General features: G+C 42.3%; 1 protein-coding gene, 1 long non-coding RNA gene and 1 pseudogene across 3 annotated transcripts in view; 1 reads left to right on the forward strand and 2 right to left on the reverse strand.

The window, feature by feature from the left end:
* The first annotated feature begins 9,305 nt into the window (after positions 1 to 9,305).
* LOC118781671 (gliomedin-like) lies at positions 9,306 to 17,037 on the forward strand. The gene is made up of 10 exons (XM_036534678.1): positions 9,306 to 9,593; positions 10,641 to 10,692; positions 10,827 to 10,838; positions 11,337 to 11,441; positions 13,621 to 13,713; positions 14,291 to 14,428; positions 15,548 to 15,631; positions 15,725 to 15,850; positions 16,341 to 16,491; positions 16,572 to 17,037. Exons 1-10 carry the CDS (start codon positions 9,306 to 9,308, stop codon positions 17,035 to 17,037), a joined length of 1,515 nt encoding a protein of 504 aa, XP_036390571.1.
* A 5,012-nt stretch (positions 17,038 to 22,049) lies between these two features.
* On the reverse strand, positions 22,050 to 57,014 carry LOC118781672 (annotated as a pseudogene).
* Positions 57,015 to 69,011: 11,997 nt separating this feature from the next.
* The window catches only part of LOC118781538, a 5,839-nt gene continuing 2,761 nt past the window's right edge, over positions 69,012 to 72,089 (reverse strand). Inside the window, exons 5-7 of one of the 2 annotated variants that reach the window (XR_005005107.1) lie at positions 71,550 to 71,766; positions 70,934 to 71,039; positions 69,012 to 69,103 (exon numbers count right to left, since the gene is read on the reverse strand). This is a non-coding gene — a long non-coding RNA (uncharacterized LOC118781538). Of the gene's footprint in view, positions 69,104 to 70,816; positions 71,040 to 71,549; positions 71,767 to 72,089 lie in introns of those variants that run through there. The other variant, XR_005005106.1, reaches the window with a different exon arrangement.

The raw sequence follows: 72,089 nt of genomic DNA on the forward strand, positions 1-72,089 counted from the left end.
TGGCTGAAACACCTGAAATCAATAATTAGGAGTGGTGTCCACATACTTTTGGCCATATAGTATAGTGTATGTGTAAAGTGCATGCTGCCACTTAAAAGAAATGGTTGCAACTGCATTACGGAAGAGTATGAAACTATCAGACACTTCCTTGAATATATGCTCAGTTTCCTTAATGGCATCTTGCTAGCCATTTAAAATGGGGACAAACTTTACAAAAGGTAAAATGCAACAAGCATAGATTTGTTGCCACTACCTGTTTTGGTAATCTGTGAAACCCAAATACATTATTTGTGAAGACATTTAATGCTAAGACGGGCTGTATTCTCAAATACCAAGAGAAAGACAATATTATATGTGCATCACACTTGCACATATCACACAGTAGCCATTGTTTATGAAATATACATACTGTTTCATGGAAATTAATTGTGAAATAGACAGAAGATACAGGCAGTATCAGAGGAGGCGAATCTGTAATGAATGCAATCATAGTCAGAACAAGCACTGTGCCACTGGAACCATTCCTGTCGCATGAGTGCTGTTTCAAATGTACCATCTTTCAGCATTATTTTCAAACAACTGAGACGCTCTTTCCAGATGCATCTGTTGGCTCTGTAAATGCATCTTTCGCAACTGTTTTATTATTACTTTTGCCAAAAAAAGGCTTTTCTGTCCAGGCCGATCTCTCTGTCCTCCAATCAGAATAAAAAGAACTTTGTGAAATCACTTGACGCCCACTTTCCTGGAGGAATTTGTAGGGCTCAATTGGAGGTCTTTGTAGTGGACAGCAGCTTGTACAATGCCAGCTGTATGAGTCTAAGGACAAGGATTCTTTCTATGACTAGGCTGACAGTTTCACTTTCCCAGTATGTATGACCAATGGGTGAACTTTGTCTGTTTGTGTTAGTCACTGAATACGTTGGTGATTAAAACCCTGTTGGCTGGGTTGGCTGTTCTAATGCATATTAATGTAATCTCTCCTGGACTTGTCTGTCATACTTGGTCAAAGCTTCCTTTGTCCTAATGCATTCTCATTTATTATCACTGTGAAGAACTGTGCAACTTGCATACAAGGAACAAAACTTTTTTTATGTATTTAATGTTATACCTGCCATGTATGTGTTGGGTTTGCATTTTTTTCCAGAAAATGAAGGAGGGTTAGTTCATTGGCAGATACAGCATCCATGTACATTCTTCCAGCTTCTGGTTACTTCTGCTTTAAAATATAGATGAGCAATTACAATACATTACTGGCATTTAGCAGATGCTCTTACCCAGAGCGACTTACATCAGTTACAACGTTATCCATTTATACAGCTGGATATTTACTAAGGCAATTGTGGGTTAAGTACCTTGCCCAAGGGTACAACAGCAGTGCCCCAGCGGGGAATTGAAACCTTTTTAGTTACGAGTCCTGCGCCTCAACCACTATACTACACTGCCGGGACGGCAGTAATCTTAGGGTGTACTCACACTAGGCAATCCGTACCGTGCCCGAGCACGTTTGACCCCCAAAATCCAGTTCGTTTGACTAGTGTGATCGCTCCGTACCGTGCCCGGGCCCGCTTGAAGAGGTGGGTTCGGGCACACTTCAGCTGGACTAGGGCACGGTACGCATCAGTGTGATCGCTAGCCGTGCCCGAGCACGGAAATCGAACAAGACGTCAATGATGAGCGGCCCGTTTAACAATATATCCGTTATAGCAACAGTTAGCTGGATATCTGTTAGTTACACGCCCAGTCACAATAATTCTTTTAAACCATCATTTGATTAGCCAGCTGACTTCCTTAACCATAACAAGCTGGCTACCTCCAAAATTCGATTGGTTAGTTCTGTACATCTATACCTAAAACAACTTTGTGGATCCCCACATTAGCTTGATTACTAGCAAACGAAATAAAACTAACCATACTTTACGTGGCGATGTAAGCATTGCTGTTGTCAGGGGCTTAGTCAGAGTATCACAAAGGAAGCAGCCAACCTGTTAAAGTAGCTAGTCTTCAACAATCGTTCAGATAGGTAGTCTGTTAGCTAACTAGCTATGTTTGTCAAATCTGTCGCTAGATAGCTAACGTTAGCTCCCCAGCCAGTTAACATCAATTATGCAACGCTGCGATTTTAGGCTAATCGTGCTGCACGTATAAGAAGATTTTTACGGAGGCAGCTGACGTTGAGGGAGGAATTTGGAGCTGCTCACTCGCAGACTACAATTCACGTTCATCAATAAGGTGAGAACCAGACCCATTATTAACCCAAATATTCTCGAATGAATTGAAAAGTGTACTATCCAAGCAGTAATAGAAGATGCTTCTTGCTGTAATGATGACAGTAGCGCACACACAAGTAGTAGCCCTAACTGGTTAACCTTAGCTAACATTTTTGTGATTAGGCTATTGTAGTCTAACACAAAATATTGGTCTGTCCCTTAGCATAATGACTGAAACGTCAGCTGACTGAAGAATGAACTCCGGGGGTTTGCATTAAAAAAAATAAAAAGTTAAAATAATAGCCTACTTTACATTTTTCCGGGGTACATTAGCGAACTGTATATATACATTTTAACGGGTGCACACGTTACTTTGTAGTAACAGTGAGCTAGGTTGGACTTCATACAGTATATGTCATTTATCAAACTTACAGTATTAAAGAAATCCCGGGTCGTTAGTCACCTGTGCGTCTGGTGGCATGCAAAGGAGCGCACCGCACTGAACATGGTGGTTTTTATGCATTGTGGGAACTGTAGTTCAGGTTGGTGTAGTACGAGGGGGGGAATTGTTTCAGTGTTCGGGTAATTTTACTATATTGGTGGCGGGGTAAACTGTGTATGTTGAATGTGTTGTCTCTGTATTTTCATGTTATATATGTTAAGGAGTGAATTAAGCTTTTTATTGTTTCTCCTTAGTTAATTGATTGTGATCCAAACAATGGTGGGGTCTAAGCTTATTTAAGGCCCTCCATCTGAGAGGAGAAAAAAAAACAAAAAAAAAAGGCCCAGGGTTGAGATAAGACCTGGTTGAGGCCCCCAGGTAGAAACATTCGGGGACTGATTGCCTCATGTTTCATGTTTTTTTTTTTTTTTTTGTGTAGATAACCACTGTTTGTTATTTGTTTATTTTTGTTTTGGTTTTTTTTTTGGCACTTTAATAAAATAATTAGTTCTGTTTACCCTATTTCTGTTGTCGTCTCCCCTGTTTAACTGCTTGCCATCCTCACAAGTGGTCTTAGCAGTGGGATGGCTGGCTGCGAGGCCATCGGAGGCGTGCCCAGTTTGTGAGCCGTATGAGGGACCCCCATGTTAGGTTGACGCCGGTGTGAGGGACCCCAGAGATGGGTGAAGCATGGTGTGAGGGACCCCAGAGATGGGTGAAGCACGGTGTGAGGGACCCCAGAGATGGGTGAAGCACTGGTGAGTGGGGCACCCTGGGATGGGAGAAGTACGGCAGGGGTATGCGTGAGGGACGCCTTGGTGCGTGAAGCACATGGGTGCGCTTCCCGAACTGGAGGGCAGTATGACAGAGCGCTGTCACTACAGTTGAGTATGCACTATGACTGCCATACCAATGAGCCTGGCTCTTTGGTGTTGTGGTCAAAGTTGCATGGTTGGTACCCCGTAGACCTGGGTTTGAGACTGGGTGGGGTGACTGCTCTCGCCCTTTGCTACATGCCAGTATTCAGGCAACACAGTCCTCTCTTGATGCTCATTTCTGGAAGATACATGCATTGAAGGTTTTTTAGCTGTGAGTGATGTAGCACGTTGTTGTGAATACATTGCACTGACTATTCCACAGTGTACTTGCTTGCTACCCTTTAGCCTTTAACCCAACGTGGCAGAGGGTTCTACAGAATGGACTTCACTGGCTGCCAGATTAAAGGAAAAGTGGACAAAGAGATATGTCACTGCTGAATGGTGGAGTGGAACTGGTCAAAGCAAGGACAACACATCTTTAATTTGACCAAGTGAAATAAGAAATAAGAAAAAATAAGCAGAATAAGAAACCTAAAGTCTCCATCACGTCCGTATCTGTTATGTAACATGCCATTCATATTTGGATCGTTTCTGCAGCACATTTCATAAAGGCAAAACTGAAGGCAGGATGACTATTTAATCTTTTTAAATACCACCACATGCATATGGCAAATGATGTTGCTAATGCTGATGATAATTATCAAAAAATGTTAAAATGAACGTGCAACTATTACCAAGATTTGACATGCTGTCTACAGCGAATTAAAACGATAGAAAGCCCATGTATACAGACAAGAATTTCCATTAAATTCATGCGCAGCCAGCAGTTCGTGAAGTTACGGGGACCTGTCTGATGGCTGACAGCGTTTTACTGCATATTGTGGTGAAATAAACGACGTATTCAGCTTGTGCTTGACATCCTCATTTGCGTACCGTCTAACATCGGCTCAGGTTTCTGAACCCAGCTAGCCAAGAAAGCAGTAATGCTGTAAAATATACACATTCAAAACCCCATGTTATTTAGTGGAATTCGCGAGACAGTTTCAACTATCCTCTCGACAAGATGAAAGATCAAGAAAATTAGTCAATACAAATTTTTATAGTAGCCTCCATCGTTCGTTGACAGGCATGGGGTGTGCTGCCTCTGGAACTGAATATGAAAACATTGGCCCGGTAGTAGGCTATATATGGGTTTACTCTCTGTTTGGGTGAATTGTTGACTTGTGGGCCACGCCCACTCTGCAGTCGAAGCGGCAGCAAAATATTGCTACTGTTCATCAGCAGCTGTCAAAACGAAAATAAACCAGCTGAACAACCACATGCGGTCGCAAATGTGGGAGAATGCAAAAGATTTTTCACACAGTTCGCCCAACTGCCAGGACAGGGCGAGATTCGATAATTCTATCGTGTAGAACAACAAACAAAGAGAGTCGTGTAGAGAACCGGCCTTACTTTTAAGGGCATTCTCTAAAAATTCTCGCTGTCAAAGTTCATGACTTGTAAAATAAGATTAGTATCCGTTCTAACATTTTATTTATTTATAGTGTAGGCTATTTCAGTCTATGTATTCTTTATTCATAATGGGTCAGATTACACGAAAATACAAAAGAATAATGATTATATGCCCCCAATTTCGTATAATAATAAATCTATTTCATCTCCACTGTCTTTAAGCTTGAAAACAATAAGGGCATTCATGATGAAGTCACTGTCAAATATCCCCTCAGTGAATAGGAGTGAGCCTTATGGGAACTCAATTTGCATAATAGACATCAAAGCATCCTTTAGATCCTTTAGAAACGGAAGCTGTTTTCAAATTTGGCAATGGCCGTCTTTTTTTTTAAGCAGCGCTTCGTGCATTCATGGAAATATTTTTTTCGTTTGCTGGATAATTTCCCCTTGAGCAGATTCTGTTTTAACTGTGGGATTAATTATTGAATTCATATCAGGATGTTATCTGAAGAAACGCCAATGTCTCTTCATGTCGTCATAATCTCGCCTAAGGGAAAGAACCAATTACCCAAAGCCTTAATTACGTCTCAAAAAGTTAACTGCTCAGATGTGTTCAAAACCTTTTAAACTGAATCAGTTGAAAAGCTGTAATTACTGATCTACTGTTCATATCAGTTTAAGGCTAATATGTAAAGGCCAAAGTAGAATTGCAGACAGATCTGAACCACATCTTAAGACGATCTTGGCGTTCCGTTGGTCAAGGATCGGGTGTGGGTGGCACATGTGCTTTTAGGGCGTGGGCCTCTGGGGGCTTCTTAATGCGACGAGCACGGGGCGTAGAGGATGGGAAAGAAACCATCGTGTAATTCCACTTAAATCCAATCCCCACTTACCAAACTCTCTTTTGCGCGAGGAAAGAAGACGCACGTCCTCTTTCTTACAGTGACCTACAGCCTCAAGGCAAAAACGTCTGGGGGGAAACGGACACACGGATTCCCACTCCCAAGCCCATGGTATACTTTGCAACGCATCGATTCCAAGAAACCCGCTTTAGACAAAAGGCGTCCCCAATTTATTGAGCGTTGTCGTTAAGTCCTTTCAGTAGCTAAACACTGCCTGCATCGTAATACCAGGTAATAAAATTATGCCTCCTGTTTATGTGGTGAACGATCAAGGGCTGAGTCGCGTACCGATTCTAACAAGTGATTTAAAAGCAAGGTCTTGCTCATCTGAGCATGTCTGACGGTCTGACTTTGCGGCACGTGACGGCCACACACGCTGAATATAACCGCTGGAACACTATCGCTGACAGAATCTACTTTCCAGCCCAGTGTTGTTTTAACTGAGAGCTTGCTCTGCCTTATGCCGCTCAAGCAGAAACGACAACAACATACACAATCTGCAGTCTTCCAGGCCGTTTTTCTGCTAACGTTTTATCGAAAACTCCGTTTAATGAGTTAAAATGTAGCGCGGATATAACTTCTAAAAAACCCGTAATGGGAACTGCAGAAATAGGTCATCTCGAGAAGAATGGGTTGCAGCGGCCCGCGGATTAAAGTAGTGGTCGTCTTTCTCTCTGCCTCTCCAGATAGAGGACCTCCTGTAGCAGACCCCTGTCGCTCAGGGATAAATCGAAGCGGTTTTAGTGGTGTTGTTTTTCCTCTTTCTCAGGGTAGATACTAATTCTTCTTGACGTCCAAAGGAAAGCATGTCGACTTGTTTTAAAATATCAGTGATATTCTTGTGGCTTGATACAGCTGCATTTACAAGTATCTTTTTTGATAGGACACAAATTTGACAGTTTAATGTACCATTGTTACTATTCAATGTGTTAACATTCATTTGAATTACACTGTAGTTGTCTCAATTTCAGTCATTTTCTCTTATTTGGTTTGGCAAATGAGATGTTGTTTTCCTTATGAATTTATCTACACATAGGATTTCATCTTTTATTACCATGTTTAATATTTGATCAAAATATAAATTAAAATATTATTAGAATAGAATAGAATAGAATAGAATAGACTTTATTGTCATTGCACGGGGGGGGGGGGGGGGGGGGGTACAACGAAATTGCGGGTGGTCTGCAACAACAGTGCACTGTGGGACATTTATATTAACACAATACAAATAAGGTGCACGACATTAAGTATAAAATACAATAAAATACAAATTTAAAAAGAAAACACACATTTGTAAATATAAAGAAAAACTTGTGCAATAAATATGACCTTTTAAAAACTACATAAAGTGCACAGTGGAATTGCACAGTTGTATTGAGGTAGAGGGTGGGGGTGGGGGGTGTCAGTGTTTGTTAGCAGTCCGTACGGCCCAGGGGAAGAAGCTGTTGGTTAGTCTGGTGGTGTGAGACTTGATTGACCTGAAGCGCCATCCAGAAGGCAACAGGTCAAACAGGTGATAGGCAGGATGTGAGGGGTCTCCTGTGATGGCCTTAATTTTACTGAGGCAACGGGATCTGGATATGTCGTCCAGGGAGGGCAGAGGGCAGTTAATAACCCTCCGCACAGCCTTCCTGTCCTCAGCTGTGGAGCCTGCGTACTATACCCCCAGAGAGTATGTTAATATGCTCTCCACAGAGGAGTGATAGAAGGCCAGTAGCAGCTTCTTGTCCAGGTTGTTCTTCCTGAGGACACGCAGGAAGTGCAGCCACTGCTGAGCCTTCTTCACTAAGGCCTTAGTGTTGGATGTCCAGGAGAGATCTGCAGAGATGTGGGTGCCCAGAAACCTGAAGGTGGTGACAGTTTCCACACGTTCTCCGTTGATGAGGAGAGGGACGTGGTCTTGTCTGTGTTTCCTGAAGTCCATGATAAGTTCCTTTGTTTTAAGGACGTTCAGTGACAGGTTATTTTCTGAGCACCACACAGACAGTTTCCCTATCTCAGCCCTGTATGCAGTCTCATCCGCATCGGAGATGAGCCCAACCACGGTGGTGTCGTCCACGAACTTAACGATGGCGTTGGTTGGGTGGGACAGAGTGCAGTCATAAGTGTACAGGGCGTACAGTAGGGGGCTCAGTATGCAGCCCTGAGGAGAACCAGTGCTGAGTGTGAGTGTGGAGGAGAGGTGGGGGCCAAGTCTGACAGATTGTGGGCGGTTTGTGAGAAAATGTTTAATCCAGGTGCAGGTGGAGAGGGGGATCTGTCGTTTGAACGGTTTGGTAACTAATATGTCTGGGATGATTGTGTTAAACACTGAGCTGTAATCCACGAAGAGCATCGCGAAGATGCTGTTGATGCTGAAGATATTGTTTAATATGTAGGTATTAATAGTTGATATAAATTAACCAGTACACAGAGATGTAGATTTATGTGGACTACAGGTAACAGGCATTAAATGCAAATGGTCTGAGCATGAAGCATCAGAAACATTGAAGCACGGCAATGTTCTGCATCACATATATGGTGAAACTTAATGACAAGATTAATGGTGCTTTCGTGATTTCTCTGTCATTCTTTGAGCACCTTTTTTCCCATCACTACATGTAGAGTAACAAAAACAAATTTCATTTCCATGGAGTTACAGGATAAATTAAGTAATTAAAAAATGTTAAATGTCTCAATGCCCTCTGTAATAACATTAGGGAAGTAAAAATGTTATAAGCTCTGAGTAAAAATATCTTCCTAATATGTCTTTAAGGTGAAATCAAAATTGTAAATTGATTGATAATTTCATTCAACATTCAAAAGCAAGCTGCACTTTGTGTAAAATCTGATATTTTCTATTACACAGGGTGATTTTACAGAACTGATGAAATAATTTGAAGTGATGTGATTATCATTATTATTCCTGCAGAGCAAGATAACTGGTATTGATTTGAGCCGATTTGAATCAAGCCATCATTTTGACACTGCAGTCTAGATGCAGCAGGCTAGCTCCCACGCTGCAATGCACTGTCACTGTTGCTCTTTCTAAACCATTGTCTTGAGTTGCACAGGAGGAAGTGACTGTGCTGATGAAGTCACTGTCCGGTAAAGGAGCGTGAAGCCCTGCCTCGCAATCCCATCCCTTTCCACTCCATCACCCTCTCCATGAATGTGAATTATGTCAGAAACAGCCCACGGCTACAGTCTCGGTGAAAAAAAGGGCCCTCCTGCATATAAATGTGGGACCACTAAACAAGCCGGGAATTCTTTCTCAGAAAGACATGAGTTGCGCAAGGCAGAGCCTGCTTGACTTTTAGGGAGAACAAGGACTGTGTTTGTCATTACCCTGGTCCGGTCAGGGAAACGTGATTATTGGATAAAGACTTAGTCCGCTGTGTTGCGGTGTTGTACGTTTCGTACTTGGGTTAGAAGAGGGGGCATGTTGATGGAGGTGGGAGGCGGAGGGGGACTTTCTCGTGGGTTTAGGGCCCTGCTTTTTGGGATGTGTGCGTTAGCACTGCTGAGTGCAGCCGGGCTGGCTGTGGTGCTCCTCAGGCAGACGCAGCTGTCAGTGCGACTAGAAAAGTTGGATGCGCGGCTTCGGGATGTCTCTGAAAGGGCACTGGTGGGGCTCCCGTCTGAGGTGGCTGCATCCCGCATGGACCAGCAGGGTGCCAGACCTGAGGAACGCCAGCGCTCCCGGAGCAAGAGAAGCTGGGGGCCACAGGGGCCTCCCCAAGATGATGAGCAGCAGGATATGATGATGATGATGACCTACTCAATGGTTCCAGTGAGGAAACTTGACCTTTACCATATACTGTGTGTATGTGTGTGTGTGTGTGTGTGTGTGTGTGTGTTGGGGATGTATGAGGATGTCTGAGTGTGGGCTTGTACATGCACATGTGTGTTTTACTGTGTTTGTATGTGTGTGTGTTTGTGTGTGTATGTGTGCATGCATTGGTACATGCATGCATGTGATAACTGCTTAATATTTCTGAATGTGTGTGGTATTCTCTCTGACTCAGTCTGTCCTTCTATGCACAGAACTGTTTCTCTCTTTGATAACAGTATCTTATCAAATAATAAAATAGATTTGCCTGCCAACATATAGCCTTTCTCAGTTTGTGCTGCAGGGGGGAATAGCCAACTGTAGTAGTATTGATAATGTGTTGCAAGTCATTGAAATGAAAAGATAGATACAGTCTACATGATTTTCATGACACAGTATGTTCAGAAACTGTTCTTAAGTAGACTGAAGGGTTAAATTAAATTCTCCTGGAAAAAAAATCAGTCAAGTGTCTGGTAAACTCATCAGTCCTGTGCAAAAAGTAAAGCAAAGGTCACCTTGGCTCCTTCATTTGTACAGTAATCCCTGGGGTGTCAGGTTAAAATTGCTCTAATAGGAGCTTTCAACCAAATCTAAACACATTATGTTTGTATTCACGAGAGAGGACAGTGAACATAAAATCACACTGAGCTATGTGAAGGTGATTTTCTTTTTGTGGAAGAAAAAAATCAACATAATCCCTTTACTCTAGATGACATATCTGTAAAGGTGTCTGTCTTTCTCCCTCTGAGGTTCATTGGAAAAAAACATCCTCTTCTAGTCCAGAAAAGTAATTTTCTCATCAAGTCATTGATCCAGATTGTTGTTTGCATGTTGAGGTGTAAAGTATGAACTCATAATACCATATTTTCAAAAAAGATATTTTACCTCTGTGAACTCACATTGTTGGCTTTCAGTGTTATTCACATTACTTGAAAAATACTGTAAGTATTAACTTCCAGAAAACATGTACTGAATATGAACGTGTTTTTTTAATTTGTATTTTTTCAGGTCAGAGTCTTGGTGGATATCTGCAACAGCACAAAAGGAGTTTGCTTGGCAGGTATAGTGTGTGTCAGAGTGTCTGTACTGGCTCAAAATATAAATAAATGATAAAATGTGATACACGTACGGCCATGCACACAATTAACCTAAGACATCATGAGAGAGACCTGACCTTTGACTCTTCTTTTTCAGGGCCCCCAGGACACCTGTAAGGCTGTAAGAGAAATGCGCACTATAATAAAATCAAATAAAAAACACACTCACTGTGGTGGGTAAGAAGTGCTCGTTGACAGACTGTTGTTAGGCCTGATCTAATCTAACTACTGCCTTTCATGTTGATAAGGTAAGGCAGAGGGTTGACTTGAGTGGTCGCTGAATGCTGTGTGAAACTCTGAAAAATGAAAGAAACTCAGAGAACCATGTGCACTGTGGTTGGCAGGACTGAATTTGAGAGGCTGTCTCCATTGCTTCAGTGTAGTGAAAACAAAAAGGGAACATGTCTGTGTTTATAAACAATCATATGAATGTCGTGTACATGTGTATGTTCATGTGTTTGTCTGCATATGCATGCCTGTGTGTACATATTTGTGTACATGTGCATTTTGTGTTATGTGTGTGTGCATTTCGGTATGTCTGTATGCATGTGTATGTGTGTTTATGTGTGTGCACATTTGAATCCATGTGTTTGGGTGTGTGTGTGTACTGCAGGTTTGCCTGGCCTCGATGGAATGCCAGGTTTCAATGGAACAGATGGAGTGCCAGGGCAGAAGGGTGAGGCTGGTGTGGAGGGTAGGAGAGGGAGGAGAGGTAAGCAGCCTGTCTGTCCATCACTGCTTACAGCGTGAACGACATATGAGGATAACCTCACTGAAAGGGACTCCAATAAAACTTCCATTATCTACATAATTCACTTTACATTTGAGAAACCCATATTGCAATTTATTCGATATGATACAGGGTTACACTGTCCTTTAAGAGCATATTGTACTCATATGAAGCAATTAATAAATACCCTTCTTCCAGGACAAAAGTGGTATGCCATCAAACCAAAGTGGAAATCTCATAACAATTTAATAACCATCTATGATCTGATTATAAGAGCTTCAAAAACTAAGCAATTTTTATTTATAGGTAGCACCATACATAAAGATTTAAAAATGTATTAAAAATGTAATAAATACAAATAGTAAAAACAGGTCCTAAAAGTAAGGCTTTCCCCAAATTAGTCACGGTTACCCAATATTTTAGTGGACATCTCAGAGATGCTGTGGTTGAGTGTGAGTGGAGCCATCCATTCATTTGGTGTCATGTGACAGGAAGTAAAAGGCATTAGCATGACCATTCTCCCATCTGACACAATCTTATTCATGAGTGTGGTTTCAGAAGGATGAATGAGCTGGACAGTCTATTTAGGACTGAGAAATATTTGTCCAAATATGACAGACCTGAAATATCATTTTTATTGCAGGACAAATCTGTAACTTATAATATAGCTGTATTGTCATTGAGAGAGCTACCTACCTTCCTGTCTGACCATTCATGTAGAACATTATGCCTTTTTTATGTTTCTATATTTGATTATAACATGAAACTTTACTGTAAGCTGTGCTCACAGTCCATTCAATAATAATAATCCTGCTAAAAAAGGATAATAGACCGATTTCCATCTGCCATGATCCACATGCACATATGCACATGCACCTGCACGCAAACACACACAAACACACATACTGGTCTCATTCAGTAGTTGACAAACTACAGATTCACTTTTATGCTTTTGTAAAAGCTTTTTTAACTTAAAACTTTAACTTTAACTTTAACTAAAAAGCTTTTGTAAAGTTAAAGTGCATTTCACAGTATCAGCCTCCCAAACTGTCAAGAGCCTTGTGGTGACACTTGAAAGTGGACTGATATATACTCACCACATAGTGGCAGTCAGTAGAGCCTACAGATTCTCCATATACACATCAGAAGAACCTGCCCTACCTACTCTACCCAGCTCCTGGTCCAAGCCAGGGTTCCTTCCTGTTAGTACTTCCATAACTCACTGCTCAGTGCCCCCACTGCATGTGCGATTAGACCCCTGCAGCTCATTCAGAATGTTGCTGCTCAGTTGGTCCACAATGTCTGCAAATTCTCCCATGTTTCAGCCATCCTTATCTCCCTCTACTGGCTACCTGTGACTCGCATCTATTTCTAAATGCCGGTGTTAGCCTAGGAGTGCAAGGTTTGGCTTGTCCTTCTTGTGGCTTCTTGTTGCAGTCAGAACAACTGAATCAGTAGCCACATTCTGTAACAGATTTAAAATCCAGTTATTCAAATTGTACCTCATTTTCCCTACTCTAATCTGATCTAGTTCCCTTTCATATATTTTTTTATTGTAGTTTTGTGGTTTGTAGTTTTTGTACTTTTTCATTCTCATCAAAAATGGAGATTTTCCATTTCACATGTCATGTAGAAAAAAATACTTGTTCTTGTTTTTGAACAACATTTCATGCTGTTTTGTTAAATGCACTTTGCATTTGCTCATTGGATGTCACTATGAATAAGAGCATCCGCTAAATTGCAAAATATAAATGCATGTATGTAGACATTTCCTTCCTTTGGTATAGACCTAACAAACACTAAATTTAAAGCTAGAAAATGGAATTCTCAGACATTATTGGCTTTCATGCAGTATAAAAGTTTTATATAAAATATACTTAATATATTGTTATATAAAAACACATTTTGTATGGGTCAGCATAACAGTAATCATGATATAATATTGTAAATGATATAATATTTAAATAGCACAATATTAAAATATGATGTAGTAATTTGTCACTGTAGCAGTTAGTCTATTGCTCTGCAGTAGTTGCATTAGCAAAATGGTAGTATGAGTTGATGAGAAGCACAAAGTCAGTGCTTCACAGCACAAGGACTGGGTGACTGGTAGTGTCTGGCTCTTTGGGTCACTGGTGATATGCACAGTGTTATTTTTAAGGGCCAGCAGGAGAAAAAGGAGATCCAGGAGAGAAAGGAGACCCTGGAGAACGAGGTGAAAAAGGAGAGACTTCCAATGATGTCATTTTAGAAGGTGAGAACAGAAAAACTTCCTATGATGTCATATTATAAGGCAAGAGAACAAACCAACTCCAATGAAATCATTTTAGAAAGTGAGGATAGAAGACTTTCCACAATTATATAGAATAGAAGAGGCTTTTTGTATGAACATGCAGTAAATGTCCTATAATAGTATGATTACATCTTTACTGTCAGTGCAGGTGAAATGAAATGCACTTTTGTGTCCCTAAAGATAAGAGTTTGTGACATGACCCCAAGAGGGGTGCTGTAATAATTATTTAGATAATGATTTATTAGCTGAGCATACACAGTGCCATATGCAGATACATGGCCATAGCTTACATACAACTAATGAAATACTGGTGAATACAATGCTGCTATAAGCCATTCAGGGGGTGCACATTACTCAAGGGTATAATGACAGTGGGCCACCTGAAAAGCAAACTTGCAGCCCTTGAGTCATAAGGAGGGCTCATAAATTACAAAGCCATACTGGCGCCTTAACATCACCATCACCACATGGAGATGTAATGCTGATGTTGGGAAGAGGCTCACTTGTTTAGGAATTTCTGTTTTTCTTTTTGTGTAAGGCCCCCCAGGTCCAGCAGGCCCACCTGGTGCTCCTGGTCCTGCTGGTCCCCCTGGTCCTCCAGGGCCACCTGGGGCCCCTGGAGGCGCCAGGAACAGAACGCACAGAGCACACCTGCATCAGGCTCAGACCTCTGAGGGTGAGTGTGGGTCAAGCACCCGCCCATTCGTTTGCTTCAGATGGAGATACCATTCAAATGGAGAGATCATTCACATAAAGAGGCCATTCAAATGGTGGGATCATTTAACTGTAGCACCCACTCAAATGGATAGACTATTCATATAGGGAGATTATTCAAATGGAGAGACCATTTAAAAGAGGAGACCATTCAAGTTAGGAGATTATTCACAGACAGAGCCAATTCATTTGGGGGAAAGTATGCAGAGATCATTAAAATTTGATGACCACTGAAACAGCTAATCATAGTTAGCCAATTATTACATTCTGCACTTTTTTGAAATTTAGAACTATATCAAAGAAAAAGGAAGTTTTTAATAAGCTGTATCAGCTTATGCCATAGATGAACATTTACAGTACAACCACCAGACTTGAGGTTCAGATGAATAATGAGGCTTCTATAAAATGGCTAGTTCCAGCCCATTGTTCCTATTGGTCAATTTGACTTCCAGCCATGACAATAGTCCCTGATATACCATGGTTTAAATGGAATTTTCTTACTTAATTTCAATACGATTGTGCATTGAGTGCTTGTTGCTTTTACAAATTAGAATCATTGTCATATGAACATGAGGCTAACATTAGTTAGATGTTTAGTTAGCTACATTAAGTAAGAAAAGAGAAAAAATGTAACTGGTTTTATTGATCACATGAATATACATGATAATATTCATGGCATTCATAGACTAGCTAGCTAGTATATCCAAGACAGATAGCAAGCTAAGGAAATAATATATCTTAATTAAGTGGCCACAAGGCACAGTGCTCACTACAAAGTTATGGGCAACCATCCCTTGAGCGCAGGAAAAAGCAGAGTAACTTCTTGTCTCCCAGAAAAGATTTATTAATCTTAGTAATGGTACTGAGATAAAGTACAGTACTATATATAGTAGTGCTAACTGTACTATAAAAGGACATGTACATATTAATGGTTACAAAAAAGAGAAGTAAGCTGTTCTGGTAACATTAATATGAAAAACAATGATGTCTCAAAATGATGTCAGAGGGCCTGTATTCTGCAAAACTTTATCATGCGCTGGCATGGCCAATGAGAGGTTTAATTCTGACACTGTTCCTTCAGGGCTGACACACGCCGTCCCAAACGATGACACTATAGTGGAAACGGTAGCTGTGAATACACACATGATCCCTCCGGAGAAAGCTGGTATGAGTTATTTCAGCTCTTGTCATTCTGCTTTCACTCAACTGTGGCTTCCAGAATCTCTACTGAAAACGGTTGTTTTTTTCTGCCCAGCAGACTGCATCATAAAATCCCTGATCAATCCCAGAAACATCACCAAAATGACCACCACATTCGGGACCTGGATGCAGGACGCGGCCCTACAGGATGACGAACGCATCTGGGTGGCCGAGCACTTCTCAGGTACCACAATAATTGAAATAATTAATTTAATATTATCAGAAAGCTGACATTCATTTTCCTTGCATTTACAGCACATCATTCAAGAACAGTGCACAATTGTTTCCATTATTCATGTTTTTGCAATCTGTGCAACCATTACAGATAGAATTGTCCTTTTCTTTGGGGCATACTCACAGTATGTGAGCTTATAACTTGTCACCTTCCTTGCTTTCCAGCACCAGACAGAATCACTGGATATGTAGAGTCTTAGTTTAATTAAGTTTACCGTATACACAAAGTTACATGTGAACAACAAGATTTCACCCTCTAGCAGTTCTGGGCTTTGGTAGATGCAATTTGTTTCCAAACAAAGGTGACTCCGTGTTTATATCCTTCCATCATTTCATATACCCATCACTGCAGCTGTTATAACCTTGTCCTACTGTGAGCAAATGTAGTATACTGTGATGCAGTGAAAAAGTTGCAAATTTTTGTTGATGCCTCTTGTAAGGGCGAGTTGTGAAGGAGTACCAGAGTATAGCCTCCCTCCAGAATGGCTCCAGCAACACACTTGATATCAAGAAGTTCTTCCAGGGCTGTGGCCACACAGTGCACAATGGCTCCATCTACTACCACATTGCTGGGACATTCAAGATTGGCAAGTATGTAGCTGTCATAATGACAAAGATGCATGATTCCATGTTTGCCTGGCTTTGGATTCTCATTCTGTGTCCTTTCACAGATTTGACCTTCGAACCAGGAAACTATACACCCTGGCCATCGAGAATACCTTGTACCACAACCTGTCCTACCTCCTTCATAACTCCAAGACGTACTTCAAACTAGCAGTGGATGAGAATGGTCTGTGGCTGATCTTCGCTTTGGGCAGTGATGAGAGCATCATGGTGGCTCGGCTGGATGAGAGGACCTTTTCTGTTGCCTCCTTCATCAACACTACCTACCCCCGGACGAAAGCTGGCAATGCCTTCATAGCATGCGGCCTGCTGTATGTCACTGACACAAAGGATGCAAAGATCACCTACGCCTTCGACCTGCTGAAAGGGAAGGCGGTGAATATGAGCATGGACCTGAGGTCATCAAACGGAGTCCTGGCCATGCTGTCTTACAGCCCAAGGGATCGTCACCTCTACGTCTGGGACAGCAACTATGTTAAAACATATGATGTGCACTTCTTATCTGACGACTGAGACCCCATCTGAGCTCTATAGTGTAACTTGTATAAAGATTTCTGTAAGAGGTATTTATATAGCTTGATTTATGGTTAGCAGACAGAGTGTGTTTTATGTTTGTTTAAAATTCTGAATGGATCGATCAAAAACAGTGTCTGAGTACATACTCTGTTGTATGAAGAAACCATTTGCTGTAACAGAAATTATGAAATTGTATATTGATCTAGAAGCTGAGATTAATGTGTTATTTAGAAAGACAGAAAAATGTATAGGACTAGTTGTCCCCTAAATTGCAGTTTATTTTCCCCAAACAGTGATACCTATTCACTGAGCATAATACACAACTGTCTGCATGTCTCCTCGAACCAAAACAGGCATGAAAGGACTCTGATGAAATATAAAGATTTCATTAAACTTACAAAGGTTAAACTCCGACACTGGCAGAACTACCTGTTCTCTCACAGGGTTTGTGTTAGCACCCCCACAAGATACAGGATCCTATGCTTTGGATAAATACACATATTAACACAGATATTTAGGAAAGGGACGGCCAGTCCAACAGTCAGAAACATGTGCGGCAGACGTGGTCCTCACCAGTTTTGAAAGAAACACAAATGCATTCCAGGAACACCACACATTTAACCCAAGCACGGCTAAATCAGTTGGTATGACCCAATCAAAAATGAAATGTTTTCATAACTGTGGACGAACTGTAGTAGTACTTGTTTAGTATAGTTAAATCCAAACAACTTACTACTTAGCCAAAGAAAGCCAGACATTCATTCTAAATGTAACACCTTGAAGGGGCAGATTTATCGAAGAGAGCATTTATAGCTGTTCATGAGTAGCACTGCTCCTCGAACGCTATCATTCTTGAGACTGTAGCATGCACATTAATAACAATTATGTAAATGACATCAGCCCTTACCACAATTCAATTATACACCTTCCACAAGAAACTGCATGATTTGTATACATAGGGCCAAGATGAATGACGGCAGCCAGCCACAACTGGGGTTGTGAACAGCAGGCTCCAGCTGAAGAGACGAAATGAGACTGTGTCTTCTCAAAAACATTATGACACATTCTGCATAATGGAGAAATGAAATATGAAATGAGATGGCAGACATCAGTTACAAGCAGAGCTGCCAATTAAAGCTTAGGTAACAAGACCTGAGTTTTGTTCCTGTTTGTTTTAACATGGACCGGTGAGGTTCTTGCTGTCTAAGCAGGCCCTTATCCCGAGGGAGGAGCCAGTTCCACTGGCCCTGAGAGAGGAGACAGGGCCTGATGCTGCCTTTTTAACAGCCACAGGCTAAACCATATTGACCACTGACTGGTGTCTTCTCTGTAAGCCAACTAGAAAACTGGATTTTGATGGGGCTTGTAAAAGCATGAGGCTGGAACCAGTGGTCAAAACTGCTTCTGGTCTCCCTGATACCCCTGCTAGACCTGTGCGCTTTCATGTCCCAGGGGATCCACTGACAGGCTGCTCCTTCTCAGACACAAGGGCTGAGCCTCAATGCAAGCACCTTTGTAAGTCGCTCTAGATAAGAGTCTGCCAAACAACTAAATGTAAAGGTAAATGTAATGGAGGAAACACTGCCATCTCCCAGCAGGGTGGTCATGGCCTTGGTCATGGGCATGAAAAAAAGACTGGTGGTGCCCCTGCCAGGTTTGGGAACCCTTGGTAGCTGATGTGGGGACACTCTAGACTTTGCTGAGGATGTAGATGCTGAACTGGGATGGCACTACCCTCAAGAGACTGTCCCACCCACTACTCACTGCCATCTGACTCATTCTGACAGCATCTACTCCTTAAACTGTAAGTTGCCCTGATGCATTCTGCTGTCTTTTGGAAAGAGGTTTTCCTGGTGGTAAAAATCCTTTCTCTTCTTATTCTTTGTTGTTGTGGCCTCACCACAAAAGCTAATACCTGGGTCTTTGATCTCTTAAAACAGCCACCCAAGGCTACACAACTTGATTGGCTGGTCAGATGCATCCATCTCATTCTTTTTCATAAAACAATGGCCCAGATTGTATGAGGAACAAAAATAGACATTCCTGAAGGCTAACGCACCAATTGGCCAGAACACGTGCTTCACTTGTGCTTAGTGATCATTCACAACTGCTGTGACTTTTGTGCCTGTTAACCTCTCAGTCAGCTTTGGTAAATCTGCACCTTAGAGTGCATGTATTTTTGTGTGTATATATTTTGCCAGGTTTGAGCGCAAAGGTTTATTTATTATGGATAAACCATCACAAAATATGATAGCAGTTTAAAAGGTGCATGGTGTCCCACCTTATGTTCCTATATGCAATATGTTAAAAATAAATAAGACAGTCTGCAAAAGAAGTGGAAAATAACAAAAGACAACCTTTGGTGCTGTCAGTCACTGGCTCATCTGAACCAATCAAAAGACTTTGCTCTCTAAAGCAAAAACAGTAAGACTGGTTCAAACCCTGTGTTTCTGTTTAAACTGAACATTTACAGTGCTTGTTAGAAACAGATGTAAATTAGATTTATGGCGGTATTATTGGTTTGCATTCCACTTTGTACAACAGAGGTTATTGTGACTTGTGCGGAGACAACTGCAGCCTTATCACCCTTGCACAACCCCAAAACAGGTTACGAGGGTCCTTATCTCTGCAACGTGAGCAGCAAATCAGTTAATAAATAAGCAGGCTTGGGGAGTAACGGAATACATGTAACGGCATTACGTAATTAGTATACAAAAAAGGTAACTGTATTCCGTAACAGTTACAGAAAAAAGACGTAATCATATTACCGATACGTTTCGTAAAAATGGGGATTATTAGCAGGATTGCAATTTTAAAATACATTTTAAAATATAGAACGATATACTACCATGTACATGCGCACACATTACAACACTTAACGAGTCTCTGGTCTGGAGTGAAACCATAGGCAATCTTACAGTTGCCAATTCATTATCACGGCCTCTAGTGAAAAAAAATGCTCTCATTGGGTGGAAATTTCGCCATTAGTTTGTTTTTAAAGCATAAAAGCGGAACAACATCACAGTACAGTGCAAGTTATGCCTTACAGCTGCGAAAATGCTGTCATCATCCAAGGACTCTACATATAATTTTAAGAAACAAATATAGATAAGACCAACCGCTAATGTTAACTACACAGAAATCCAGTTAGCTAAAGTCACATTCAACTGAAAAGTACAAATACCACCTTACAAAGACAAATCTAGCTAGGTAGCTACAATACAAACAAAACAATAAACGTAACTAGCTAGCTACTATCACATTCCGCTGACAAATACAAATATCACCTTGCAAACAAACTTAGCTAGCTATAATAAAAAACGTAGAAAGCTAGATAGCTTGCTAGCTAATTTGGCTTTCACGCACTTTCCTCAACTGTCATATTACTAATAGCTATCTATCAAACAAATACAGCCTCATCACGTCTCTTCTGACCAAACAGTTAATTTTACCACAGACACTGCAAGCAACCTGTTCTGACAAATTTAGTAGTTAGCTAGCTAACAATTAACATAGTAAACTCGCATAGATACCGCCAGTGTGCGAAATACCCGGTGGCAATCGGGGGTCGCCTACCCATACCTGCCAACATGTAGGTTTCAAAATATGGGAGGTTTTTTCGGCCGGGGGCGTTTGAGAGTAAATAATTGTATGTAGTGTGTAAATGTTTCATAGACGATCTGACAACTTGGGTAACGTCAGACAAACATGCAAAACTTATGGATCCGTGTATGACGATTAATCATAATAAAGTTTGCCATGGAAATTACGGGACTTTCCCGGGAGAAACAACAAAACGGGAGGACGCTGGGAGATGGCTTTTGACTCATTGCAATGAAAATAAAACATTATTTTGTGATTACACCCCACTTTGTACGAAAAATAATATCAGCCCTATGTTGGAGACAATGCAGAAATTTGCTGTGATTTCAAAACCGGAATACTCGACAACGCTTCGTCACACACGATAGGGACTTCGTGACTTATTCAACCGTTCTAGCAGGAGTGTGAAAATGGGTGAAGAAATTAGTAAAGATATTACTTTGCATAAGTTTTATCTGTCTTCATAACGTGATTACTTAGGTATGTACAAATATGTGACTAACATCATTACAAAGCTCCGGTTGGGTGTGGAGATGGGCGCAGAGCTGTAGCCTATACAGATTGTAACTATGGTTAAATTTGATGTAAATTCAAAATTATTTTTCTCGCCAACAGGTCGCATAGACAAGCAACTAGCATCGTTAGCGATGAATACTTCGTGAGCAATTCAAGAAGGGATGTGAATTTGTGAAAGGGTTAAAGGACATTTTAGTGACAATTGCAAGTGACAAATAATTTTTTAAAGATTTTTCCAGAGCGCACCCCGCAAGGGGTCCGTATTGCGCACCCTGGTTACCGCTAGTAATCTAAACGCGCATTCGCGCATAACAAATAAACCTAACAAGGAACATAAAACATAATATTAGGCTAAACAATTTCACTAGCACGTCCAATCCAAAAGTAACAGAAAGTAATCAACTTACGTTACTTTAATATTGTGATACTTGGATTAGGTTACTGATGACATTTTTTAACAGGTAATTAGTAATTGTATCGGAATACAAGTAACCCTCCCAACCCTGTAAATAAGTATAATGCAGCTCAAACTACTCGATCACAGAGCACAGACTCACTGGACTGGATAAGGAACCACAGTACTGGAAGTACTGGAGTTTCAGCTGTGGGTACAACAGGATGACAGATGCACTTTTGGATTTTTGCTTTGTACTTTGACAGAACTCTACCAATGATCTGCATCCACACCACAATTACAGTATAAGCATAGCTTCCTGGAACAAATTCAGCATGAATGAAAAATCAAGTAGAAGATCTTCTGCTTTCAAACTATGATGAAAAAAAGTAGTATCACTTTTTTTTTTACAATCTGTAGCCAAGGAAATGTTAATGTTTGCTACTGATGAAAAGGTTTGGGGCTTCCGCCGCTTCACTTTTTCACCAATAGGTTTTCACAGGATGTCGAATACACTGGCCAGGATATTGTAGCAGTCTGGCAGAACCCTCATTTTCAGGGTGTCGTCGGCCCCCCAGGTGAAGATGCAGTTTCCTGGGCAGGTCTCCACCTGCATGACTCCAGCACCAACATTGCAGAAGATGGACTGCTTAGCATGCTCCGTGGTGAAAGAGTGCAGTAGCCTGTGACCTGTTAACTTCCAGACCTGTCAGAACACAGATGAGTTGCATGAATACCTGTGGAAAAAGGACATTAATGATATGGTCTGCATTTGTGGAGACAGAAAGCAAGACAGGTGCATTACGTGCTCACATAAGCACAGTATCCTATGAGCTAGCCTAAAATGACCACAACAGCCTCTTACATTCACATGACACTGTTGAATGTTTGGGAAAAATAATTCCACTAAAAGGATGGAACTGAAAGAGGCAAATGAGTGCTTTTCAGACACAGCTGGGGAGCACACTTTGCACTGTCTTTCACTATTTCTGCAGACAGCCTTAGCAGGACTACTACTAGATATTTATAGAAACCATTCCACTGCCTTGCTCAAGGGTACAGTATGAATGTACTGATGAATGCAATGAATGAATGTAATGTAAGTAGTTGTTCCCTAGCATTCCCGTCTGAAATTTAAACCGGCAACGTCCTGGTCCAGCTCCCTAACCACTCCCTTACCCTCTCCTGTCCGCCCATACGATTTACAGATTAGATGCTGTAGATACTGGTATCACCTTCATGTTCCCCTCGGCAGACCCAGTGACAAAAAAGTCCTCAGTGGAGTCCAGCGCCAGCGCCTTGATGGCAGAGTCATCGGCCTGGAAGGTGTGCAGCAGCTGACGCTGGCGGATGTCGAAGATGCAGACAAAGCCCTTCCGGCCTCCGGAGATGACTAGCTGCTGCTTGGAGGCATACTGCAGCACAGTGGCACCATTCTCATGACAGGGGAATGCTGTGGGACACACAGAGTGCAATCAGAACTGCACTATCACCAGGGCCATGGGGGATGCAGCAGATATGATCAACATTGACCTTAACTTTAGATTATCAATTAAATTTTGCACTGAACAAACAGGGTTTGGATAGCTCTGCAATCACCGACATGACTAAAACATAAAAGTGTTTTATCCATTTGTAAGTCAAAGGTAAGGACAAATGCTGACTGACTCCAAATCACCATGCCTTACAGTAAAGCAGTATTTGCCATTTTGCCATAATGCCCAAATGTCAAAATGCATGGCTGATATTACAAAACATATTTAGCATATTGCTCTTTGCAAAGTGTTCAGCACAAGAAAATATTTAACATGAATATCAAGTGAATGTACACAATGAGTTATATGTTTAGGGTTACATAAATTATCATAAGTATTCGTACAGTCTGTGCAAGCTAATAGCCTAGTTGCGCTGGTTCCTCATTAGCTGGGAAGTCACATTATTTAGGATGGTCGTCTTACCGTGTACCAGGGTTTTGTTGGGTGATATAAGAGTGTCCCACAAACAGATGTTTCTGTTGAAAACAAAGCAAGTGTCACCAGAAGTATGTAGGCCACACATACACACCACAGCCTTGACAAAGCGATTTCATTGCAGCACTGTGTTTATGAATGTTGTGATACTAACTCCTTTATTTTAAACTCAGTGACATGCTTGCAGGTCCTGCTCACCTGTTGTCGTTGGATTGGCCAGCTGTGGCAATCAGGCTGGGGGAGGTGATGAAAGTGAAGTTGTCGCAGGCTTTTGTGTGACATTGCTCAGGGGGTGAGAGGAGGTGTGGGGGTGGGGGATGGGGTTTTGAATCAGCCTCAGAAATTACCAGAATGATAAAGAACAAACCAAGGAGGGACATCAGTCCGAAATGAGATCACTCTGGATTCAAGGTTGCTGAACACAGGTTATACAGACCATGGGTTAAATCATCCTGGACACCTCAGTTAATCTGCTATTAACATGGGTTTAGGTAGTAAATAATAGACAAACACAACTAAATCAATCCTTGTAGGTTTCAACCCTTCTACACTTACAGTCTTTGCCAACTTACCAAATAAGGTTTGGGATTCAAGGATGTTTGATTGACCTGCCAAAGGCTTAAGTATGCCTCACCATCTGCAACCCCACACTGAAGAAAAAGGGGGAAAAAGGCTCTTTCTTTAACAACAACTATGGTTTACTGAGGAGGTCTGGAACTGCATATAACAGCACATAACCAAAGACAATATGTAATGAATTTCATTAACTGTGTTATGGCTCAGAATTTTGAGGAGTGGGAAAATTCCGACAATTTATTGGAACAAAACCCGGGGCAGGTCAGGACATCCTGACAGCCCATTGAAGCCCATATTCAAGGCAGAGTGTTAATATGATTACTTGGTCCACTTGAGCTACCATGTAACAACCTATCCTGTCTGTAATAAAGGTGGCTAGCATTACTTGTGCCCTAATCAATTTACCCTCTAAGAGGAGGCTAAATATACAGTATGTAACCATGGTAACCACAGATGTAACAAAGTATCCCAAACCCAATTACATAGACATCTATTGTGAGTGGTCGCACCAGCTGTGAGAAACGATGTGTGAACAACAAGGAGGGGGGTGTGCTGAACAAGGGCGTGAAAGCTCCCACATACTTTTTAATTTCCAGCATCGAACTACATGGTACTGGCTTGGAGCCCATGCATTTATTCCCAAACAGTGATGAGAAATATGTTGCTCACCCTAAGGATATATCACAAGTGCAATTATAATACATTAATGCAAATCAGAAATATGACATCAATAATTTACACGTCTTAAATATACTGATAGAGCTAAAAATTTCCAGTATCAAACTAAATGGCACTAACTTACATTTTCTTACAATAAGCCATTTTGACTTCCCAACATAAGACTAATGCAAGTATCACTTGAACATCACAACTGCAAACACTGAAAATATTTAATGTAATATTTAATGTAATATTACTGATGTAATGTATGAGTTTAGCTAGTAGTTGAAACTTGCAGTAACCACACTACATCAATAAAATGATAGCTACATTGTAAAACCCAGAGACACAGAGAATAGCACAAAGAATGCTAGTTCAGTTGCAGCACTATAAATTAGTGAGACGGATGGAATACATTATGCACGTAATAATGACAATGATAATAATAATAAAGGAAGTGGAGCTGTACTGACCCACTCAAACATGCACACACTGCCATCCTGTGTCCCCATCATATCTGATCCACACAGAGAACCCAGAGGTCAATCACTCACTGCAGAGTGCCAATTGGACAATCAAAGTCCCTGCAGAGAGCAAAGTGGCCAATTACAGTCACCACATACAACCAGGCAGCCAATCACAGCCACCATGAAGAGCTAAGTACCAACTTGCAGTCACCACCAAGAAAAAAGCACCCAATCACTGTCAATGGAACTACACAACCAATCACTGTGACTGCACAAAACAGGATGACCAGTCACATACAGACAACCAGAAGCCAATCAAAGTAACTGCAGAGAATTAAACAGCCATCACACTCATTCTAGACAGCCAATCATAATTACCACAAACGGACTGGAACACAAATCAGTCACCACAGAGCCAAGCAGCTATTCATAATTTCCAAGGGAATGTCACAGCACAATGAACCAAACAGCCATTCACAATCACCACAGAGAGACAAACAGCTGGTCATAGTTACTACATGGAATTATACAGCCAATCACAATAACAATGCAGAAACTCAATCAGCCAATCACAGTCACCACAGACATTCAAGCAGTTAGTGAAAATACACAGAACTAAACAGCTGTTTACAGACAAACCATTATCAGTGCTACAAGTAAAAAGATGCACACTATGCCTATATAAAGGTGAAGCATTAAATACACTTATGGAGTTAAAAGTATATAGTGCATGTGTACAGTTTCTAAATACTTACAGTACTGGTAAATAGGATGAGAGGTCATTCTCTTGACATTATTCAAGTTCCTTTTCATAAGCTGCAAAACATTATATATATATATATATATATATATATATATATATATATATATATATATACTGTATATTTGTTTTTACGTTCTTTTATATTTGGTAAAATAAGCCAAAATTACAGTTAACTGGACAGGTACTGCATGGTCTCTATGGTGATTACTATAGAGCTACAACAGAATAGGAGATTTATTGCAGAATAGATGATTCTCGCACAGAGCCTATGACCCCATGATCATGTAGCAATGCACCTTGGGAAGTCTAGCCTGAAAGGCTTTAATTATCCTTTCCTTTCTGTATCTAATCTTTAAAGGGAAAAAGTGCGACCTTGGCTATCTCAATGCAAATAGACTCATCAATGGGGTGTTTTGTCGAAGACACTTTGTGTTATTGTGATAAAGGAGGAAAAGTGATATTGAGGGTTTATACCATGGGGAAAGGGAGGGGGTGTACACGAGACCAGCCATGTGTTCCAGCACACCCAGTCCCACAACCAGGAACAGAGGTAAACTTTGTGACACATATATCACAATGCGTGAGCACTGAGAAAATTTTGGACATCTATTATTCCACAGAAAAGACTTAAATAATCACTGTCAGGCAAAATGATGATTCAAAGCAGCATGGCAGTACGACTAGTCTCTCAAATCTTTGGCTTGGATCTCTGCAAAAAGCTGCTCCGTGGCCATCTACTGACTACAGCACAGAACTACACCCTGTACTGATTCAATCTGAGGATGCAGGTGTTGACTTTGTGGAGGACATTGCTTTGCAATGCAGTGTGCCATGTGCCATGTACCACATTTGCGCCTGTATTGGTCTGTCCACTGCCCAGCCACGGCATGGAGATAGAGGTGGGTATCTGTGGGGGTGAGACTGGCATGCTGGCCAGGGCAATGTTGGTATAGGAAGAGCAATATTCCAGGTCATCAGTGCTGAGGGCCAACAGAACCACAGAAGTGAGCCTCAACAGACTAATAAACAGACTACTCTGGCACCCTCTACACACTGGCAGTTGGTATGGACCTGTGGGACTCCTTGTCGAAGTCTCCAATCCAGGTATAGGGCTGGGCAGCCAAGAGGGCGGAAACGTCCACTTCCTGCACGTTGTGTGTGGAGGCCAGAGCAATCTCACTGGTGTTAGCCTGGGGAAAGACAGGAAAACAGGAGTGTACAATCTACGCTGCACAGAGCTATGTGTCTGAAGACTGAGACACTCTGTGACTGCATGATCTGAATGACATACTGAGTCAAAGCTGCTTGATGGAGAGAGAGTGTATGTATTTGAATGAGACACTCTAGATTTAAGTTCACTGAAAGACTCTTGGTTTGTGCATAACAAACACCCCAAGTATGTGTGCTTCAGCAAAGAACTGTAGTACTGCTTATGTGACTTGAGCAACTGTAGGCATGTATGTTTGACTGAGACCCTTCAGGTATGTGTGTTTGACTGAAAGACTCTAGGTCTGTGAGACTTAAGAGACTCTGGGGGTGTGAGAGAAAGGACAGATTGGCACAACAGAACACTGACACACCTACCTTGTTAATGGCAAAGGCCATTATAATAACAGCTTCCTTGTGGATGACCTTTGTCTTGCCTCCTGGATAACCCAGATCTGCCTCTACATGCAAGCCAACCATATCACATTGTTACACCAAAATCAATGCTGCTCTCCTCATCTCAGGCTACCCATCTACACATGTGCAAAGTAAGCCCTCTAATGCCATACATTCCAAACTGTGCGTCTCATCCCCTCTATGCATAAAGGCCCTGCTGCATCCCAATAGTGAGACAACAGCTATGCTGTGCTCACTCCGGAGATCTGAGCACAAGGACAATGGTATGTGCACACACCTGCAGACTTGTGCATATGGACAACGGAATGCACACAGATGAAGGTGTGCTCAAACATTTTTCTCTGTGTTTTTTGGAACGTTAGTTATGCCAACAGAAGCGCTGCTGGTAGTTTTGTTAGAGAAGACGAGCACTGATAAGCCCCTGAGCAGCGAGATAGAGAGCCCAGAGAAAAGGAGCATGGGGGAGCCCCCGAAGCAGATGGTCTTGGCTGCAGGACGCTACCTTGTTGACTTTGCTGTGTCCCGCTATGCAGCTTTGTTTGAGCTGCTCCACATGGTCATCTAAAGGCTACACACACAACACATCACATGGTCACAACACGAACACGTACGTGCACAGACACACACACATGCACAAAACATGCACAAATGACAGAACATGAAATAGAGAAAAAAAAATGAAAAAGGGTTGCCGTAGCAGAGAATACACAGGCAGTGGGCAGCAGCTTCCATTACGTATGATAGGGCATGGCGAGTCAAGACCTATGACCAACTCAGAGTGTCAGCATCAAGATGGTGAAAACACAAGACTAAACCTGTTACACCATTTATATATCACACTGTATAACCCCACCCTGAAGTATTATTACAATATCTAGTGGTATCCCTCTGCAAATTAGTGTAGAGGCTAAGGCTAGCATGGCCCCTGTGAAGTGATGGTTGTGATCAAAACTGCGCTCCAACATGTAGTGGCGGCAATGTAGCATAGTGGTTAAGGAGCAGGGCTTGTAACTGAAAGGTTGTCGGATCGATTTCCTCTCTGGGGTACCAATGCTTGGGCAACCTTCTGGAGTCCTCTGCATCGTCGGCGATGCAGATTTCCCCCCCCCCCCCAGTTTCGTCTTGAACATTGATTAAATGTTTCATACCGCGTTGGTGTATAAACATCATATTAGCATTGACAGAAACCTCAAAGTGTTTTCTTTTAAATAAATCTAATGAAAAAAAAAAAACAAATAATCGTTTGACAAGTATCTAAAATAAGTGAAATATACGGCTGTGCACATTCCACAGACAAAGTTCCGTCAGGACAGCGAAAACTCAACCTCCCTATTTGCAATTCTATTCGCAAGATAACTACTTGCCGATTTGTTTCGGTAATGCGGGAGGAGCTAAGTCACGCTGGAGAACGCCCATGATGAACAAGATAAAATGCAGGTTCAAGCATAATTCATTTGGAGACAAGCTTAGCATTTTGTGTAAGTGTAAACGTTTCTCACTATCCCACTTGGAGATTTGCGTGCTGGGTAGGCAACGTTAGTTGAAATTAGCCAAATTAGCTGCGTCTTGTGTGGGCTAACGTGTATTGAAATTCGTCAAGGTGCTGTGTAGTTGGAACTCTTGGGCTTTTTGAGTGAGAATTCGGCATATAAACACTGTCATTTGAATAGTGAAGATACTGTAACTATTACATCATTGATTGATAGGCCCTGTGTTCTAAAAATGAAATTTAATATTTTTATTAAGATAAAGGACATAATATGTTTGCAATTAAATATTAACACGGACATTGTCAGACATGTTTAATAAAAACAAGAATAATATAAACAATTAAAGTTTATACCGTTGCGTTACTTTTGACTCACCCGTGTGTTACTTTCGTCCAGACTGACGGGGTCGCAATGCGCAACTTCCGTTCAAAGTCAAATTATACCGAAATCGTTCCACATTTGTACAAAATAGTACCTGGTATTGATATAACACACATGTGAGAAAAATCAGTTTTTTCTCACATGTGTGTTATATCATCACATGTGTGTTATTGCTCACAACGAAAATCAGTTTCTGTCTGTAACGTTATCTTTTAAAATGACGTTTATCTGAAAAGTGTTACTTTCGCCCCGGCTCTCTCTGTACGGTATTTACCTGGGCTCACCTGTGAACGGCCCTTTTGCATATTCATTGTAAAAAGCCATTACCCCTCCCACTGCCAACTCTTGATCCCAAAACAATAGAGACATACATTTTTTGATGGCCATTTAATTGTCCATATCAGTGGAGCAGACGAAAGTGTTTGTGCTTGATATAAGACTTGAAAATCACCTCAAGTGATCAAAACGGTTCGTCACAATGGGTGAGGTAATGTTTTTTTCACACATTCCAGCACAGTTCTAAAACTACTTTTTACAAAAGGTTCATTTACCAGTTTTTTTTTTTTTAAGTGCAATCATAAAGTAGATACTACTTAGATATTATTGAAGCTGAACTTGTGCTGAATACAAAAAATGGGTCATGGGATTTTGAAAATACTTCTTACATTTCTTCAAATTGACAACAATATCAGAGCACGCCAAAATCATCAGAGTGTCTGAAAATACCCTCAGACCCTTAACCCACAATTGCCCAAGCAAATATCTAGCTGTGTAAATGGATAACATTGTAAAAAAACTGCAACTGATGGAAGTCGCTCTGGATAAGAGCGCCTGCTACATGCCAATGATGTAATGTAATGTAATGCCAATTACACAGTTCAGGGTGGCTCTGTTTGTTGTAAGATGGATAAAACTCACTACTAGCCTTGAGTGAAGGTTGATAAACAACAATGATAACAACAACAAAAATGAAAACATGCAATGCGCATACACAATTATACACAAAGAAAAATTTGATGATTAACCTGTTTCTGCTGTGTTTATGATTAAATCAAATCTCATATCAGTTTAATTATATATAAACATCTCTAGTTTAACCTTTTTAGGTTGTCAAGATTCCATTTTTACTGTTAAATACTCCTAACACTGAAATTCACAAAACTTCCTCATGAGAGATGAAAGAAACACTTCATAGCATCAAAGAAATACTTCATAGCATCAAACTGAAGATAATGTTGATGCAAACTGGAAAATGGAAGCTGAAGGTAAAAGTTGATTTAAAGCATTTGAACTGAAGAGGAGTAAAAAAAGGAATCCTGGCAGGCCTTCTGAAACATGTACTGCAGAGTTGAATGCTGAACACGACATCTAAATGTCCTGGAGTATAGGACAAAAGCTATCACAAGACCAATGCGTCCAAAATCTACCTGTGTGGAATTATATGAAATGTCATGGGAAACACTTCTTTCTGCCAGCTCCCTAGTAAAAAGTCCGCCTCATGTCGGAGCGAGCCCATATGTGAACAGAGCAGGCAATGTTAGAGAGAATCCACCGCGAGCGAGTGGGCGTGTTGATGACGTTTCTGTCATGCAACTGGCGCGAAACCGGAAGAATACAAACATCTGCCTCGTACTCTTTTCCGCCTGCCTGTACATAGCTTTCCACTGCTTTGTTGACATTGCGGATACATCCAAATACATGCTATTCTGAGTCCAATGATCATTAAATAGATAGTTAGCTATAGCTATACTGCCAAAACTTACGATGTCTCTTACGATGATTAATAACATTGGTTAGTAGTTTATTATCTGGTTAGTAGCTAGCTAAGCTGTAGCTAAGTAATAGTGATAGGTATAGTGAGATAGGTGAACTGGTGACCTAACATTACATAGCGAACAACAAAAACTTACCTCCCTGTTATAATAAATGTATAATTAATAATAAATTATGTGTACCAGTAGCACCATTTGGATGGACATGTGTGATTTTTTTATAGGCTACCCAAAAGTACAAAAGCTATGTTCACCTTCTCCTCCTCCGTGCCACATTATGTGCCCATACCACCGAAAGGTAAGATATTGAAAAGAAAACACTTCAACTCGCGAATGCTTTTTGTGAACTCGTCAACACTTTTCACTTTTGAAAATGCAAGCAGCATCTAACTGGAAAATACAACGAGGAAATCTGGACGTTACTAAACTCGCAATGATTTCAAGCGACAATGTAACATACTACAAATGTAATTATTAATGGTCGCATACTGGGTACTACACTGAAGAATAGCATGCAGTATACATTATATACTTGTGTAGTACGCAGTACACAGTATGCAGTAGGCATTTTCGATTACAGCTACTGCGATTTCTGCAGCGTACTTTTTGCGTCATGTTCTGCCTCCTGCACGCTCTACCTAGGCGCCGCCCCTCACTTAAACCAAAGCGGAGTATTTCCTGTAGGCGAGGACGCGTCTGTCACTGACAATCTCCTGTTGCGTGCTACATGTGTGAAAGGGCAATTCCGGACAAGTTGCGGACCTGATTTTCCGCACTTTTTCCGGAGTTCATATGTGAAAATGGCTATACACTACTTACTAAAACATAACACACATAGTACATTGTATAGCACTGTGAGACATATAGAGATTTGTTATTACACCTTTATATAGGAAAATGTACATAATCACCATCAGGTAATATAAGGATTCTGAACAGCGTGTAAGGACAATGATACCTGCTAAGCACATAACCAGGAATTAGTCAGGAATAAAAGGACGTTAATTAAGGAATGATAATGCACTTGTGGGATGAGAAAATTAACCCAGAATAAAGATATAACCAGAACATTACACATTCTGTTTAACTGTATATTATTTAATCAAGTCATATTGTGACGGGATGACCACAGCAGCCAGGCAAAAAGATTCCAAAATGGAGCCAAACAAATGAAGTGGCAAGGGTGTTTATTAGTTCCCAAGCATGCAGGTGAAGGTGACGGCTATATACAGTGTGCGTGGCAAAAGCATCAAAATAAACTAAACAAAGCTTTAGCAACAAAGATGCAACAAAAGACAAAAATAAATAAATAAATAAAATAACAAACAGGTAAACAAAACTATTTACTGGAGTTTCCAATAATTCCCCACCAACTGTACCTGCACAGACTCTGACCAGTCTTCCTCTCATTCAACCAACCACCCAACTAACCAACCCCAAAATGAGGGCAAAGACTCCTTTATATACCCTCTCAGCTGGCTGGGATGATCCAAACAATGTTAATTCTTTTCCAATCCAAAATTGTTAATATTGTAACAAATCACAGAAATACTTTACAACATTACAAATATTTACAAATAATTCTTTATTGTCATTGTAACATGCACAACGAAATTTGAGTGCAATCCTCAACAGTGCAAAAGATCAATAAAAAAAGCTAGTAAAATAATCTATAAAAATAATTTAAAAGTAAGGCTATATAAAAAGTAAAAATGGTAGAACACAAGTAAAAACACACAGAGGTATCTACATTGAAAAATTGCACAGATCAGAAAGATTGCACAGATCCCTTGTTGCAGAGTAAAGAACCCTGAGCATTAATTGCACAGATCCCTTATTGCACAGTGAATGTGAACATTATGTTTTGTGGCATTTAAAGCTTGTACAGCTGTGGGATAAAAACTGTTTGTGAGTCGGTTTGTCCTTGTTCTAATGGCTCTTATACAAGTCTATATGCGTGTATATATATGAATGCGCCCATTTCCATATGTATCTGTAGGAACATTTCATAAGTATGTGTGTGTGAATGCCTTTCACATGTGTCTATATGAGCGTTTCACATACATGTGTGTGAGTTTTCAGTAGTGTGGATGCGTGTGTGAAAGTTTCACATGTGAATACGTACGTGTTTCATATGTGTATGTGTAACAAAAGTAACTAATATTACCTGAACGGCCCCTCATAATTATGACTTTTTTCTTGTAATATTACAACTTTATTCTCGAAATCTCAGAATATTTTTTTCCTCAATGTGGCCCCAATACTCTAATACTCCGTCATATATATATATATATATATATATATATATATATATATATATATATATATATATATATATATATATACACACACACACACACATTTTGAAATAATAAGTGGAATGCTTGAGATACTTTTTTTTTTTTCAATTAATACCCACGTATTGACTCGGTCAGCAATTTTCTGCTGCTACTATACTATATACTATGCTATATATACTCAAATTCTGCATATGCATTCATTAAGATTTCTAACTCCACTGGGGAGAAGTAGGAGGATCGAGCCCTTTTTTCTCTTGCCATGATGCCATTAACTTGATTGAACTAAATGTTATCAACTGTTCTGAAACCGAAAACTCTGGAGATTGACAGGTCAGGGTTAGTCAACCCAGAGTTCAGGTTTGAACTCAGAGTTTGTTAAACCTGCTTTCTGAAACACCCCCCCTGATGTACATTAAATTGTAAATACAGTCCCAGCGCAATGTACCACCCTTTGCTCCCCAATGACCTGGAAACAGTGGATGCGAACTGAAACATCAACAGATACGCAGTAAGGCGTTTGCTTGTTAGCACATTCACACAGTACCATAAAACATTTAAAACAAAGTTAAAACTGTTTAGCTATGTTCTTAATAGCATGTAGCTTCACTGCCGTGTTAGTTGGCCACCCTAACAACAACATTGTCACCTGACAGTAATTTATAACGTGCACGGTGCGCTTGGTTGCAGACTAACAAACTAATTCCATGAACTGTTTTTGTATAATAAAACGGGTAAGTTAGACTCATGTACGGCGTTATTTTTTTAATGTCCCAATTACAGACACATTCCGTAACGGGCTAGCAGGTCCGTTACACATATTATTATTATTATTTTGTTGTTGTTTTTGTTGTTGTTACTGGAATAATAAGGTCATTAGAGAGCAATATTAGCGAACTTGAAGGGTGTGTTTTCAGGCTCCAGCATGGCCTTGTGCCACAGCAGTGCCAGGCCTCCGCCTGTACTCAGGTCAGTTGGGTATGTGTTAATGTAGTTGGGTGGTGACGGTGGGCCGTCAAACTTGTTCATTTTCTCCTGCAGCAGCTGCTCCCAGTTCTCCAGCATCTTCAGGATGGCATTTACCGGCGGGGATGTGACCGGCAGATCTGACATTCACAACGACACATGCAGACATCACAGCGTGCCTGGAGTGACTCTGTGATTATTTTTAAAAACCTGCACAGAAAGTGCATGGCTGGCCCTGCCATGCATTATAAACATGGGTACCCTGGGATTTGTTAACAAGGACCTACTGACTCTTTTAGCATAAAATTAACTTTTGTTAGCTAATTGTGTATAAGGTTTTTTTTTATTATGATTGTGAGGTACAACATGTTTATGAGAAAGAGTTCCTGGAGCCCTTAAAGAGAGACAGAGCGATTTCTGTGGCTATGAGATGGTGACTGAACGTTCAGGTCATATCATTCATTTGTCTGCATACAAGGTCAAGTCAGTTAGGAGTTGATGCTCAGTTCCTTTTGGCTGTGGACAGCACTGGAGAGGGGTTAGGAGCTGTACCTGGAAACTCCAGCCCCGTCAGAGGAAGGCAATTGTTGATGTTGTGAAGCACCAACTTGACCATGGCGAGTCTTGTGAGAGCCCAGCTACATCACTCCAGTCTCTGTTACTCCAGCCATCCATATTCACACCATGCAAGCAGGCACATGGAGGAGACCTTTAACGAAATTATGCAATGATAGAATGACAGAGGTGGTCTTGTGAAATGAGTAGAGATGGGGGGTGGCCTCACTTGTATGAGTTTGGGTCACTGTGCTCCATGATCTGCTTGTCGGACAGAAAGGCTTTGTTGTCTTCCTCCTCCTCCTCACTGCCATCACTCTCATCTGAGTCATACAGAGCACCAATGTCTGAGAGGGGCAGGAAGGGCTGTGGGGGGTGGTCACCAGTCACAATATGATGTACTATCACAACACAATGCTTTTCCAATCAAAATCTGATATCTTTTTTTAAAACTGAGATAGCATCAATTACAGTCAAACTGTCACACCTCACGTTGATCATTTTGCAGAGGAAACATGAACCAAACAGGGAAAAAAGCATATATGTTGAAAAAATGTAAAAAATATTCCCCGACCCCTTCTCAATTTGACAGTAGCTGTTAATTTCTTATTGAAATACTTATTCTATATTCCGTATGGCCCTGGGTATTACAGAACTAAGTGTTCACATATCACATTTCTGTATGAGCTGTTGCAAGCTTACTGTACATACTTTTCACATTTGCTCTGTAAGTCTTCTCTGAATAATAATAATGTAATAATAATGTAAACATTCTTTTAAAAGTCATCCAGTTAAACTTTCTATGGTGTACAGAATGCCAACGTGATTGAAATTTCCGAGGAAATAAAGCACTCCAAGCCGTACTTTGGCTACAAAGTAGTCCCACATGCTAAGCTCCGGTGGGATGAACTTCTCCCTGTAGGATGGCCTCTCCACTGGCACGGGAGGGGGTGTGGCAGGCACCTCTTTTATCGGCCGTCCTGGGACAAGCATGCGCATATTGAAGCGCCGCCGGTGTTTGTCAATTTCCTCTCTAGGGGGTGGAGCCACTGCAGAAGGATGCATTACATCAGCACCATGCAGACTACATCCAGGATTAGGTTAATGGAGTATTAAGAGTATTGCAAAAAAGAGTTATGTGGTGAAAATAAAACTACAGCTGAGCAACATTCAGTGTGTAGAGAGAGATAAAGGTAAAACAGGAATAATAGAATACAGGAATAATGACATACTTTAGTGAGCTGGGTCCTTTCGGAAAGGATGATGCTACACATTGCTAGCTTTAGCTAACCAGCTGTTTATTAAGCAACACACAGAACACTCACACACAGATAGGAAAGGAGGGCACTACACAAAAGGGGAATGCAGACACAGTCTCGGTGGGTTGAACACCGTCACAAAGCATGCTGGGCAATGCTCTACCCACTACCCCCAACACGCCACAATATATACCCTGAAGAGGACTAGTTGTTCTTAAGGGTAGGACAGCATCACATAAGATCTTCCTATTACTGTTCCTTGTTATTTGTTAGTGCTTTTATTATGAAAGAGACAGAGGGAGGGGGGAGACAGCGTTACATGAGTGTCATTAAAGAGCAATGGAGAGACAGAGATGATGTGAGTACTTCAACAGCACCCTAGAAGAGAGGGAAAATGAGTATAAACAAATTATTTATATTATTTACATTTACATTTACATTTATTTAGCAGACGCTTTTATCCAAAGCGACTTACAAAAGCGCATACAGCAAGTATAGCGACAGTATGGGGACAGGATGTGTACAGTTCCACAATGAGACAGTTCTCAGCTGAGAGCAAGGTCTGTTTGAGGACACAGTACTATCAGATTTGTACAATTACAGCCTATAGGGCATCTAATACAATACACCTTCAAACGGAAAACTTCAACAACTTCAAACAGCGCAATGAGTAAAGGTGGCAACAAGAAACAATTTAAAAAGCACAGCAATTTATGACAGCACTGATTGGGGTGGGGGGGGGGGAGGGGCAGCAATTGTGTGCTGGGTCAGTCCAGGTAGAGTCTGAAGAGGTGCGTCTTCAGGCCCCGTCTGAAGGAATGGGGTGAAGGAGCTGTCCGTAGCGAGACAGGGAGTTCGTTCCACCACTGGGGAGCGATGTAGGTGAAACGCCGATGTCTGGCAGAACGAGCACCTCCTGCCTTGACCATGCAAGGAGCGAGACGTCCAGTTGCTGCTGAGCGCAGGGGTCGGGCTGGTGTGTAGGGCTGGATGAGATCTTGGAGGTAGGTAGGGGCTGTCCTGTTGATGGCAGAGAAGGCGAGGGTCAGGGTCTTGAATCTGATCCTGGCAGCGACAGGAAGCCAGTGGAGGGATTTAAGCAGGGGAGTAAAATGGGAGAATTTGGGGAGGTTGAAGATTAGTCGGGCAGCTGCATTCTGGATGAGCTGCAGAGGCTGGGTGGTACAGGCTGGGAGGCCTGCGAGGAGAGCGTTGCAGTAGTCCAGTTGCCCCAGGGGATTACCAGATGGACAGATTGAAAGAGACTGATTGGGAATTGAGCACTAGGGAGACTGCTCTTTGTGAGAAGTTTGATAGGATGTTTATTGACCACAGAGTCAGGACCTTGGTTTAACATATCCGAAAGACTGCATCTTCTACAGCATGCTGAGTGTCCCCATCACTTCACTGGGGCATTTATCTTCTCTTAGGGCCAGAGAGAAGACTAGGAAGCAGGGGGTCTCTGCCTAGGAGATCTGTCTTGTAAGTACTAACCCAAACCATCCCAACTTATCTTAAGCCATCAGGCAGGACAGAGTTGCAGGGCAGTATGGCTGCTGGAATGGCTGATGTGCACCAATACATCACCTACACCTGTCTTCTGTATTTGACTGGATATTCACTGAGCTTTGTCAGGTTTAGAATTTTATTAAATTAGCAAATGACCAAACCAGGATTTAAACTTAGGACTTTCTGGTTACAATCTGACTCCCTTAGGTACTATGCAACTCTGGGTCAGAAAGTATCACTTAGTGGATGACAGAGAGGAAGGGAGCTATACGTTGCTTCTTTACTTCCTGTGCTACTAGTAAGCTGTGCACAATACTGAGAGGGAGGACCACACACACAAGCACACATACAGAGGAGTATCTACAAACCTTCACAGCTATCCTGGATCTTTATCTCTGGAACCACTGTGTCCAACAGTCAGACAAAACAAAAGATCAGCGTAACACATGAAAGCACACAGACACAGCCACCAGACTATGAGTTAAACATGATCAAAATGGAAATGACTCATAAATGATAAGAACATGCATGAATATAAACAAAACAAAAACCCATGTCCATGAGAATAAGCAGCACAAACAATGTATGATGATGTCTGATGAAAACAGCTGTTCAGAGTCCCGACTGGCTAATGCATTATTGATCCTTTTTGTTATGTCTGCACTGGTTTACCTGTACAGAATACAACCAATCTTAGCACTGCTAAGGAGGGGAGAGCCATTTCTGTGATCCTGAATTTGTGACCATTATGAACAGTCTCGATAACCCGATCATATGATCTTGAGAACTCAAAGTGAGAAAGTGACCATTGGAAAAACAGCCATGTGCCTGCAGTCTGTGTTTGCCAAAGAGGGGAGGGAGGAGACCTGGCTGGCCAATGAGAGACCAGAATGCAGAAGCTAGAGTCACTGACCTCAGACTAGGCTGATTCCAGCTATGCTGCGGTGCATCCCTCTTCTCATAATCTGATTTTACAATGCAATCAAAATTTGTGATTGTGTGCATTCATTGACTTCTCAGCCAAGCACAGAGGCATGTAACCTCAGCATACAGCTAGCTAGCATATAGCAGCAAATAGATTTATTATCCACAAAGTTATGATTAGACCCAGGTTTAAAAGAATACTGATCTTGATATAACTATTATTCAAAATTATTATTAATTACCCCATCCTTGCCTTTACAATATGAGCAATGGTTAGAATGTTGAAAAGACTTTTTTTTCTATTATGATTTAGATGTTTTAATATTGAATTTTTTTCTATTGTTATTTAGATGTTTTAATAACTGGCATTTTATTATTACAAAATGATGTGATGCCAGTTTTTGAGTGTGAACCATCCCCTGATGAACAAACTGGCTACACAGATAAAGGCAGAAACTGAGAAGTTCATTCAAGGAAAGAAAATCACCTTTATCTACACCTAGCAGCCAGTGCAGTGCATGCACACAGTTGCCATTGCACATGGTTGACAGAAGCAAGGTATGAGACACTCAGAAAACAGGATCTGTTGGTTTTTCAAGGGTCTGCACACACCAGACCCTCAGACAACAATAAGATGACATTTTATCTCTTCCTTTGCTCAACAGGGAGTGTCATCCCTCTGCTTAGCTGAAGTGCATTTGCATTTTGAGGAATAGTTTTTCCACTGGCTCTTGCCATTCATTACTCTGCTTGCTTCTTGTATCTCCGGTAAATAGCTAAAAAGCCCTCACAATGAAATCTATCAGTCAGGCAGAAGAAAAATAAGACTTCACAGGCCAACTAAAATAAAAAACAAAAGCATATAACAGGGAAATGAATTCACAACACTAAAACATTCAGCATCTGTCTTGTTTGCAGTTTCTGCTGTCTAGCAGAGCGCTGTGAGTAGTATCTTGCTTTGAAATTGCAGAATCTCATTGCAATACTGAATTAAATCTGAGGTATAAAAATTCATATGCCAAGCTTGTGTTTCTCCTTTTTGGTTCTTGGAAAACATTTGATTATTGTTGAGCTGCTCTAATTTCTCTTGTAGTGGAGCACAGATGTCAGTACATTTTACAGGCAGAGCTTGAACAAATTCAGGAGCAAGGCAGGAGGCCATTGAATGAAAACATTTTAGAAAACTGTAGTTCATGATCACTCTCACTGGACCCAGACAAGTGATCTGATTTCTATCAATGGTACTTGTAGGGTCAAACACCGTTAGAAGGAGCAGATTAAGATGACAGTGGAATGCTTTGAATGCTGGCTGTTGGTCTCCTGTGATCTCCGAATCCCCGATATTTTTACTGGCTAGGTTTTGACAATACAAATAAACACCATAGTGTTTGTGTTTATTTGTCAATGAGACAGAACAAATAAATTAAAAAAGGATTTTTCCACATGCAACACACACCAGGAGTGTCAATGTAAATGGCAGCATACAGCAACAAAAAATAAAACCAAAACATGCATAATACAAAATATTGTATTTTCATCAGTAATGAAATTAAATTCAACAGGAAGGAGATGCGTAACTACAAAATAAGCCCCAATGCAATCCAGCTATCATGACAAAGATGCTGCTTGCATACCGATGTGGCTGAATAGGAGGTGACAGGCTGTACTGTGAGCAGTACCTTTCATCACAACCCCCTGGTGCCGATGCCTCTGAGGCCCTGTTCACACCTGGCATTAACATGCATCTTGGGTGATCTGATCACAAGTGGACAGCGCTAAGTACAGGTGTGAATGCACCCAAGACGCGTTGAGGATGCATTGAGATCTGATCGCTCAGACTACATTTGGAGGTGGTCTGGGCCGCATATGGCCACATTCTTTTAGTAATGTGAACGCGAATGTGTCCTGGGCGACAATGAAGGACCGCCTACTCAACTGACGTCCTCTGCGTAAGCGGAGCGTAAGTGACTTCTGAAAATTTCAAAAAGCCCGTAGAGATATATTACGAGTGCGTCAAACATCTTGGGCGATTTGATTTGCTTGGAACACGCCAAGGAATAGACCCAGTCTGTATTGTTTTGATTTCTTCTTCTTCTTCTTTTAATTACTGGCAGACTAGGCACGGGAAGTGCGTTGCTGCCTTATGCCGGTTAAAAACAACAACGCATTTGGTCTTTGAAAACAGAAATGATGTTTGTGTTTATTTGCATATAGAGCGGGAAAGTGAGATCCGATCATAAGTGCTCACTTGAGACGCATATGGAGACACATTCTAATGCCAGGTGTGAACTGACGTACTTAGAGCTGTCCGCTTCTGATCGGATCACCCAAGACGCATGTTAATGCCAGGTGTGAACAGGGCCTGAGACATCTGTCTGGGGAACAGAATGATGCTGCAGTACCTGGTGCAACCTCTGGGGGCCTCTTTGGGTTGACAATGATCTTGGCTCCTCCCCTGAAGATGGTGGCCCACATGTGGCTGTTGAGGGGTGGGCAGCCAAGCAGAAGAGCTTGTCGCTGGAGTGCGTACCCAGACCATGGATGAGCAGGCTGAGGTAGACAGCTACCACCGCCTCACACAGCATCACATTCAGCCTTGGCTGGTCCCTGCCCTGCGCTGACACCACCAGGCTGAGGAGGGATGAGACACCTGTGCGGAAATACACACAAATGCACATGTACACACACACACACACACACACACACATCCTGCATCTTTGTCTAAAACACAGCATGCCTTTCCTACCCAGCATGCAGAGCTGGCCCTGGACCCACTGATTTATCCAGCACCCACTTTCTGTTCAGCCTCTACAACCAGTCAGTTCTGTTTGTTTCTATTTACAGTACGTCGGAAGTATTATAAATTCCACTACAGCTTTCATTGAATTCCCTTACTGTGGGAAACACTGCTCTCATTACAACTCACCATCTTCTCTTCTCTGACAACCTTCCAGATGACAGACTCAGCAGACCTTAACATGGCTCTAATTTGCAGTGATGTTTGTCCACATTTATTCAGCCTCAGTAGTGATGGCCATGATAGCACACCTAGAAGTCCTTCAAATTGAGGTAATAACTGCATGTAATTGCATTTACTTAAATGGATCTAGCACTTAATGTTATAGTTTACTGAAAAGGTTAGTATGCATTTGAGCATACACCTTGGAGAAAAGGCTTTAGTTGGACATTAATGGTATCAACAGGAAGTTAATGGCCAATTATTCCCTCGGTTTCACCCTTTGAGTAATGGAATACACATGGAATAATGCTAGGTGCCTTTCAATCTGGGACTCAGAGCTCAGGATGGTTGCTCTGTCAAATTCAACCCTGGGTTTGGGGTAACGGGGGGATGGAGGTAAATATTCAGGCCACTGCTCATACCTGGTCACTGTGCTGGCGAGGAGCTGGGTGTCATGTGCTCCTCGGTGCTCTCAGTGCGTAGTCTCCGCCTCTCGCTCAGCAGCAGGCCCTGGTACACCATCCCTGTGAACTGATTGGCCTCTGCCTGGCTACTGTGGGAACCACGGCATACCCTGCACCCACAGTGGGGGGTCAGTGGGAGTTCATGAACAAAAACATACCTTTACACTGTCCTGTATAGGTGCTGATCTCAGATCAGTACCTGCAGCTGTGACTATAGCACACATGTATGATAAATGTTATTATGCTGATCTGGGATCAGTACCTGCAGCTGTGACTACAGCATTTGTGTGATAGATGTCATTATGTTGATCTGGGATCAGCACCTGTAGCTGTGACTGTCACGCAGAGCTTGGTAGATGCAGGCAGACAGAGATGCTGCCAGTGTGTGCAATGTGTTTACCTGCGTTAGAGGGGAACACATAAACATGATTAGCGCAGTTTCCTGAAGTATCAATGTCATTGCCTCTCTTACAAAACATGTCCATTTTCCCCACATGCTGTTTCCAAAAGCCATGCACACAATCAATTACAACAAACCTGAACAACGGATTACAGAATGACACATTAAGTGATCTCAACTTGCTAGGCTTTCAAAACTCCACATCTTATGCGGTCATCAATGACATCTGGGTGAGGGGGTGTGTCCATTCGCATGATGGTGTACAGGACGTCGTGGATGTGATTGCTGAGGTGGAGGACTGGGTTGGCGATGACGGTGTTGGAGGGCTCAATGCTGGCAGAGAGGAGGGGCAGAGTGGTGGGCAGGGGGAGGGGGGACTGGAGCTGTTTCACTGTTGTCTCCTGATCCACAGAGATGGGAGAGAGAAACCAGACAACTTTGCAGATGGGTGCATGGATGGCCAAACTCAAACCCCATACAGGGCATGTCAGAACACAGTCATTTGAAAACCATCCAATGGGAGGCAATCCAAAAATGTACTTTTTATCAATTCTTTTTTTTCTTTTCACTTGAGATATACAGAAATGAAATATGAAGTATCATAAATCATTTATGAAGTGTCTCCCATTGAATGATTTGTGAAATTACTGGATGATTTATAGATAAACAGCCATTATGTGATTCTATAATATTTTATTTTCAAGGTCTTTAGGTCCCTGTCACAAGACATAAACATACAGCTGGTATATTTCTCTGGAAGTATATTTCACCATTCTCAACTCCACCACATTGATAATATTTTACAATTCCACAGCATGATCCTGTAATATTTTTTAAAGATCTCTGAAACAGTTTACTAGCTACAACAAAATGTACCCTCCAGGATTGTATTTCATTGGTTGAACTAAGCATTCATCAAGCAGATAGTGGCTTTATAAATGCTAGACATGTCCAACAAACAGTTTTCCTGAATTTTCTATGGATGAACCAGAGGTGTCCTTTAAGTGTATTTTTTACAATTACAGAGTAAAAATACAGTGTATTTTTTATTCTATTCAGCAGCAAACACCATTACACAAACCCAAGTAGATACACTACCTCTAGTGGTGGTAGTGATACATATCTTGAGGGGACAGACCTGCTGGGACTCCTGAAGCAGAAAGATGAGCTCCATCCTCACAGATGTGACATCCCCACCCTTGGCTCCGTGCAGGCTGCAGTAGCTGAGGAAGACTCTGAGCAGGGCCTGGTTCTTCCTCAGCCAGGCCTTGCGCCGCTCAGCGTGCTGCTGCTTGGCCTGCAGCCTGCGCCACTCCAGCTGGTGGCGCTTGTAAGCACCGGTTTCCATCCTGTCCGAAGGCCACAGCTCATCCAGCTCCGTCGAGCCCTCACCCTCCTCTTCACCCCATCCCTCCACCCTGCCCTCCACCTTGTGGTTGCAGATCTTGTGCATGGCTGCAATCTCCTTCTCCAGCCAGCTGTAGAGCTGGAAGTGCAGCTTTCCCCCATCCACCTTGTAGCCTGTGGCGAGTGTCTGCATCAGAATCTTCAGGCATGGCCTGAACTTCAGCTGCTTCTCAATCACGTCCACCTCCACCTCCACCTCCCTGGCTGACTCATCCATTTGTATGCCCCACCCTCTGGGCTCATGAACCCTATCTGCTCTCTCCTCAGGGTCGGGTTCCATGGTCAGTCCGCCATTACCCTCCTCGCTGTCTTCATCCTCATTGTCCTTGTTGTCCCCCCAGTACAGCTGGAGACCCTTGTCCTCCACCTTGGCAGATGGTTGACTCCAGTTTGGCCCAGTGGAGGTGTCTTGCCCCCCGCCGCAGACTAGGCTGGGCATCAGCCCTCACTTGAGATCTCCCATGTTATTGCTGTTCTCCTGAGGCTGGGTGGGACTGACGTTGACCAGCGAGGACGCTTTGTTCAAGGAAGGCCCTGCCTTCTTGGCGATCTTGGGGATCTTGGAGAGGACCTCCAGAGCCAGCACAGGGCAGGAAACTTTGAAGTGGGCGTTGGCAGTTGTGAAAAAGAGCTTCCTTTCAATCATGTTAATTTTGTCCGTCCCACTCCTCTCAGAGGTCAGGCCTACTGTTGACAGAGTGCCCTCAGACATGGGAAAATACCGCCTCATTAACAGGGGGTGCGTCCGCAGGTAGTTATAAAAGCTGAAGTCCACAGGGTTACAAGACTTCACCAGCACATCTGAGAAGAAGACAGGAGCTTGTTAAAGCTGGCAGGAACCAAAAATGTTTAACATGTCATGTTACAGACGGTTTACAAAAACATTTTTTGCATAACACAAATGATGAAAGAGTGTGTCAATCTCACATCTTTCCTCATAACACACATATAGCTTGTAGAGTGTAATGGGACCAGATAACCCAAACAGCTCAGGGACATTTAGATAAAGTGCAAGCTGAAACAGCAGCTTAAAAATAAGGTCAGATACTAACATACATAAGCGTGTGCTCATATGTGTGCTTGTTTGTGTGTGAGGGTGTGAGGCACCTCACCTGGATTTTCATCTTCCTCCTTGGGTATCTGCTCCAGCAAAGTGTCAAGAGCCTTGGAGTAGTCCTTGATTACCCAGAAGGCTATGCTGCGCAAGAAGGGGTCAGGGTGCAGCTTGGAGCAGGTAGAGCCTGAGCCATCCCTGCTGCAGCCCTGCACCCTCTCATACAGCATGCCCTTACTCTTGTAGTCTGATTCATAAAGACGGGCCACCACCATAGCCAGCTGGATATGTTCCATTTTCTCCAAGCACACCTACAGGTCAGGGTGGAGTAAAACAACGGCAACCAGTCAGCTACAAACAGGGAAAGGCGGAATGCTTCACTTTATGTATTACTGATCCTCAATCCTCAACCAGCATGTGGCTTTGAACAAAGCCCATCCATAATCAACAGATTCCTTTTTACTTGATTGCATCTACTGAGGTGGCTTTGCCTTTTTGTTTCCTTCACAATTATTGCATTTATAACAACCGGCTTTGCTTGAGAACTTCTCTGTTTTCATCAACATGAATAGATGTAACCTGACTTCTCTGATACAATAAAAATGAGTTCATGTGAAGTCAGCCACACTAAAGTAATTAAACTAAATTGGGCATGATTAAGTAGAATGCAACAAGCTGATGCTGGAGGATCTTTTGTGAAACTGGCAAAACAGTTGTTAGTCGCCAAACAATCATCATCTGAACCAATACCAGCTTACAGGTAAATTTTGTATTTCTTGTAATTTACCAGCACAAAGCATTCTGGGAGAATACAAGTAGCATATTCTTGATGCACTTGCAAAAGAGTAGTGAACTACTGAAGATTCTTTGAAATGTGATAATATGAGCCCTTTTGCACTGCTGGACTGAGACTGACATGAGCAATAAATGACAAACCCAGACAACACAAGTACATTTGATACAAATGTGCAGTGTGTAATGTACTGCTCAGTAAAAGTATCCATATACCACTGTGTGCTCCTCATTGAAATGAGCCAAACTGTAGAAGCAGCTAATGCATTTCCTCAGCTCCTGTTATCAGTCTTTGTTTTGGCTGTACACAGTGTTGCAAGTTTTGCCCAAGGAAAACTAAAAGCAGCATTTATGTAGCACTCACATTGAATTTATCTCTGAGGTTTAGGCTATGCATCTTCAAAATCCAGAAATCCCAGGGCAAAAGCAAAAAAAAAAAAAAGAAATCAAGACAGCACACCACCAAGATAAAGTATGGGGCTTTCATGGCCAGAACTTTGCAAAACAAAACTCATGCCAGTTTTCCATTAGACAGGTGTTTAGCCTTTACACAGTTAAATTATCATAGTAGATTAGATATGACACTGAACCAAAGAGGTTTTCTAAAGCACACATGCAAGAGGATACATAATAGTTGTTTTGTAATGGTGCATTTGTTTGTTTTGTCTTGTTGTTTTCTTTTGGGGGGGGGGGGTTCCAGTTTGTTTGTTGTCTTGTTATACTTAGAACTCAATGGAAAGAGAAAGTAAGGCCATGTGAACCTTGATGGCATCTTTGAGGGCGCCGGCCAGCAGGAAGAAGCTGGCGGCCTGATCGAACCTCTGCTTGCCCAACAGGGAGAAGGCATTCTTCATGGCAGCCTTCCTCCAACGGTCCTCCAAGAAGTTATGGCTGAAGAACTGGGTCATCTTCTCATTGTGTTAGGACCTGGAAAACAAAAACAATGGCTCTGGCTCTGATTAGCAAAACACAGATATGACCCAGCATTAAAACTGAACAAGCGCTTTGGCTGGTTGGGTTACCTAAAAAGCCCCCACAAAACGGCCTTCTTCTTCATGGCTAGATAGAACAGAGCTGGGGGTCGTTGTTCCTCTGAAATGCAGCCTTGCCCACCTGGAGAGGAACAGTCAGAGACATTGGAATACTGGAAGTATTGCTTCAATTTACTGTACGCTTGGCAGACCATCGACAGCCAGATGGAGAAACAAACATACTGATCCTGTCATGCAAAGTGAATAAAAAAAAAATTTTGTGACTGGTTTTGCTGTACTGTACTATGCTTTGCTATCCTGCTACAAGGTTTGCTGTTCTATACTGAGCTGAGCTCTACTGTACAGTGTTGTGGTATGCTGGGCTGGAAAGACTGCAGACATTCTACCTTCTCCATTATGCGGCACAGGGTGTTGATGTTGCGAACCCACCAGCCCACGCCCACGGCCCTGAGCTCTGACCACTGTGGGTCGCCTCTCTGCACAGCTGGGATCATGTTTAGCATCTCCTCCTCTGCCTCAGAGTGGAAGGCCCAGGCAAAGTGACATGTAGAAAGACCCGTCAACACACATCATGTGCAAACATTGACACCATACATACAGACAAACAAGTACACAAATATACACATGCATACATATACACAGTAACTCAGCACATGCATAGGGTAACCTTCAGCAATAGACCTGGATTACAAACCCTGATTATCTCCTCAGTCTACTCTTCATAGAATCAGGGTTAATCACAATATCAGCTGTGAAATATTCTAAGGAATGCAGCAGGTGAATGAAACCATGCCACTTAAAATACTGACTCATTTCTCTATGAGCATGATTAATTCCATAATTAGCATTGGCTGCAGTTTCCAAGCAGAGAGTGAATGTGCTGTTTATTCCTGATGCTGCTCAGAAAAAAGCTGAAGTGAGGGGTGAGTAGGGGTAAGGGGTTACCTTGGTGCAGCAGCTGCATTCTGTAGAGGGGGGGCAGGGAGGTGAGAAGACAGGTGTGCAGACGCAGCGCTAGCAGGTACCTCAGACCACACTCATTCACTGCCTCTCCTCCTTTATGCACACATACACATTTACACACACAGACATATATTTATACATACATGTATACACTCAACCACACACACACATATATATTTATATATGCACACACCCACACATACATGAACATACATATACGTATACACTTACACATATACATATACATACATGCATGCACACAAGCATGCACTCACAAACACACAGGATGGAGAAAGAAAAGATCAGGTCACATATCGGAGGGGTTACCCACTGCCTCTGCAATCAATTCCTCACCACTCCGCCATAGTGCTCTTACAAAAGTCCTTGTTCTTACAAAATGTATGAGACTGTCCCCAAGGATATACCATGGTGGCTCTCACCTCTTGTGCCTTACACCTACCTGGCTGACTTGGGGCTGCCCCCAAATGGTCCTGGGCATCTAAAATATCTGTCATTTATTAAAATGTTCAGACTCACGATCAAAATGAATGTTCCTCAAAATTTTGCCTGGAGTGAGGGAAGGTTACAGCTGCCATTCCACTCAGACCAATAACACTGGAGCGTCCTTGAACCTTGTCCATTCACATCAGTGCTTACTCAATGGCCTGGAACGCTCTGTTAAGGTCTTTCTCGGCACTTCCTACCAAAAGACTAAATAACAGTTTTTTTTACTGTAGGTAGCAGGACGAAAGATAATTTGGGGGCTTTGTTTAGCTGGACAAGTAGCAAGTATACACACTCTATAGGACAAACAAAATGGTCATGATTACCCCACCCAGTCACTAGAGTTCAGCATTTGTTGGAGGGTGTCATTTCAGGACAAATTTCAACCAAAGAACATGTGGTGCTAATGTATTCAGCTGACTTGGCTTAATGAGGATGACTGTCCATTTAAACTGAACCCTGGGCCATTCTTTGGAAAAATAAAAAATGAATGCAATTGGTCAAAAGTCTCTGGCATATACACACCAGCACTATAGGAGTGGTTGACTTGGTGTGTAGCTGGTATGTAACTAAATGCTTTCCCTGGGGATCACAGCTGCTTTATTCAGCTGTCCATGTTAAGCTCCATGTAAAAATGTAGTGTGATGTGATAGCTGAAGGGATGACTGAAAGCTAAACTACTCTTTTTTGTCAGAGGGCAGTACTGTGGGCCCATTAATGTGTCACTATGAATCCAAAACAACCTTTCGACGACCTACTGTTGAAACAACAGGATTTCTACAGCTCTGTCAATCACATGAACAACTCCTACTCCCTGGTACCCCCTTACCCACACACGCACACACACACACACACACACACACAACGTTAATGGTTTAAAACACTGATTCTCAGTCCTGCTCCTGGGGCCCCCCTGCTCCGCATGTTTTCCATCTTTCCCTGTTCTACCTACCTGACTGAACTCATCATGGCACTTTTGATTAGCTGAGCACACCTGATTTAATCAAGAGCATGTCTGGAGCAAGGATAGATAAAAGATATGCAGGACAGGGGCTCCAGGAGTAGGACTGAGAAACACTGGTTTAAAACAAATGACAGGCCTTGCAGGACATGCATACAAAACAAGATACAACTGACATACTGTATTGGGGTCAATTCAATGCAATAAGTTCAAGCAAGGGTTTAGGTATAATATAATATGACAATATTAAATGTTTGTACTCTTGTTAACTTATTCAGGAAACTTGTGGCAATAACATACAGTATGCACTCCATGACTTCTACGAGCCTCCTCAAATATGGCTAGGTAACATAAATGCATCACTCCTCTACTCAGACGAGTAATAAGAGCAATGATGATAATGCATTTGCAGGGCAGAATGCCATACCTGGACCTGTCTGAAAATGCCAGGGATGTACTCATCCAGGTACTTCACATGCCACACCAGAAAGGAGCCATCAGCAGGGTGGATCGTGAACAGCATGTCGGGGCTCTTGTTCCACTCCAATGTGAGGGCCTCCATTTTCCTGTCCAGCAGTATTGTGGGTAAGAGGGCACTGCCACTGGAGCTGGTCATTGAAGCCTTAGAACTCCCCTCCTGGTCACCCTCCAGCTCGGACGACACTCTGTCCAACATTTCATCCCCCTCTGAAATGGCATGAGAGAGATGGCTAGATGTCAGCTGCCTTCAAATTACCACCGCTGCACAGATTTAAAACTAACTCAGAAAAGGCTACAGTTTCATAGAAAAGACAATTAACTAGAACAATGTGAAAATATATTTTCTACATGCTGTCCATTTCATACTCAATCAAAAACATGTAGTTCTATAAGAAATTATCAACACACATGGAAAGGGTTTAATTGCACATATCAAGCACCTATGAAGCTTTGTAAAGGACCACTGATTTGCTCGTTTGTGTCCAGCAAAACATTTCCCCTGGAGTTCAAGTTCCTCTCAACTTAACGAGATAAATGTTATACAGAAACATTACACACAACAAATGTGTGGTCATTTTTCACACAGCAAGCAAAGGATGTCTCTGTATGTTGACAGCTCATTTCTTCTGTTCCTTCACAAAGCAGGCTGGGTCTGTGGAACAGTACCGAGGTCAAACTTGGCATGCGGCCCAGCTGGGGCGGGCTCATCGACGCCACCATGCTCTGGGTTCTGCTCAGACACCTTGCGTAGCTGCTGCATGAACAAGTCCATGGAGGTGTTGAAGCTCAGATCCTTGTTGTTCAGCCAGTGGACCACAAACCCCCCATCAGCCTTGTCCACCGAGAGTGCTGCCCCCGATAGAAAAGCTGGGATGTCTGGAAGGTCCAAAGAGCAGGAATGTGACCTGCACTGTAAATGGAAGATGGCTGGCTTAAAACCCTCAGGTGAGATAACACAACAATTGCGCCCTTGACATGTGACAACTTTTATTGCTTATCTTATCTTATTGCTTTAAGTGCTTCTTTTTTCCGTAATAGTAAAATGCAAAATGTATGCTGTATGAGTCCCACCGGATACTACTTATAGGCAAAAAAACTATATAATATGAGTCATGGGTTTGCTAAGTGACATGGTGATAGAAAGCAGCGCTATTCCTGAAGAATAGAGATTTTTATGCCTTCCACAAATGAAGAATTTCAACTGAAGAATGTCCATCTACAGCATATGGTATATTATTGTATATGGCGATACTGTGTGTAAAGACCCAGGAGTTGTGGGGTTGATCAAGAGCTGAAAAACAACCCAAACAGCCCACATCTCTCACCCCTTGAGTTGTGCTTTGAGCGAGCTAGTTACGCCCAGCCTGGAGCGTTACCTGTCCTTGGGTTGATGCTTGCGGAGATGTGGAAGTGGCAGAGGGCATAGGCATGCTGGGAGATGTGTCGGTGGACCTCATGGGATCCCAGCCAGCTGGGCAGGAGCTCAGTGTGGGGTGCCAATGCCGAGGACCTCCTCCGGCCCCGACATAGGTGCTTCAGGTGATGAATCGAATAGGGGCAGGGGGTGGGGGAGTACGGTGCAGCAGAAAAAACAAAACCTCACATTAAGACAACAAAACAGTGCTAAACCTTCCGTATCTATGCAGATGAAATCATTGTATACCACTCGTGAAATGCCACATGCAGCAATGTCAACACATGGTGAAATAAAAAATCCATAATATCGTAATTATATTTCTAATATGTCAAAATAAACCTAGTATATTACATATGAACCACCATAAATGTTATGCATTTTTGCTGCTTTCAAACTGTAAATGTAAATTTAATAGCATTTTCTATAGTTGGGCAGTGCCTCTGCTGTTGGATGTGATATGTTGACCCTGTGTTCTCTAACAGGGGGTGGTCCTCACCTCCAGAGCATGCTGGATCTTGTCCTTCTGGTCACTATGGTGCGGCAGGCTGCTGCTGCTGCTGGTGTCTGAGGTCTGTCCCCCCAGCAAGCTGTCCTCAGGCAGTAGTGTCTCTGACCACAGCCGACAGATCCCATCCTGGCAGGAGGTGAGCAGCACGTTGCACACCGTGGGTGCACCAGGTACACGAAAGAGAAGTGCACGGCCGTGGGCATGGCCTTCTTCTCCATCAGGTCCTGGATCACAACCGCTGCCTTCCAGCCTGTGACGGGATACTACACCTTCAGCAGGCAGTCGTCCTGGGAACAGCATGGAACAAGGAAGACAGTTTCATTCCTATGAGCAAAGGTGTCCAGACCGGCAGCATTCCGATGTGCTGGCAACCTGCAGAACCAGGGGAGCGCATGAAACCCAAGCCATGTTGCCATTTAGAAGTGCTCAACGGAACACAGATGTTGGTGTCTGTGACCTCATCATTCTACACACCAGTGTTAACCAGGTGTCAAGGGTAGTTACTACTGGCAGTAGTATCATTCTCTGCTGTTTTCCATTCCTGTAGCAGGTCTCCAGGGTGACTCTTCACAAAGCTGGATATTTTACTAAATTATTTAATTGCTACAATGGCAGTGCCCCACTATTTCAAATAAATACATACCAACTTCTGGTTGCCAGCCCAACTAATCCCATATCAGCAACCTCAGGCAGAGTGCTCCTTCCAAGGAAAACAGTATAATGTTGTTACTCAATTCATCATTCACTTGTTCAATAAGTGTGTGATGAATGTGACAATCTATTCCTCTGACAGCATACAAAAGCCTGGGATAAAAAAGGGATGACTTCCCTCTGAAGTCACTCTTTTTGTTGTAAATGACAGTGAGATGCTATCTATCCTCATAAACCAGCTCTTTAGTGTCTAGAGAAACTGATGTACATTTTAACCTTTGCCCATTTGCAGTCATATTGTCCATTTGGCAGCAGTAGGGTACAGTGGTACGGAACAGCGCTTGCAACCCAAAAGTTGCCAGTTCGATTTTGTGTTGGGACACTGCTGTTGTACACTTGGGCACAGTACTTCACATGAAATGCCTCAGTAAACATCCAGTTGTACACATGGTGGATATTTAATCACTGGAAGCTAGGTAATTCTCTTTGGTCAAGAGTGTTTGGAATTCAGCTGTAGTGTAATGTATAGTTTATCTAATGCTACAGTTACTTGAACTACTGTCATTCATGTGAAATGGAAAAGGGGGAAGCACAGGAAGTGTTGAAGTGTCTCCAGTGCAGCATTCCATAGGTGGAGGTGAGCTCTGTACCTTCCCTGCAGTGGTGAAGTATTCCCTGTCAGGAGACCACTCTATGATGTGCACAGCCACTGCAGCCCTGGGAGAGCGGAAACAACAAGGAGAGATATATCATCAATGCGTTTCAGACAGCCTATTCAGTACTGATCACACATACTCACTGAGGACTGTGCACAGTCTCAGCTGGACAAAGCATATAGTGTATATGCAGCATATAGAGGAGCGTAACTAGCATATCAATGTATATATATATATATATATATATATATATATATATATACACACACACACACACACACTATATGGACAAAAGTATTCGTATGTCTGACCATTACATCAACAGGGACTGTAATGACATTGTATTCAAATACATATACTTTAATATGGAGTTGGAGTTTTTCTGTGGGAATTTGTGCCCATTCATTCTGTAGAGCATTTATGAGGTCAGGCACTGATGTTGGACGAGAAGGCCTGGCTCGCAATCTCCGTTCCAGTTCATCCCAAAGGTGCTTGATGGGGTTGAGGTCAGGGCTCTGTGTGGGCCAGTCAAGTTCTTCCACACCGAACTCATCAAACCATGTCTTTATAGTCCTTGCTTTGTGCACTGGGGCACAGTCATGTTAGAATAGAAAAGGGCCCTCCCCAAACTGTTGCCACAGAGTTGGAAGCATAGCATTGTCCGAAATGTCTTGGTATGTTGAAGCATTCACTGGAGATAAGGGGCCTAGCCCAAACCCAGAAAAACAGGTGTGGTCAAATATTTTTGTTAATACAGTGTATCTATATATATCTATATACATATATATAATTAAGCCCTTCTGAGTCACACTTCCCCATTCCAATTTTATACCTAAAAACCATGTGAGTTTAGGGTCAGCTGATGGTCATCACTTTATGACCACTTGGCAACAATGGTTGCACTAGCCAGTTAACAGCAAGGATCTGGATGTCTGTTTGTCTCTCTGGTATTTTTTGGTCTAAATAAGTTCCCATCAAACATATGACACTCACCTGTAATGCCAGATGCACTTCCAGTCATTGAGGGTGGGGTGAAGTTTATCATCAGTGCTCTGGCTCTCTTCTTCCTCAACAAGGGTGTCGCTAGAGGGCGGGGCCCAAAGTTTCAGCCGCTCGGCCACTGCAAGTATCCGGTTACCTTTGGTGGTATGACAAAGTAGGGTGAGTAGACGATAGGGTGGAGAACAGGAGAGAACTTTATTTGCCATTGATGAGGATCCAGACAGTTGAGAGGGTCCAGAGAGTTGCAGCCACATAATAATTCCCACATAGTGACAATGCTTTAGTTTGTGGCTATCAACATGATGGCTTAATGGTCACCCTTAGACTCCACAGGTCTGTCAGCCTGTGTATAAATGGTAGCATGAAATTGGAGAGGAACCTCCAAAGGAAAAAAGCACATGGGAATGAATTATCCTTGAGGCACCCGTCTAGCATAAACAACAGTTTCAGACTTATTGTAATCACTCACGGAAAACATCTCCCTACAACTGTCCCATATTAAAGTGAGATTCTGATTAACTGTAACTGCTGTGCCATTTGGCCTTAAGTTTGCCATAAATCCAAAGCCAGAAAACAGTTCAGAGAGAAAGAAATCAAGAAAATCTTATGTGGTTTATTCAGCGTGAAGAATGTAACACACTGCAGTTAGACTGAATCTGGGCCTATGCCTTTCTAATTCACAAGATCACAGCTCCACATGAGTGATAAATGAAGTATCTAATGCCCTCCCACAAACATCGGCAGGAAATGTCCACTTCACACCATTTGTACCAGCAGGCCAACCTCCAAAGCACCAAATAACATCAAATAATGCAAGCATTCTGCAGGCTGCTCGGGATTGGAAAATGGAAGTGGACCTGGAAAAAAGCTTGTGTTTCCCCCAGACATCGTGGCTACAACACTCCGGCCAGACATGGTCCTGTGGTCCACAACAGCTAAGCGGCCATACATTGTGGAATTGACAGTACCATGGGAAGATGGCGTTGAAGAAGCTTACGAGAGGAAAAAGTCCAAGTACTCTAAACTGGCAACTGAAGCTGCCCAGTATGGCTGGAAAATCAAGATTTTTCCTGTAGAAGTGGGATGCAGGGGTTTTGTTGCTACATCTATGACCAGTCTACTGAAGAAGATCGGGGTGAGGGTTTCCTCCCTCCAACAAGCAATCAAATCCTTATCAGGTGCAGCGGAAAAAAGCAGCAATTGGTTTTGGATTAAAAGGAAAGACAACAACTGGGCTGCAAGATGACGACAGGAGGGTACAGAACCGATGGGGGGTGCACCTGAGACGCCAGGTATCACCGTTGAGCCCGCTGGAGACATCATGGGCTTATCAATGAAAAGTCAAAGAAAGAGAGTGCCCACCTGATGACCCCAATGTCGGACCTACCCTTTCATCACTCCAATCCCATTGCCAACATCAAGAGTGCCGACTTACCACAGGGATTGAAACACCAAGTCCTATTAGCTCTACTAACATATTCAGAGCAAGTACCTACAAACACTGTGCTCACATTCCATTGAAACTGTCTTCAATACACTTTTTTACACTACCTTGTGGGTCCCAGGCCAAATTGTAAGTCACATCATTGAGAAAAAACTGGCCTGTCTTTTGCCACTGATAATTCATGTGCTGTTAGTGTAAGGGAATGAGAAAAAAAGCAGGTAACATCATCACACACATGCAAAGCAAAATTCCATATGCCAAAATATTTTATTTTAACCTACTAAATAGATGAACACACATTATGTAAAGTCAGGGCTTAGGAATTATCTAAAGTCATTACTTAAATCATTATCTATTCTAAGACTTAACTACTGTATGACAAATAAGACATGCTAACATTGTTATTTACCGTAAACAAGCCCACACTGATTGCCTAAGGATCAAAAAGACAAAAGCAGTTTTGAATACAGAAGACATTTTCTGTGATTTAATGTGGGAAACCATTGTTGTTTTCTTAGCATTCATAATAATATTACATATTGACAACCTTTCAACGCTTCAGAACTATAAAGATGCATGTAGTGTACAGAAAGCATAAAAACACAGTTCATACTGTAGATAACAGACAGTAATTAACCATGGGAAATTACTCCTCAGAAAAGTAACGTAAATCATTACTTACATTATGCCTTTTGTTTCTGCTGGTGGCGATGGGCTCAAAAATGCATACAGTGTTCCCATAGGATGCTGCTATCAAAAAACGAATCAGTAACTTAAGTTTAACCTTAAATGAGACATCCAGCCATTGCAGAGTCACACCACTGTTAAAGAGCAAGTTTTCTGGGAGAAAATAAATTTACCAAGGACCTCAGCAAAAGGATTTGGCTGGACATGTCAAGAACAAGCTGATTTTATGACCCTTATAGAGCTGTATTATAATCACTTTTATGAATACTTTATGAATGCATGTCCAGGGAAGTTTCCCCAGATGTTATTCTCTTACAAATTTACCTTTGGCTCCTTGTAGTCAGCGACATGAACTGAGGACTGACTGGCACAGTAGTTTCACAAGTGGGCAGGAACATACATACCCGTCCCAGCTCATGAGAGCACTCCACGCACCCCACTTGTATGTTGCCATGCTGGGCACCTGGGATGATCTGAACGCACTCAAAATCACTGGAGAGGATGACAATGTCGCAGCCGGAGCCATAGGCCTTAAACAGAGAAAGAGACAAAATATGGAAGGGGGGTCGGGTAAGGATAAGAAAGGGAACCTCACTTACAGTATTGTTATGGACAGGCCATTTCCTTTGAGATCTAAAATGACCCTTAAGAGTGCCAGGAAATCTTATTAGTCCCCAGATGAGCCTGTTATTATTGATACACGTTTTGTCAGATTTATTTAAGTAAATTTCATTTTTAGTATTAGTGGGTCCCTAAAACACTTCGGCTTGCTTGGTACAATATGAAAGGAGGGTTGGCGTTGTTTAATTAATGAGTGGTTTGACCCTGTGACCCGGGGCAGTACGTGGAATGAGGCTATTTCCGGTGGGGTTGCGCGTGCACTGGTGTGGCTGCCACTGTGGATCCATGTGGACTGCTGAAGCTGGCCTCCCATGGGAAAACTGAATACCCTACTGCAGTTTATGACCGACCACTCTACCGTGACGTTGTTTTGCGTGGTTTCCTTTTCTTTGTGTTATGTCCTGGGAAGGCGACCAACTGAAGAGCACCAACAAGCATAGCGCAACTGAAGTTAACCGGGACCTTTTAGACATTAAACTGAACGCCGCAAACGCAAGAAAGCCAGTGAACGCTACTCTCTTCGCTACGCCAAGGCCGGGCTGTCCGTCGCGGGGTGACTGGTGCGGGCTGGCCACGGAAAGGGTGAAGCTTTGGCGTCCGTGTCCCGAAATTCTAGATAACGTCAATCTTTCATTTCTTTCTGTTGTATTTAACCCCTTAAGACAACGACATTGCCTGGCGTATCTGTAGGAAGGTAGACCGCCAAGGCTGATAGGCTTGCAATATCCCTGCTCAGGGAGGGCGTGACAGTATGGATGGGGGAAGTGGGGCGATGTTTTACATTGGTGTCCTATGAGAGGCTTTCAATCGCAGGTGGGTGGGGGTGAGCGGATGAGTCATGTGATGCTCTGACAAATGAGTAGCCCTGAATGCTCTTCCTGTTGAGTTCCGCTTCAGCATTCCTTTCAGAAAAAAACCTCTTCCTCCTCCCAGTCAACCTGGGAAGGGATGTGGGTGGCAGTGTACTGTAGTGGTTAAGGAGCAGGCCTCGTAACTGAAAGATTGCTGTTTTGATTCCCTGCTGTTGCACTGCTGCTTGTCCCTTGGGCAAAGTTCTTAAGCCAGAAGTGCCTCAGTAAATATCCACCTGTATAAATGGATAGCAGGAAAATATTGTAACTGAAAAATTGTAATTGATAAGAGCATCTGCTAAATGCCAATACATTTATATGTATTCATTTGGCAGACGTTTTATCCAAAGCGATTTAGAAGTGAGGCAGAGTATAACGCAAGTGAAAGCCATACATGGAGTCCCAAAATTAGAAGTGCTGTATGACCAAATTTCAATGGTTGGCCAGACAAGGTACAAGCTAGCTGGTAGAAATTGCACAAGTGCATTAAACCATAATTATTATTATTCTAAGAAAAACAGAGTTTAGGACATAAGAAACTGCTTTAGGTCCATAAGAAATTGCTTTAGGTAATAATGTAAAGTAACGTGATGTAATGGGGGGGGGCCTTCATAAGCCCCATTGTGTTGCCTAGTTGCCAATATGTTGCAGTAGTGGGAAATCTATTGGTTAAAATTGATTTGCAGTAACACTTTCGCTTTTAAGCTGTCTCTATAGCGCTGCTGTAGGCAGTTCAGAAGACACAGTGTGTGTTAGACAGACATGCTTTTCTCCTCTCTTCGCTCATGTCACGTGGTTGCCATTTTGAAAATTTTATGCACGAAAATGAGGCAGAGGTTGTAGGAACAAGGAAGTTCGTCGGAAAGTTACAGTGAGTGAAACGAGTAATTGACAAGCCATGGCTTACTGCTGTGTGCCAGGCTGCTATTCTTACCAAAGACACAATCCAGAGCTGTCTTTTTATCGTTTCCCAAAAGACAAGGACACCCGTCGGCAGTGGATTGTCAAAATAAGGCGTGAATATGGTAAATATGAAGTAATGCAAAGAGATAAGCTAGCGTTAACTTTCAGTATTGGCTAATGTGTGTGGTGGATAGATGCCGAAGCACCATCGAGTGCAGCAAACTTAGTTATAATGTTAGCTAACGTGGAAAGTTACCTTTGCAACTAAATTAATAAATAAAAGTGAACTATTTTACGTGCTAATACTGATAATACATCTCTCATCTCAGATTACGGACAACACAAGAGTGTGCTCCAAACACTTTACTGATGACTGTAGAGTCAGGTTGCTCACCGGTTTAAAGAAACTTAAGAGTGGGAGTGTGCCAACTGTGTTTTCATGGTGTCACCCGAAAACCAGAAGGATAATTCAGCGCCACCAGAGGTAACCATCATCTGACATTACGCATTATTATGTGTATAAGCATGATGAAGATAATAAGGATGAGCATTGGTATTCATAAGTAAACGATGCTATATCTGTATAGGGATCCTGTTTCTGTCCGAGGGGGAGGAGCAGAACCATTGTGAGTAGCTGTTTCAAGTCATATTGTAAACCTTAAAGTTAGCTTTTAGTTTTTTCATTGATTGAAACGACTTGGCCCTCACAACACTGCCTGCCTCCTCTCTCCTGACTGAAAAAAAATTTTAAACCTGTGAACTATAACCTTGTCACAAACACATTAAAACACAATGTAATGTTACATAAAACATAGGCCTACATCATATTTCATGTCTTCACTTTAGTTAGCTCTTCACGCTACCAGTATTTTGACGTTTGCTAAGCTAGCGCACCGATTGTTTACTTACCTTCTGTATCAGTGATGTAGCCCTCTATCCAGTTGCTGTAACCTTTCAGTAATACTGATCTTGGGATACGATTCCCTTCTTCAGCCCACTTCTCAACATCAGTCATTGTGAATGATGGTAGAGACTCAAGGCTCGTTGTCCAAGCCATCTTTACGTTGTTGACACTGAAACTATATGGTTACCCATGCAATGTAACAGAACGTGATGTCACAGCTACCACCTCTGCCTCGTTCTTGCTGCAGTGTGACATGAGCGAATTATCTTTCTGCCGAGCTAGCAAGCTAGGCACCACGCGTTAGCAGGGGCAGAATAGTAAAAAGGCACATCTGCAAAAGGACAGCAGTCTCCACTCCTGTAAGTAGAAACAACAACAAATCAGCCATCATGACACAGCGTAATGAAGAAATAGACTTTGATGAACTCTTGGAGATAAGATCACAAATATCCTACTGCTCACGAGTCAATAAACTGTCTGTAGGGAGTTCCATGGCCCTGAGAGCACGTGCTAAAGCTGAAGCCGCTCGTGCTGAACTGGTATTTGGTAAACAAGAAGCAGAGATGTTAAAACAACAAGCTGTACTACAGGCAAATTTGCATGAACTTCAGATGGCCGCAGACGCCGAAGCCAAAGTGCTGGAAGCAGCTACTGAGGCTACTGAGCTAGCTATGGCAGTGGTGAAGCAGCAAGGAGCTGTGTGAAACAGGGTGATATGCCACCATGTGAAATCAGTGACTATAAGGTTAATGAGTTAGTTCCGCAACACTCATTCAGAGGAGAAGCTACTTGGAACTCAATGCATGTCTCTAGCACTGTTAATCCTCTGAGAAAATCATACAGTTACAGAGAGCCTCCTCACAACACCAAACACACTAGTGATGATTGCCAACCTCCCTAGCTGCATCCAGTCCATTCATCCCCTTTGCACAGCATCAGCCCATCCAGCCCAACAGCTGCAACAGACCTAGCAAGGTACTTGATGCGACGGGAGATGGTGAGTTCAGGCTTACTGAGGTTTTGATGATCAGGTGGAGTATTACTGGGCCTGGGAAATATCTTTCCTCAGCTCTACTGATGACTTGAAACTCTCCGCTAGAGAAGAGCTTGACCTGCTGTGCAAATGGCTTGGACCATCATCGTCTGAGCAAGCTAAAAGAATCAGAGCAGGACACATTCTTCAGGCCTCAGGATGGTGTGGCAGAGACTGGAAGACGTTTATGGCACAACTGAGGTGATCGAGAATGCTCTCCTCAAAAAAGTTGATGATTTCCCCAAAATCACAGTCAGGTATAATCACAAGCTAAGAGAATTAGGAGACAGCCTTATGGAGCTTGAGGTAGCCATGGCAGATGGGTACCTACCTGGTCTCTTGTACCTCAGTACTTCATGTGGAGTCACTCCAATAGTCCAGAAACTCCCACCTAACCTGCAAGAAAAATGGATCACAGTAGGATCACACTATAAGGAACAACACAAAGTGCCGTATCCTCCATTCTCAGTCTTTGTGAAGTTTGTTTGCAAACAAGCAAAAGCACATAACGATCCAAGCTTTGCCAGCATAACACCAGGAACCCTGTGTGCTGCCAAGACAGAGAGATGTCTTTTATCCAGTCATCATGGGAAAACGTCAGTAGCCATAAGAAAGACACAAATCTCAGCAGATGGCGAACACAGTGGCAACACTATGGCAGTTAGAAAGGATGGAGACCTTGATAAACAGTGCCCACTATGTAACAAGCCCCATCCATTGAGAAAGTGCCACAGCTTCAGAAACAAAACACTGGATGAAAGAGAAGCATATCTTAAGGACAAAAACATGTTTCAAATGCTGTGCATCACCCACCCACATTGCTAAAGACTGTGACAAGCCTGTACAGTGCAAGGAGTGCAACAGCAACAAACATCCCTCAGCACTACATCCAGGACCTGCCCCATGGAAAACTAATGTTCAAGTAAGCACTACAAATCAAGGCGGGGAGCAACAAGTGGAGGCTGTTCCATCTGTGACATCCAAATGCATGGAAATCTGTGGGGGTGCTAACACTTCGAAATCATGCTCCAAAATCTCTCTTGTTTGGGTGTATCCTGTAGGGCAAAGAGATCGAGCTATGAAGACCTACGCTGTTCTTGATGAACAAAGCAACTGGTCGCTAGCTAGACCAGAATTCTTTGAACATTTTGACATCAAAGGAGCAGTATCAAGGTACACTCTGAAGACATGCTTGGGAGTGATTGAGATGGCAGGACAACGTGCCAGCAACTTTATCGTGGAATCATTAGATGGCAACACTAAAATTTCCTTGCCTACTCTGTTTGAATGTGACATGCTGCTGGGTGACAGGTCTGAAATTCCATCTCCAGAGATAGCCAGATGTCATCCTCATCTCATCTATACCTGGCAGATAAAATTCCAGCTTTGGACCCACATGCAGCTATCCTACTTCTTCTTGGATGAGACTTGATCCAAGGGTACAAAGTTCAAGAGCAGTGTAACGGACCTCACAATGCACCCTTTACCGAGCGAGTCAACCTTGGGTGGGTGATCATTGGGGACGTGTGTCTTGGAAGAGCAAAACAGCCAGTGTCAGTGTCTTCAGGACCAGTGTGCTGATGAACGGGCGCTACTCCATCCTTGCACCCTGTATGAGTAGCATAATTGTGAGAGAAAAAATTGACAGAACATCACACAACGACAAACCTAGCATGTCCATTGAGGATGAGCTGTTCCTTGATCTCATGGACAAAGAAGTTTACATGGATGAGGCTAATTGCTGGGTAGCACCTCTGCCATTCAGGCCAAACAGGCCGCGTCTACCTAACAACAGACAACAAGCAGCCAACCGTCTTGCATCCCTATGTCGCATGTCCATGAAGACCATTGTGACTTCCTCAAGTTTTTGTGGTTTGAGGATAATGATCCAAGCAAACAGATCACTGAGTACCGCATGAAAGTGCATGTTTTTGGAAACTCTCCCTGCGGTAGCTATTTATGGCTTGAGAAGAGCTGCCCTACATGGAGAAAAGGAACATGGTGCTGAAGCTAAACAATTCATCATGAGGAATTTCTACATCGATGACGAACTTGCCTCATTCCCCACTGATGATGAAGCCATCTCCATCCTGAAAAGGGCAAATGTTAGCAGAGTCAAACATCAAGCTACACAAAATAGCCTCTAACAGCCATGCGGTGATGGATGCATTTCCTTCAGAAGAGCGGGCCAAAAACCTAGTAGATCTGGAGCTAACTGTTGACCCCTTGTTACTGCAGTGCAGTTTAGGACTTAGCTAGAACTTGCTGTCTGACACCTTCACCTTCTGCGTATCCAGAGAGAAGAAGCCATTTACTAGAAGGGGAATCCTATCCACAGTTAATAGCCTTTATGATCCCCTAGGATATGTGGCACCTGTAACAATTCAAGGAAAGGCTTTAGTCAGAGAGCTATCTGCTGAACAATTTGAATGCGACTCTCCTCTAACACCCCTGAAGGAAGAACAGTGGAGACTGTGGATGGACTCACTCCATAGGCTTGAACAGCTTCAAATTGAAAGACCATATGTGCCTGTTTCTCTGCATTCTACAAAATACAGGGAACTCTGTGTCTTCACTGATGCTTCCGCCATGGCCATATGAGCAGTAGCATACCTCAAAACAATAAACTTGGAGGGACACACCCATGTTGGGTTCATCATGGGAAAGTCAAAGCTGACCCTGCATCCTCCGTACTCAATTTCACGCCTAGAGCTTTGTGCCGCTGTCTTGGCTGTTGAAATGACAGACGTAATCACGGATGAACTAGACACTGATATCCATAAAGTCACATTTTATACAGATAGCTGAATTGTATTGGGCTACATCCACAACACAAGCAGAAGATTTTATGTCTATGTTGCCAACAGAGTTGGCTGCATCAGGAAGTCCACAAGTCCAGAACAGTGGCACTTCATCAATACAGAACAAAACTCTGCAGATCATGGGACACGCTGTGCCAGCGGCCTTGTTGAAACACACCAACTGGTTCAAAGGCGCAGCCTTCTTGTCCAGGGACACATGTTCCCAGCCTTCATTACCAAAGCCTCTGAAAGTGAGATCAGTTCACATGGTTTGAATGCTTCCCCAATTGGCAGACCCTCTGTCGAGCCACAGCCAAGCTCATTCACAAGATCAGGTCTTGCACTAAAAGCTCGAACAGTAAGACAGATGAGCTGACACAAGCAAAAGTAGTTATCATCAGGAATGCACAGCATGATACATTTGCTGAGGAGATGAAGTGCCTTTCCAGAAGTGATTGTCAGGAGTTCCTCCTGACATGATCGCGCTGCACTCCCTGGGAGAGCGAGGGGGCTCGGGATTGAATAATTGGCAATTGACGGTGTTCGCTGCCTGGTGTGTGCTCCGCACCTGTTGCCTGTCTGTAAGCGATTTTACCGGGACTATTTAGGCAGGTGAGTGGGAGTAGCACGCCAGAGACGCTGACCGAGGTTGCCACACGGGGTTTTAGCGTGGAGCCAGGTTTTTTTTTTTTTTTAATTTTTTTTCTTTTGAACGTGCCGGCACGGCTGAGTTTAGGGTTTATTTTGGTTTGCTGTTTTTTTTCTTTTTTTGAGCTCTGGGAGTCACGACCCAGAGCGGGTTTTGAGTTTGCTTTGTTTAATTTCTTTTGGTTTTTGCTTTGGTGTGCTGGATGCGCGAGTGTGTTTGTGCGTTTTAGGCGGCTTCAGAAGAGCGGCGACCGAAGGGGCTCTAGCGGTGAATCCCTGAGGGAGCGGGGAAAACAACGCTTGGTTCCGGACGCAGCCGGGGTCGAAGAGAGCCCCCAACCCGTGGAAGTGCCTGCTGGGGAGGTGGATCCCCTAGCTGGAAGGGAGGTGGCACCGCGAAACCTCAAGAGAGTGCGTGGGTCACCAGCACGGGGTGGAGAGGGAGGGCTGACCGGCTGCTGTTCTGTGTCTCCCTCAGTGCGACCCCGCGGAGCCGGCGGAGTTACTACCGGGGAGAAGACGTGGGTCGCCGCCGGAGCCGCCAGCCCCCGCAGGAGTGACGCGGGGGCTTTGTCTGGAGTTTATTTAATTTTTTTTGTTTTTTTGGGACGTAGGCGAAGCCCGGCAGTGTGGCGCGAGCTGAGCTACGTCCCCACTTATATTTTTGTTTCGTTTTGTACGTCTTGTGTGGTGTGCGTGCGTGTGCGTGCGTGCGTGTGAGGAGCCTCCCCCACAGCGGCAGCACTTCCCCCTTGGTGGTGAAATTGAGTAGTCCTCTCTCTCCCGGCGTCCAGGTGGGCGGGGACGCCAGATCACGGGTGTTTGCAGTGAGGCTAAGTGTGTGTGTGTGTGTGTGGGGATTCCTTTTTTTTTTCTTTTTTCTTTTCTTCCTTTTTGGTGTGAGCGGCTGGGTAGCGTTCCCGCCTGTTTGTAGCCGGGGAGGGCAGACAGGGGTGGACAGAAGGATAGCGGGAAGGGCTTCGTTGGGAGAGGGATAGCGGCGTCTCAGATTTTATGAATTGTGTTGTTGTTTAAATTTGTGTTTTTTTTTTTTAAAAAAAAAAGAATAAAGAGTTGCTATTCTACTCACCTTGTCCTGGCATTCTTGTGGCGGGCGGATCCCTAGGAGGGCGAACTATCTGGGCATAGTGTCACTCCTGACATGATGTTGTCCCAAAGTCTAGTGCTCTAAGAAAACTGAACCCCTTTGTTGATGCAGATGGCCTTCTGAAAGTTGGAGGGCGCATGCCCTTTTCCAATGTACTCTGGGAGAAAAACACCCCATAATTGTCCCCAAAAAACATCACATAACTACCTTGCTAATGAGACATTACCACGGACCCAGGATTTTCATTCACAAATGCAGGTGTTGATGTGTTTGGTCTATGGATCATCAGCTCACGACAAACCCGAGGAGGCACTGCTGAGAATAAACACTGGGCTGTCATCTTCACTTGCTTGGTCACAAGAGCGGTGCATATTGAAGTGCTTGAGTCTCTGTCATCCTCAAGCTTAGTGAATACATTAAGAAGATTCACAGCTGTTCATGGACCTGTCCGCCTCTTCCGTTCTGACCGGGGAACAAATTTCATCAGGGCATGCAGGGAACTTAAGATAAAATCTAGGGATCCTGAACTGACAACTTACCTTCAAAACCAAGACAGCACCTGGACATTCAACCCTCCCCACTCCTCACATATGGGTGGAGTGTGGGAGTGGATGATAGGCGTTGCCCGTAGGATATTGGATGCACTGTTACTAAAGACAAACATCTCCCATCTGTCTCATGAGGTTCTGGTCAGGCTCATGTCTGAAGTCATGGCCATCATGAATGCTAGACCTCTGGTTCCTGTGTCATCTCATCCAGACATGCCTACTGTTCTCACACCTGCTATGCTTCGCAGAAAGTTGAGACAGTGTCACTGCCCTCAGGAGGGTGCGACCTCAAAGACCTCTACAGCAAGCAATGGAAGCAGGTCCAGACTCTGGCCGACTCGTTCTGGAAATGCTGGCGTCAAGAATATCTAGTGTCATTGCACAAGTCAAGAGAAATGAATGGCCTTTTGGAGTGGTGGTGAATGCCATTCCCAGTCAAGACAAAAAAGTTTGCAAAGTGGATGTGAAGGTGGTCAGGCAGGGTACTCAGAAGGTGTACTCTAGACCTGTCTCTGAAGTTGTTTTACTTATGAAAGGGACATAGTGTTATAATACATTATACCAGGTGGGGAGTGTGTTGCCTAGTTGCCAATATGTTGTAGTAGCGGGAAATTTGTTGGTTAAAATTGATTTGCAGTAACGCTTTCACTTTTAAGTTGTCCCTATAGTGTTGCTGTAGGCAGTTCGGAAGACACCGTGTGTTAGACAGATATGTTTTTCTCCTCTCTTTGCTGTCTGGTCATAAAAACGTTTGCCTGTAAGTATTTTAGGTTCAGTTGTCTCATAATTGTTTACCACGCACAGTCGATGTAAAACAATAATAGCGAAAGTCTGCTCTAAATCTTTAGTTAATTCACGTATGCTAGCCGTTAGCATGCCTATGGAAATTATAATGTAAGTTAGCTTGAAGCTAAACGCATTGATACATGTTCAGTTTGTTTCATACAAATAGCGAATGTATTGGTTTATTTTGAACTCTTGAACACAATTGACATGTATTTTATTTGTATGGTTTAGTTTCACAGAACCTCTTAAGTAAAAGCTTTAAACGGAACTCTGCATCAGACCTTTTCTTGGGAATCTGTTATCTGTCTGCTGAGCTAGCAAGCTAGACACCACGCGTTAGTAGGGACAGAACACCCATAATGGATGGAGCCAGCACATACTGTCAATAAATGGCTCCTGCTAACCAATCAAAAGACCATCCACAGCAAAACACCACAAATGGCTGAAATCGGTATGTCATTGATGCCATGTGACAGCCCCATCCATCCTGAGAGTTCCGGACAGCCTTGCTCTCTTGTCGTAAACGTGACTGCTCTGTGATTGCACGGTCAAAGAGGAACTCTTATTTTTGAATCCTCTCAGAAGACATTCCACTCATAACAAAAATCGAGCCTTTGGGTTAACTGCTAAATGACACATAAATGACATTAACACTGTGCTTTTTAAGGGACAAAGTCAAGGTTTTACATGGTTATCTCTGCCATGGGCTTTGTGATGAATGACAAAAGCACACCCAGGACCACTCTGCCCTTTCTTACACCATCCTGTGGAATTTATATTTATATTTTTAAACCTACTATGTGCCTTGATGCCCTTGTTGTAAATATTTGTAGCTTGCTTCTGTCACAAATGTCACACATTTTTATTTATGTCTGTCTTATTGAGCCATTTGTGTTTATTGTATATCTGTGAAAATTCTTGTTCTTGTCTCACAGTGTCACTGTGTTACGTCTAACTGTTGTATTGTTACCATGGGCCTGAGAGAAACACAATTTCAATCCTCTGTATGTCCTGTACATATTGGAGAATTGACAATAAAGTTGACTTTGATGTGTATTTGTTTGTTTGGTTAAGTCGACACCCTTGTGTGGGGGGCACTGACATAGATGTAAAAAATGTCGGTCACTTTTTCACAGGTGGGCATTTATGGCTGAAGGAAACAACATCGTCCCCATGTGGGAATTGAACCAGAAACCTCCTGATTTACCACACTGCTGCTGCCCCAACTGTGGTCAGTTCTTAGCTGGCTGGGCTGTATCTGGGGAAACCCTTGTTGACAGGACATTGCTATGGTTACTGTCCTGGTGAGGTTTTTGTTTACAGGAAACAACAACATGGGGAACCTGATGAATATGAATATGATGAACCTCCCACTAACAATAAGTGGTTGCCCACTGCCTATCATTTTTATGTGAGAACAAATGTACATAGATAGAGACTGGGGATGTTCCTAGAATGTAGCCTTAAAAGACGGACTACATCAGAGAGAGGTCAGGGAATGCATACATGGGTGCATGCATGCATGCACAAGCACACATGCACATTAGTACATACTACAGAAACAGACCCTACCAAATCCTCATCAGACATCACCTCAAAGCAGTTTCCTGTGTGCTCCACATGAATTGATTTCAATTCCCATTCACTCTTTAGTAGGAGGGTTGCTGAGATTTTCTCGATCAAACACACTAACTAGCCTTTCCTCTTTCCCCTGCACTCTGATGTGTATGACACAATGACCCCTTCCTCCCCTATTGCAGTTACAGTTTTTTACAGTTGCTAACAGGCGTACCTATACTTAAGATACCTTTTCTAAACTCTTAACACAGCAGCACACCTACATTACACAATTAGCCAAATAGTTAATTTTCTGCTCAAAACCACATTTTGTTCATTAAATGCCAACTCTATATTTCAAAATGCAAAAAACTTTCTCTACATACACTAACTCTATCAAAACACGGTAAACCCGTCTCAATATCAAATCATTCTTTCAAAACACTAGCACATGTTTTCTATCCAAGAGGAACATATAGTCAATCATAGCACAATACTAACAGTTGATGGCATTATAAACTGCATTACTTTTCATGTTTCAGTTCTACCTGCATACAACAGACAATATGAAATCCATTGTTTTTTATAATTCACTTTCCTTTTACTGTAAACCATTCTACATTTTTTGGTAGTGTCGAATGTGTGCATTTTTGGCAACATACTATGTAAAAGTGGATGAGTCATCTTTACTTTATAGAATGTACAGTATAAAAAAATAGTATGTGACAGAATTGCTGCAGTAAAAGCTTTATTAGCAACATGAAATTGCTGCCAGTTATCAACAAAAAATCCAACATACATGACCTGTGGTTCCAAATGTGTAAAAATTAAATACACAAATACAGTAAAAAGATCTGATCTTCAGCATTTGGGTGCATGATCTTATGTCGTCTCTCGCTATGCACCTTGGATAGAAACACTTGGCATGCCTTATCCACCCCTGGCAGTCTTCAGCTGAGATGTCTCTGCACTCGGCATCCATTGCATCCAGGAGGGACATTTGATCATGTGATGCACGCATTCTTACTCCTCACCCCCTACCTATCCTTCTCCCTTGTCCTGGTCCAACTACTCCTCTGCCTGGTCCAGCTACTCCTCTCCCTGGTCCAGCTACTCTTCTGCCTGGTCCAGCTACTCCTCTCCTTGGTCCTCTTCCTCTCCCTCGTCCAACTATTCCTCTCCCTTGTCCAGACATTAGTTTTTTCTCTCTCTGCTCCTCTGTTGTTCTGTATCCACACTGAACAAAAACAATCCAAAAAGTCCCCTTTTTACTGTATATGTCCATGTAATTGAATGAACTTCAACACCTGCCTATGTCTCCGATTGAGACTGGAAACAGCTGTGGTTGGTCTATTTTACACAACTTAAATCAGGTATTTCTCAATGTTTCAATGATCTGTTCATTCAAAAATGCTAATCAGCTGTTTCAATATTGCTATTGAGCTGCTGTTGTTGCAAAAGTAGAGGCTTTATACTATATTTAAGGTTTTGAACATTAGATTTTCATTTCTGGCATTTAGTGTGCAAGCATTTGTAAACAAGGCAAGAAAGATCCATAATTTTGGTATTGGGTAAGCTTGTATGTAAAGAAAATTTAAGCATTTTAGAAACGTTTTAATTGACTGCATATCCTGTGAAGACAACATGAATTTTTTTAATGGTATGGTCCACAACAGACAGACCTCGTGCTAATTGTGTTTAGTTTTGAAAATGTGATTACAGATTGGACAAAAGGATGTTAGTGTCAGGGTTCAGGCAGGGACTCAGGCGCAGACAGCGAGACAGGGTGAACAAAGCATGTTTATTAAGCCAAAACGGGAATCCAAAAAACTTGGTCGAAACAGGCGATGTCAGAAAACCAGGAAAGCACAGCAAACAATACCAAAAATCAGATCCAAAAACGTGGTAAAAAAAAAAACAGGCAAAAGATCAGCAAAACAGGCAGGTAGAACAGGAAAAACGGCTTGTAGCGACACAGATGAACTCCCAGGAGAAAAAAAAGTACACTGAAGTATACTTAATTTAAGTATACTTAGTATACTTCCATGAACTCATGATTAATGTACTAAAGTGTGCTATTTTCAAGTGTACTAGTTATGTACTTAGTATGCTAATGATATATCATTAGTGCTACTAAAGATATACTTAAATACAACTAAGTGTACTTGACTGTACTATTTTGAGACACCATTATGATGCACTTAAATATACTTAAGTACATCTTTCTGTACTTTTTAAAAATGTACTTCGTTTCAACTTGGAGTATATTTGAATTCACCTTTCAGATTACTTTTAATACACTTATAATATATAGGAAATATATTTATAATTCAATCAAAATGTGTGGATAATGCATTGGGACACTGGGACACTGCTGCTGTACCCTTGGGCAAGGTACTTAACCCACAGTTGCCTCAGTAAATATCCAGCTGTATAAATGGATAACATTGTAAAGAACAGTACCTATGTAAGTCGCTTTGGATAAAAGCGTCTGCCAAATGAATACATAGGGTGAAGTAAAGTGGATGTTAACCGTTTACTTAAACAATACTTTAACACTAAGGGTCATGTGTCTGGTATGAATTCCACTTTAAACTTTACAAGAAATATACTACTTTCTTCAAGTGTACTTGACATCTTTAAAATAAAGGAATTACTTATGAATTTAATTGTATACCCTTACTGGTAGAAACTCAAATTACCAAAAAACAATTTGAGATGCAAGACACAAAATGTGAGACACATTTATTGTTTAGTGAAACAGTTGCACACCAATTAATCTTTAAAGCAATATTGTCAAACTGACATGCAATCTAGCCATCTAGTTTTAGTCCGAAAGGGGCTAAACAACAGCATAAGCTCTTGAACCAGCTTTGAACGCTGAAAATATTGATGCCATAATCTGTGTGTAGGATGGAATTTAAATTACAAAATAAGTAAGAATGCTGGTTGTATATTTAAAAAAAAAAGGTATTTTGTATTATGTTAAAATGAACAAGGGTCATGGTTATTCTAAGTAAAAATATGCTTCCCCTTTTTTTTAATTGTAAATGAAATGCAGGCTCACATCTTTTCTGCCTTCACTTGTTTGAAGCATTCGTCGTTGCACTTCTTGCGTATGATCCTCCAAACATCTTGCACTGTTACTTCTTTGAATTTCTCCATAGCATGCCCTGTAATAAAAAAAGGCATACTGTCATTTAAAATACCATAAGCACTATTCACTATTCATAAAGGTCCTGTGTGTATCTTGTGGGATTTTGAAGCTGTCCACAACACCGTGTCAAAAAACATGAAATATCTCCAGTTTCAAATATGCTTCCAATGAATCCCTTATCAATTGCACAAACAATATTGATGTTTTGATTTTTGCACGTTAGTGAGCTGGGCAAGACAACAACAGACTCTGAATAAAGAAGGATATCAGAGAAGAGGATTTCAAGGATTTTGCCTTCAGACTGAAAATAGCTAATAGAAGCTATTCTAGAGGCACTCTAGCAGAAGGAATGTTCTCATTTGTTTCCTGAAATCATAACGCACCATCACTACTCATTGAACAGCGAAATAATTAACAAAATACTAACAAGAAATTCTACACACAGTGCCTTTAACATAGTATAAAATAGTAGACAGAACTCTTACTTATTTTGTAATTTAAAGTCTAAGTAATGGATCCTACGCACCGATTATGGCATCAATCTTCTCAGGGTCCAAGGCTGGTTTGGATTCAAGGTCTTTGTGTGCTCCATATTCTTGGCCAGTCAGACTGGATGTAGCCAAGGTTTCCCTTCCAAACACCAGGACAGCAAGATCTCCAGTGTAGACAGAAGGGTTCAGGCTCTTTAGACACTTCAGTTGGCGAGCAGATACACAAACTGCAGATCCTGGCATCAGAGGTACCTGAAAAATGTTAATTCAAAGAACAACATTAACATTTTGGCACATAACACAAATATTTCAGTCATTTTGGTATGCAATAAATGCATTTATGTACCTTCGTACAGAATTGTGTCGTCCTGAAGAACTTACTAGCACTGAATTCCCCCCCCCCCAGCAGTTCATAATGCCAGCTATGGTGCTGAGTGGAACAGTCTCCAAACGGTAAGAAATACCCTTTTTAAAAATAACTGCAAACCTCCAGTGCAGCAACACATGCCTCAAACAATTATTGGGTCACAGATATACATTAAAAATCCGAAGGCATGTGTCACAGCACTGGAGGT

Source organism: Megalops cyprinoides, chromosome 8 (assembly GCF_013368585.1).
Source record: "Megalops cyprinoides isolate fMegCyp1 chromosome 8, fMegCyp1.pri, whole genome shotgun sequence".
Lineage (NCBI taxonomy): Eukaryota > Metazoa > Chordata > Actinopteri > Elopiformes > Megalopidae > Megalops > Megalops cyprinoides.

Coding starts and splice junctions, on each gene's coding strand:
- LOC118781671 (XM_036534678.1), top strand. CDS start 9,306: ATGTGTGCGTTAGCACTGCTGAGTGCAGCCGGGCTGGCTGTGGTGCTC. Junction 9,594..10,640: donor TGACCTACTCAATGGTTCCA/GTGAGGAAACTT, acceptor GTATTTTTTCAG/GTCAGAGTCTTGGTGGATAT. Junction 14,429..15,547: donor TCAGGCTCAGACCTCTGAGG/GTGAGTGTGGGT, acceptor CTGTTCCTTCAG/GGCTGACACACGCCGTCCCA.